Here is a 63,043-nt window from a genome sequence, read left to right on the forward strand (position 1 = left end):
TTCTGGAGCTCACAGAATCAGATAATAAATCATAATATAAGTGATTTAAGAATGAAGAAGATTTACAGATGTTGTTGCCCAGAGCATTTAGTGAATGTGCTCCAGACTGGTTAACTACTCTGTAATAGTAGAGTATTTAAGGTGGTTTAGGTTCCTGATGTCTAAATGGTCACATTGCTCTAAGTAAACAAATGCTCTGAGTTGTTAGAAGCATGCAAAGCACAGATTAAACAAATGCCACTGCAACGTAGGCTGGACAAACCACCTGTGATGGAGTACAGACCTCTGTGGCAGGAGCATCCTTGAATTATTCATAGTGTAAGTGCTAGTGGTAAGAGACCACAATGCAAATTTAATAGATCTTTTAAGGTACACTGGACTTAACTTTGGATTTGTTTCCTGTTGTGGTAATACAGTAAAATATGCCCTATTTGGCTTCTTTTTAATGGGGATGAAGGAAGTTAGGAGAGACCCACTGGAGTGTGGTTGATATTCTAGTGATTAGGGCGTAAAATCCCTGTGCTCTGTGGCAGCATCCCACAACCCATGGGAGTGCCCTAACCTTCAAGCTGAGTCATATTTCCTGTTTTTATTTAAATAGAAGCAAAAAAAAATTATTCTTCAGTCAGAACTGTTTCACTTTGTTAAATAATTCTTACAACAGAGCAGGTGTAGAGAGATGTGCCTTCCAGATAGATTAGAAGAGGAGGCCTAATTTGGGATGCTGTAGGTCACACCTTAGGTGGAAAGAGGTGGTATTTGATCTTTTGTCTCATGAGTCCTAAACTCACATCCTGCCTACAGAGGGCCTGAAATTTTCTTCTTCTCATCCACATCCTTATGAATTAAAGAGTAGGTGTTCACTTGATCTGGGCATTTGGGATTTGGCAGCTCTGTATCACAGCTCAGCTCTACCCGTATGTGAAGTTAATGCTGAAGTTCACGTTACGTTAAAGGTTGAAATCTTTGAGATGCCCTTGATAACAAAGATGAGAGAGTCCATTCTTCTAGAATTAGCTTCTTTTGAAAATTGTTAGACTAGGGAAGCCATAAGAGAGGAAATCTGCCTTTTGCTGAATTTATGCCTGAAGAAACTATGCAAATCAATGCTAAGATTTGCTGCTCTGCTTTTCTTCCCTCTGCTATTTGTATACTTTAACACTTTTGTCAGCTGCAGATGGGCAATAAATGAAGGACAGAGAAAGTGGCAGGTGTTCAATCCTTCCAAACACTATCTCATTTTAGCAAAATTAAAAAAAAAACAAACCAAAACCCAAGAATTTGGTTGCTATGATAAAGCTAAGTCATCAATTACTCTGGCTTGCTGCAATGTGTCAGGGGACTGCAGGCAAGCTGCTATAGTAAGGTGAGCACCTTACTTCCAATCCTTTGGTGTAGTTTGCACAAAGTTAATGTAAAATTTGGAAAGATGATAAAGTTGGATTGCAGTTGTACATTTTACATTTCTCTTGGTATTGGACATACTTATTTCCAGAACAGCTCAAGCATTAGCTGTGTTCCTCCCTTGCTCCTGGTACACAAGTGAAACACTTCAGTGTTCTTCCAAGATCTATCTAAAACCCCCATGTTTTTTTCTGTGGTTTTAGAAGCTAGCGATCCACTTTGTCTGTCCAGTATGAATGCAAATAGCTCTTTCCTTAGTGACAGTATGTGAGTTCCATCTTTGTTTTCATCAGGTCAGGCTAGTCTACTGCTTTTGGATGATAGGCACTATTGCTTTTACTCTATGTTTTGTATTTAAAATGAGTATCAAACAAGTTTAATTGATTTTAAAGGCAGTGTATAAAGCATCTTCCACCAAAAGCATCAATTTTCTCTCGGTATCTGGCCATGACCATGTCTCAGGTTTTCTGTTTTAAAGATAAAATTTTGAAGTGACTTTGCTTATACAAGCCAATATCTCTTGGACTATGTCTGAAAGTGTTATCACCCAATTATTTTATTTGCTAGAATATTTGTTCAATTCACCTATTGATCTGTCCTAACTTTGTTGTTAAGGAAACTTCCCAGTTGTGGGAGGCTCTAGTGAGCTGACAGCTGCCCAGCTTGACTCTCTGAACACCCCACTGACCCACAGTATGACAAAGTTTCCTTACTGGTTCAACCCTAGGTTTCCCTTAGCAGAATGTCAGTCATCAAGTTCCACAAAGCAATTTATCCACGGCACAATCTATGCAGAAACCACTTGAGTGGAGTTCCTTAAAGGAGGAAGGTTCCTCTTCAGAGAGAGTATGCTACCCACACCCCCTGGGCTTTTATACCTTCACGGACTACCACCATGTACTCATCTCCCTCTTTCTTCCCAGTCTTTTGGTCCTCATCCCTGCTATGTCGCTCGTCTCTCACCCAGCTCCCCAGCATCCATTCACCTGGCTGGGAGACACCCTTCTCCATGCCCCATTGTCATCTAAAATGTTGGTTGCTCATGGCCTCTGGCTCTCGAACCAGAGCTCAATTGGGCTTGCAATCAATATCTTAATTCACAGCTTGCCAGCTGAGCCACCTGGACCAGATGTATTCCTCAACATTGTCAGGGGGATAGAGAGTGTGGAAGGTGATCTTCTTTTCCAAAAAATTAGCTAGAGTGATCACCAGCAGCAAATTCCAGGGATGTCCTTTGTATAATTGGAGAAATTGAGAAACTTTTTCCTTGAATGCTTGCCTGTCTACACTTACTTGAGTTGCGCATGCAGGAGTGTCATGGCATTCAGAAGAGTTACATGTCCCATCCATGGAAGCATTCAAGGCCAGGTTGGATGGAGCTCTGAGCAACCTGATCTAGTGGAAGATGTCCCTGTCCATAGTCAATGGTTAGAACTGGATGGTCTTTAAGGTCCCTTCCAGCCCAAACCGAATGTCCAATGCTTCTGTCATGTGAAGAATAATCATATAGCCTTGGAGCTGTGCCATAATACATGCCACATCTGACTATTCCTGGCTCAAGCAAATCATAGAATAGAATCATGGAATGGTTTGGATTGGAAGGGACCTTAAAGATCACTGTGTCCTAACCCTCCTGCCATGGGCAGGGATGCGGTCCACTAGATCAGGTTGCTCAGGGCCCCATTGAACTTGGCCTTGAACACTTCCAGGAATGGGGCATCTTTAACTTCTCTGGTCAACCTGTTCCAGTGTCTCAGCACAGAATTCCTTCCTAATATCTAATCTAAACCTGCCCACTGTCAGTTTGAAGCCATTTCCCCTTGTCCTATCACTACACACCCTTGTAAAAAGCCCCTTTCTGCCTCTCGTGTAGATCCCCTTTAAGTACTGAAAGGCTGCTGTAAGGTCTGCCTGGAACCTGCTTCAGTCTTAACAATCCTTTCCACGTAACCCATCATTTGTTCTCTGTTTTAAAATGCATGTTTCCATACTAAGAAGTCTAGGGTCACTTCAACAGGTACTTGTTCCTGTGGTTCAATACTTAAATTTGCATATTTATCACAAAGGAAATAGCTGGTCATGAACTTTAAGTCCCATCAAGACTAATGTCTCATTGAATCATTTTGAGCTCCTGTATTTCACAGGTAAAGTGACTGTGACTTTACACTCACCTGTCACAGCCAAAGGGACCTGATCTCCAACAGGTGACAAGCATAGCCTTTTAAAAAGAAGTGACAGCATTCAGATACTTGCACTAGTCACAAACTGGTTTATAGCAAAAATCACTAGTCATCTCTGACAGTCATCATCCTGTGGTGGATTTGTGGTTTTCTAACTGCTTCACACCTACTCACAGCTCCCTGGTGCTGTGACTCACAGAAAGTGCTTCTGTGCCTCGAGCTACACAAGTCATTGTGGTTTTGTCAATCCACATCTAGGCAGTCCTCTTGGTTCTGATAACATTTTGATCACTTGGTGACTCTTAGAAGGATGAACTGGTGAAATTCTGTGCAGGCTAGTGCTGGTCCTGAGCCTTCTGTGAAAGGGAAGGTGTTGGCTGATATGTGCTTGGTGAGGCTTCCTGTGTACTCCAGCCTTTTTGCTACAAGTCATTGTGGTTTTGTCAATCCACATCTAGGCAGTCCTCTTGGTTCTGATAACATTTTGATCACTTGGTGACTCTTAGAAGGATGAACTGGTGAAATTCTGTGCAGGCTAGTGCTGGTCCTGAGCCTTCTGTGAAAGGGAAGGTGTTGGCTGATATGTGCTTGGTGAGGCTTCCTGTGTACTCCAGCCTTTTTGCTGGCTGACAGGCTGTTCTTGCTGATTTTCTCAGTTCTCTTATAGCTAACAGGTCCAGACAATAGACAGTTTCCTCTGAAAAAAATAGGCACTCCAATTTTTGCATATTTTCACTGTCTGTCCTTCTCCTTTGCCAGTGGTGCCAGGATGTCTTGTCACTGTTGCTGATCCAGTGCTTGGGTGTCTTTGATGTCTTCTGTATCAGTGTATCATGTCAGCAGAATTTTATTACCAAAATAAGTGTCTTTATATTTTCCCTGGATATCTTGTTCCACCAGCTTGGTTAATTGAATAAGGGAATCTTAAGGGCAGGATTGACAGAAGTAAATCTTTGAACCAGCTCTCAGAATTCAACACTATATTTAATGATCTGCTTGCTGAAAGAAAGCATTCTAGGGAATAAAATGTATTTTTGTTACTGAAGTGTTCTGGTAATGCAAACATGGGAGTTTAGCACAAAGAAGAAAAAAAAAAGGAAAGCAAAATATCCAAGTCCTTTATGTCATTGCTGTTTCAGTGGCACAGAGCAAATGAATGTTTAACATGAAAGGAAATAGAGATAAGATTAAAGTAATCATTAACTAAACCAGTTTCACTGCAGGAACTTGATTGAATCCATTTGAGACTATTGCTTTGTGATATCTGCCTTTCAGAGAGTGTTCTGGGTTAAAATCTAATGAAACATTACTTGTCATCCAAGGATATGAAGAAAATAGGATTACTGCAGAGTTTTTAAGGAAAAGATGTGGTGCTCTGTAATTTGGGTATTTAGACACTTGAAATGGGCTCATCAAATTAAAGGTTACTTAATATGTGAGTGAGCATTAAGTGGCTGCCTAAAATTACTATACAGAAATTACAAGGATTTAAAAAAAATATTATATAGGTATATTTGAAGGTAATTGAAAGGTTTGGTATAATTATGTTTAAAAGTCAAGCGAGAAAATTGTGGAGAACAGAACTGTACAGGAATAGACGGAATAGAGATTTCAGGACACAGAATTGTTTTGCCTTTTACAGGGCTGTTTAGTGTGCTTGGTCGAGTAGTTGATCAGGAGATTTCTAGGCTTAGCAGCCAAAGCAAGGATGGGTTTGTTTGCTGGAGACAATTTACCAGAATGACCCGTGCCACAGTCTATGCTATTAACTTCCATTGTGTTTTTCCAACGTAAAACAGTAAATAAGAGGAGTAAGCACTCTTACAAACACAGGAGGAATTCTTTGTTCAGATTGTGATGCACAAAGACAGAAAATTCCTTGGCTCTCAGCTTGAGGAATACAAAACCTCATGGGCAATCGCAGAATAAGTTACCAGGATTTCTGTCACAGTGGATTGTTGGAGAAATGGCCATTGAGCATTCATGAGTCTTTACTTCTTACAGCTACTTACCCATGTTGCTTCTGCTTTCTATCCAGATAAATCTAACCTTTTCAAGTAAAACCTTCCAAAATACTCCTCTTTGTCAGTGGCCTCGTGAATTTAGACACGTTTTTAAATCCTGCAGTTTCTACTCTAAAGTTACTGAGGTGTTTTTTCTGTATTTTGGTAGTTCCCGTCTTGAATCCAAAGGCACTGTTCTCCTTTTTTCCCTTCTTGCATTATTCTGATGCTGTGAAAGACATTCAGAAGTACGGAAAGCCTGAAAACATTGTTAGCGCTCTCTGAAGATCTCATTCATTTCATCCCAGTAGTGGATTGACTATTTTTAGTCCAAGCCCTGTTGTACTGATCTTTATATCCCTTGATCTTTTTAGGGAACTGCTTCAAGTGATGTTCAGCCTCTCTGGATTGTCAAATGCCCATTGTGCATGTATATTGTTGTTCCTAGGAAGGCTGTCTGAACCATTGTGGTGGCAAACACAGCAGAAAGCTGCTGGAAAAGTCTGACTTTCTGTGGCATGCAGACACCTTTCATTCTACACACAGCAACATTTGAGGCAGTAAATGACTTTGCACAACCGTGACTGTAGAGCATGGCCCACCAGAAGGCCTCTGAACATATCTGAGAGTTAGGATAGAGGATGAACACTGAGTCTCTGAGATCTGCATCAGGAGTTTGGGTGAGATATTACTATTCTTTAAGAAAGTTCAATTTTGGAATCAAACAGCAACATAAAAATCATAGATGCTGTACTCTGGGGGTAAAAAAAAAAAAAGCCTGGTTGCTTAAATGATAGGAACCAATAGTAAAGATCCAAATCAATATCCAAGAAGTAACAAGCAAATTAATTTGGATTCTTTCTCCTCAGTTAGAAGGATTGCATCTGTTTCAGTTGGACTGCTTTATTTTAGCCTGGTTTCATCTTGTCCTGTCAGTTTTCACAACATGCTAAATGCATTCCTGGGAAGTCATCCACTGCAATAGCCTTCCTAGTTTTTATGTTTTATTGTTCTTTCATGTATGTGCATGTACATAAATTTATATAAATATTTTTTTTGCATGGAGCTTTAGTAAAGAGAAGCAGTGATCATAAAGTGTTAATCTCACGCTGAGTACAAATCATCTCTACAGGAGTACAGCTGAAAATCAAGTGACTGTTCCTTTGTGAATCTGCTCCAAAATGTGCTAATTTTGTCGTATTTGGACCATAAATAAGGCCTAGGCCTTTTATTAATCTTCCTTTACTTGTGTGCTTATGCAGCTAATCTAATTAAAGTGAGGATATTGTGTGTGAAACAGAGGGCAAATGCAGGCATTGTTCAGCAAGGAACCTGTCCCAGATCCCTAGTTTTGGCATAATCTGTAACCTTAATGCCTGTTCAAATAGTCTTGTGTTCATGCCTGTTTACTGATCTTGAGTGTCCTCTGGGATGTCAGAGGGTGCATAAAGAGCCACAAGCAGTTGCACCTTTTGACAGCAGGAGTTTTACTGTTTATCTTGTCAATTCCTTGTAAATCATGCCACAGTTGCCCACTCTTTTTGTCTAGGAAGCCTGAAGGACTTCTCTTCTGCAGTGTTAAATAATCAGATAGAATGATTTAACTTGGTAGATTCACAAAATTGAACTCCTGAGATTTCTGTCTTAAATCAGTGGAAATAGGCATACCTGCACTTCCTGCAAAAAAAAACCTTATGTGAACTTGCCTTTTTCCTGCAGTTACAAACACTTGGAGCCCCAGTTTTCAGTTTAAAAGTCAAAAAAAAAAATCCAAGTGTACTGATTGCAGTGCAGAGAAGCTTGAAAATGTGAATCTGACAGTTTCTAAGCAGGCAAAACACTCTAACTACAAAAACAATCTCTGAGTCTACCTCATTGTAATGGGGGGAATTGGAAGGGATTTAAAGGTTTAACATGGTTAATATTTGGTTTAAAAATGTGGGTTAGATTAGTGTGTGTTCTAGGGGACTCAAGTGGGGAGTCATGATGAATTTTGTCCCAGAGAGGCGTAAGGAGCACATCTTCCTTCCTCACTCATGTGTGTAGTTAGATGTCCTTCCCCACAGGACAGTCACTCATGCAGCTCTATAGCTGCTCTAGGGCTCTTAATTATTTTTTCCCACCCCCAGCCTTCACACTTTCCAACTTTGCCATGTCCATCCCAGCTTGAGGAATTGGACAAGCCACCTTTCTTCCCCTCGTGGGTAGTGAGTCCAATTCTTCCTGGAAGTGTGAGCCATAGGAAGCCTAAGGAACAGGCTGTTCTCCACTTTAGTGTTATATAAATAACAGGCTCCTGAGACCTCTGCCATCTCTGCAGTGAGAGGAGCAGCTGACATGCAGCCAAAGCAGTAACGGTGTTTTGTATGGGGGTAGAGGAGGACCCTGCTGTTTTGGGTGGGATGGCAAATGCCACCGTTAACCTGATGTTGTCAGACAAGATCTCTGTTTTTGTTAGGGCATCAACAAATAACAGGCACATAGTCTTTCACTTTTTCTTCTGGACATGAGGAGATTAAAAACAGAGTGAAGAAGGAAAACAGCCAGATCTCCTTAGCTATCCACTGTCAATCCTTGCTACTGTTCCTTGTTCATCTGTGTGGCAAGGGAGAAAGCAAAACACAGGTACTCATATCTACACTGGGTTTTATATATATTTTTTTTCCTTTTGAGGGAGAAGTTGCTAGTTGTTGAAGGCAAAAATGGGTCATGTAGCTGCTGCATCTTAAAAATAAAATCATTGGCAGACTTCCCTGCCTGCAACGTAGTGTGCTGAATTTCAATGAAAATCACCCAAATGTACAGAGCTCAGAGGCAGCTCAGAATGCTGCAATATAAAATGCTGCAGCGAACATTTCTAGGCAACTTCCGTGCCATCTGATTTACTTGTTCGATAAATCTTTTCTCAATCAAAGTACTATTATTTTTTTTCAGACAAATATCTAGATTCTGAACTAAGCAGCATCCATAATACTCCCTATTTCCTCTTTCATGCTGCTAGAGGGGATGATGGTTTCTTTGAAAATATAAAATATATGCTTCTGAAAACAGTCCATTTGAAAGGCAAAACCCAAAACCTGTGGTTTAGAAGGAGTAGAAAAAGAATTTGTTGTCACAGTTTATTTTTACAGACAGCTATGAAGACTTTGTCTTGCTCAGACTATTGAGCATTTTCTTTTCCTTTTGATCTTTTCTTTTTTTTTGTAGTGCTTTGCATGTGCCAAAACTCTCACGCATGTGAGACAGCAATATAGATAGGATCATTGGATTGTTGCTGTTATCCAGGAGTCTCTTAACCTGCTGCTGTTTTGATGCTGCATTGTCCTCCATGCTAGTTAGCCATTAGTTTATTGCTACCACATTAAACTTCTATCATAGGGTGGTGCCAGGTAATAGGTATAAACGTAGTGCAAAACACGTGTGATCAAGCCTAAATAAATCATCAGCTGGGCTGGAATGAAATCTCTAGAGCTTCTCTTGGATTCTCCAGAGATATCTCTATTAGCATGAAGTGCAACTGAACAAACCAAGCTCTCGTTTTAACTCTATGTTCTTCTCACTAGCCTCGGATTTTCTGGCTGTTTGCCATCCACAAAATGATCTTATCCAAAAGACTAGCATAAGTAGTAAATTGTATAATCCCAAGGAATAGAATGATGTGTGCATATGGCTGATGGTGGAGTCTCAGTCTCTGTAGCTCATCTAATGACTGAATGTAAGTGCTGAAAGAGCAGGAAGAGGTTTTTTTCTGGTATGATCAGTAACTGGATTTCCTAGTGGAGGGTGCACCTCCTTTTCATAGGGAGGAATCTCTCCAGAAGGGCTAAAACTATTTCAATACATTCCCCTAAAGACCTGTCACTTGTGTCTGGCAAACACGCAGCAAGTTCTCACTTTTCCTGCTGCTGAATAGTGCAGCAGCATCACAGAAGATGAAGATGGGTGTCTGTCTCCTCTCCTCTGAAAATACATTGATGTATTTTCAATTCTGTGTCTTAGCCTAAACCCAGACAGTGACAGACTTAAAGTATAAGCTTTACAAGAACTGGTGGCTGTGGTTTGGCAGGATCATTTATGAGGTTGCTCAGGAATGGAAATCTTGGTAGTGGACAGCAGTTGGGGAGATTCCTGTGACTGGTATATCTACCAAAACTGGCAGTAGAAGGAAAGGGCTCATCTCTGAATGCTCAAGTCACATGAGTTTTCCTTCCCTGACAGTACAGAGTATCTATCCTCCTTTGATATTTTACCTAGTCACTACAGACAAATTATTCAACACGTATTTTTACATCAGTTACCACTTGCTCGTGTGAAGTTTGCATGTGGTAAGAGGTGTCTGACAGCACTGGTGTCTGAGTCACATTTTCCAAATATTACTGTTTTCATGTGTAATATATAAAGGGGATGTCAACCACATTTCAATCTAAATTAATCTCATTTATATTTGTTTTGCAAACATTAGATGTCCTGTCTTTCCTTCTTCCTGGTGGTTAATTTTTCCATATTTATTCTTGCTGGGTGGTGAATATCTCTGCTAGTTGTTTAATTGGCAGTTGGGTTCATTTAAGTTGATAGAAAACTGAGCTCTGAAGGGAAGCATGTTATCAAAATGCATGGACTAATCCTATTATGTGAAAATATTTTTGTTTAAATGGAAAATGATTAGACGGTGTCTTCAGCATCTCTTCATGAGTGGATGTAGTTGATTGCTGTTCCTGGAAGCTCATGTGGTATTTTCTGAGTCATGTAACTGTGAACAGAGAGGCAAAGGAAAATGGTTTCCCCTAGTTGTAAGTCGTGAACTGTGTCTTGCTTCCCATGCTGAAATCACTGTATTGTGTTCTTCTCAAATATTGTTGGAATAAGCAGTGTGATACAGTGCATGTTGGGAAGTATATGAAATTCCCCCTTTTTTTTTATCCTCCTCTAACTGAATCTGCTCTGTTTTATTCCTGGCTGTGCCTGCAGCTGAAGTCATGTGGTAGTACATCTGCTTTAGACTAATAGGACCATTTTACATAATTCATTATGTGCAACCACAATGTCAGCTGCTAATCCAAGCTAATCCAGCACTTTCCTGAAGAGCTGCATTAACAAATCTTGCTTCAGTGTTTTCAGCTCAGCCCTGAACAGCTCATGGTCCACATGTGGTGCCCAGAGCTCAGAGGAGGTCAGGCCAGGGTGTGCAGAGCCACCAGTCTCCATCCCTCCCTGATATCCACAGCCCTCCAGGGCAAGGCTGCAGCAGAAAGCCCTGGGGCACACTGCTGGATGTGCTCCTCAGCCCTCCATCTGGGCAGGCTGCAGTGACACAAGTGGATGGGGTGCCTGGGGCAGCCAGCACTGACAGCAAAGAGCTGATGTGCCAAGACAGGCAGAGCTCCTGGTCTGCATCAGTGACTTCTAAAACAAATCCTGATGAGCACATCTCTGGGGGAGTGCAGGCTGTGGTGCACACTGTCCTTGCATCCCTGCATGGCCAAATCCAAGGCCTATCCAGAGATCCTGTTTGTTTCCCTGAGCTGAGTAGAAAGTCACAGTAATTTCTGCAAATTGGAAGCATATACTTTGAGGGGGTGTGAAGGTTGGGAGGATTTTTATTTGCTTTTTGTTTGGTTGGGTTTTTTTTAATATCTGTGCTGTCAGGAGATGCCTCCTGGCATCTGGGCAAAGGGAGCTCTCCTAAATGGCAGTGAACACCTGAACACCTGCTCTCAAAGCAGAGCCAGCACAAGCTGACAACTCAGGTTGTACTCCCACAGCAATTGTTGAACTTCAGGCTGCTGCTTCAGAGCACCTTCTTTCACTATTTACAGGTCTTAGCACCTCTTCCTTGAAAATGACAGACTTGAAGCTGTTTTCTTTCCCAATTTGCCCTGAAGTCCCTATTTCTGACTCGATTTTCATTTCTACCTATGCATTTATATGTCACTCCTTTCCTGATGCACACTGTATATCCTGAACCCGCCTGAAAAGAAAAATGAAATTGATTACTTCTAGCTTTACTTTTTTGGCAAATATAGATGTTTAGGGCTGATTTCTGTCTTGAGACTGCTCCGATAAAGCTGATGGCACTGTGAGGGTGGTGAGGCACTTGCACATGTTTCCAGAGAAGTTGTGGCTGCCCCATCCCTGGAAGTGTTCAAGGACAGGTTGGATGGGGCTCTGAGCAACCTGGTCTGGTGGAAGGTGTCCCTGCCCATAATACTGGGGGTGAACTAGGCAGGGGGGATGGAACTAAATGAGCTTAAGGTCCCTTTTATGATTCTATGACTTTATGTCTCCAGAGTCAAGAAAGCACAGCCTGCATAAAGCCATGCCGTGGATATGGATGTGCAGACACAATCCCTACCGTGCACTCTCTGCTGTCAGGAGCAGCTCCAGGTTAACTTGGTGCATTTTTGGATAGCATTTGGCCCAGAGCCCATACAGATCTCCTGAAAGTGTTCCCTGTCCAGGCACCTTGTCCCTTTGAGTAAAACTACATGGAATACCCTGAAGTGTTTTCTCAGTGTTGCTGTTAGCTATCCTTACATCCACATGGCTGTGATATCTTCTAGTATGTGAGGGTCAACACTGACAGCCAGTGAGTCAGTGCTGTGTTAAAACACTTAATACTGCTTAAAATACACTGATTTTATTTAGGCTGCTTGACACTGGGAGAAATGTTCTCTCCTCTTCTAAGTATTTGTTCAAAGAACAGCGACAACAAACAGCCTAAACCACAAGCTGTGGAAGCATGACTTCATCTTCTCAGTTTTCTCCACACTGTGCTGCTCAGAGCAGCTAAGGCATTTGCAGATGCAAAAATACACTTTTGGGACTTCTCCCTGTGGGAAACCATTGCTTCACAGAGGAATGATTTAAACAGCTGTAGTTTGTCTTGACAGCATATTTTCATTACTCTGAGCTGCAAGATAATTTTTTTGCTAAAGTTACTTTCAGCTGTGAAAATCAGATGCTGCAGAATATACCTTTGAAGGTGTTGGGTGTTTCTTGAAACAGACAGAGATGGTTGAAAAATGGAGGGACACTTTGGAAAAAAAAATTCTTTTCCTGCCAAAAATCACAAAATTGGAATTTAAAAGAAAAAGGTATAGTTCACATGGGGGGGAAAAACCCCAACCCACAACAGTATTTGATCCTGACATGCTGCCAATTTTTTAACATGGAAGCTGCTGTCCAGGTCTCTTGGGCACTTTCTGGTTTGGGGGCTTTGTTGGGATTTTGGTTTTCAGAGTGTTTTCTGTTTGGTATTAGTGGGTTTGTTTGGGGGGTGTTTTGCTTTGTTTTGGTTTTTTTCATTCCTTACACCATCACTGAATTCCTACACCCTCTTTTCCCCCTCTCTCTCTCCTTCAGGATAAACTTTCTTATCCCACAGTACTTCCTATTACTTATGATTGTGCTAACATTGCATTAAATCCCCTGTCAGCACTGAATTCAGCTCAGACAAGAGAACCAGGGGTGGTATTTTTAAGTTTTGAAATCAGTAGGCTTGCCTCGTTTCAGGCTTGCCTAAATAAACTGTTTGGTTTGGGTTTTGTTTGTTTTAATAGAGCAATGAAAATTCTTCATGGGGAAACACTTCTTACAAGAAATAAAATGGCTCAAAGGACTTCATTTCTTTAGTATAGAAATAGATTTAATGTAGCTGGTCATTCAACTAAGTAGAAAGAGACTTTAGAGAAAATACCACCCATGGGGGTTGAGAATATATGTATATATCTGCAAAGATATTCTGTAAGAGGTGAGCCAAACCAAAGATTATACCAAGCCCAAGAGATTACAGTTTTTGTATTTTCACATCTGTGTTCAATTCAGGCAGAAGTTCTGCCAGCCACTCCTCAGTGAAAGGATGGACAGAGCTTGTTTAGAGAGCTGTCCTTCCTCACCTGGCTCTCTGCCTTTTTTTTCCCCTTGCCTCAGTCATGAACATTTTCCACCTTTGTGTAACTTGCTGACAGCAAGTCAGTGTCCTTGTGTATCCCACAACCACTTGTACATTTCCATCATACTTAATTCTTGTAACTTGCATGATGCGTTGACTTTGTGTGCTTTGTGAATCAGTGCTTCATAAAATGCTGGTTGTATCACAGTGTTACACAATATATAAAGTGGATTCTTAATCCTAGAGAGATTTCCCAGTTCAGAGCATTTTTGTTTGGGGAGATGCAGATGTTGCAGAGCTGGTATGGTCCTGCACCTTCTTGGCTTTCCAGATTAATTTTACTGTTACCTGTACACTATGTTGACTGAAGTCACATGGCCTAGTTAGTTTCCCTTTAAGTAAAATAGGATTGAGTAATCCAATTTCAGACTTAATTTTGAAACTAGCTAATTTGCTGTGCTGTCTCAGGTTTGAATACATGACTAGAGGTCCCTGTCAGAAGACTCAGGAAATAAAGGAGAACAAATATTCTGCTATGTGCTCTGTCACAACTTCACAAAAACCCATAAAGTTTCTAGTTCTGTCACCATCATTTTACACTTTCTCTACATTCAAAAGCTATTCTGTATTTCAAAGGATTAGTGGAAATAATTTTGAAATTAAGATAAAGAGATTCCCACACCTCATGGTATTCAGAACTCCAGGTGTTTCTTTGGCAAGACCTATCCAACTGAGCATTTCCAGACTGTGTTGCACAGGCAAGTACACCTCAAATATTTTATGGTGGCTGCAACTTCACTCATCATTTCTCAAGTTTTCCTTAGTATTTTATTGGACTGGAACTCTAAATGATTAGTAGCATGCTTAATTGTTTTGGACAGTTAACTAAGGGGTGATGATCAAAGCTGGTACACAGCAATGGTTTCTTTTTCAGTATGTCACTCCTTTAATAACGAGCTCAATTCTCAGCAGCCATTCTCACTTTTAAAACTCTGCAGAAACATTCCCTATGTGTGGGACCATAAATAGCAGGTGGATTTTGATTAGCGTAGGATGGCTTGTATCACTGCAAAGTCTCTAGATAGCCACAAAAAAAAAAGAACCACATTCACTCAGACTTATGCACTGTCAACACATTTGCCAGCCAGACTCAACTAAGATGAACCTTTATCAGTAGAGATGGCTGAAAGAAGATATTCCTGTGCCACTTCAGTTTGTCCCTCTAACGTAGGGATGTTGACTTTGGAGCAAACTTGCTTGCATATAGTTCCACTTTGCCTGTCTTGTCTGCCTGGGCTGAAGCTTATTGTGTCAAGGACGAGCTGTACGTGCCTGTACCAGAGTGCTGCTGACCTCAGTAGGAGCCTTGAGGTGCTGCTGTGACACGAGTGCTGTTGCTGCAGAGGATTTGATGGGCAGGGAGAACATCTGGCTGGCACCTAACGCATAACAAGTCAGGCCCTTTCCTGCAATAAACTGCTACTGACTTCAGTTGAACTAGGGCTTTTTAGGTCTCCTGATTAACTTTAAACAGAAATATTTTAAAGGGAATTAGAAGAAAATATTTTGAATAGGTTACCAAGATACTTTGCTAGAGGTTTCTCTCTCCCCCAGTTTGTTTTTCTTGATTTATCTTTTGCTATCGAGCATAATCAGAAGCAATTCTAGAGTCATTTTATAATACAATAATTAACAGTCTATAGGTTTCCAGCTTAGTATCAGCTGAGCCCCTGATCTTAGTCAAGTCTTCGTTCTCTCAAAGAAACTGCCCATGACCTTCTAGTGGAAGGTGTCCCTGCCCATGGCAGGGGGTGGGAACTATTTGATCTTTAAGGTCCCTTCCAACCCAAGCCATCCTGTGATTCTAGAGTCTATGTTTACAGTCTCTGCTATCAAGTCCTTGCTGTCTGTTTGCTCTCTGTGCCTTTAAATGAGGTCACTGCGGAGCAGAACATCACGTCTGTGCCCTGAGCTCCCGCTGTGTCCTCACATCCACCGCAGCAGCTCTGCTTCGCAGTGTGTGCTTTATTGTGTCCATTTGCAGCTTTGATTTCTCAGCCTCTGCAGTCTCCTCTGACCTCAGCCCATTCCTCTTCTCCAGCTGTCTGGCTTACCAGTGCATCTGTTGTGTGTTTAGGGGTTTGAAACCCAATTGTATGTCAGTTTGAGGGCAAATAGGCTTTCTCCCTGTATCACCTCAAGGCCTAGGAAGAGTCAGTGAATATGGATTGACTTCTGAGGCTAAGGCTGTAAGGATTACCCAAAAGAAGCAGAAATTCATTAAATTTTATCTTTCTGGTTAATTTCTCTTCATATTCTAATATAAACCAAGAAACAAAACTGTGCAGTAGGCACTGATATTATGGTTTAAGATAAAGACTTAAGGCTGAATGTCAGAATTATAGCTTCTGTTTCTTCAAAATTAACTTTTCAGCATGTGTTTTCGTGGAGTTTATAAACTGACTCTAGAGCCACCCAGGCTCTTAGGGCTCCTGCAGAGCATCAAGGGCAGTGAACAAAACACTGTCATCAGCTGGAAGTATTATTGTTGATACAGTAAAGTCTGGGAATACTCTATGGTCACGTCAAAATAGGAAAGGTGGTTTAAAAACATTTTGCTCAAGTTTGTGTACTGTTGGTTTTGATAGCCAAAGATACCCTCAGCACAGTGGGATTTATGCATATTCATGCTTTGGAGGTCTAATCAACCCCCCATGAATGAGGAAAAGAACTGTTTTGTTCCTTTTAATGAACTTTTGATCAGAATTTAGATAGAAAACCTACTGTGCTGTAAGTGGAACTTACAGCTGCCTGTATTTAAGTTAACACTTAGCAAATTAACTTAGGACTGCCTACAGTGAAGTTTACTAAAACATGTCTGATACACTATTTCATTTTAACTTATTTTTCATGTCAACTTGAGCTGTTCTGTATTTTAGATTAAATAACCCAGCACTAGATAGTTATCCTAGGTGAGGTGAGGGAAATCTACTTCCTCCTCTTCCATGCTTTTTCAAAGCACAGGTTTTAAAAGCTTAGGTAAAATTTAAAATAATAATAATTAAAAAAAAAAAGAAACAACAAAACCAAAACCAGAACCAAAGTCTTGGTAGTTTAACGGATGAGATTTGTGGAAGAAGGGAAAGTGAGTTGTTGTACTTCTCTTAGGAAAGATTCTCCAGCTGCCTCGTGGAGAAGCGCTACTAGTTCTGTGGACTAGGGACACAAAATTTGGCAGCTGGAGAGCCTTTCAGTTCTTGCCTTCCTGTGAAATACATTTCCAGTGCTTGTTTGCCTGTCCTCAGCTAGCCATACGTATTTGTTTGCACTAGCCTATGGAGAGTTTTGGATAGGCTATCAAAAAAATCCCCCTTGCAATGGGACTGTCAGGGCTGAGACTTCCTTGCAGGTGTCCCCCCAGGTGACATTGCCATGGTGCTCAGCTGTGGAGTGGAAAGCAGGAGGCTGTTTGTTTCGTTGGTGCTTCTGCTGAAGTCATGGAGGAGAAAGCCTGGCTGAAAGCCCAGGCGTAAAAAACATGCAGGTGGAGGGATGTGAAGCAAGGGAGGGAATGAGGCTGAAGGTACGTGAATTCAGCACCAGAAAAACAGGTGGGGAACAAGCACTGGAGTAGGTGCTGGGGGGAGTGAGGAAAATCATCAAGAGACATCGAGGGAAAAGAGGACAGAGGTATGGGGTGCACTGGAGCAGGAGCAGCGTGGAGGGAGCTGTGGTCTGGTAGGTGGGAAGAAAAGGCAGTCCAAGGCTGGGACTCAGCCATGAACACCTGCCCACAGGACTGTTTTAAGCAAAGCAAGAACTGAGCCCTGATCCCCCATCTGCTGCTTTTCCACTCAGCAAGGAGCTGGGAAGCCCACCAGGGGAATGAGCTGCCCTCCATCCAACACCCACTGCTCCACCATACTGGTGCACCCCATTACATGCAGGTTTTGCATGGGCAGCAGTGGTCTCAGAATATATCCCAAATGTGTGGGAATCAGCTTGGTCCCACCTAATGGTTTATTTAGATTTCCCTCATCACCATCTTGTGGGTTTGGTTTTGTTATCTGGGGGTTTTTTTTCCTTTTTTTGGGGGGATGTTTTTTAATTACAAAATAACATTTAAAACTGCTTGGTATTTTACACTACAAACATAACCTCTCTGAATACTGTTACAGAGGAGATCCAACACTTTTCAAGTGCGTTGTAAAATAAATCATCTAGACCCTGTCCCCCTCGCCCTCATCTAACCATCCCAATGCCCTAACTTCTCAGCAGGGTTTCTCTCCTGTGTCTGCATTTCTTGGAGCTTCTTGCAGGTCTAAAAATAGTCAGTGTTCTACTAACTTCCAAACAAACTGTCCTCTCTCTAGAAAGGCAACAAAATGGCTCAGAAGTCAGCAGTCACATCCTACACACCTACGCCCACAGGCGCACACAGCAGCCCTGCATACACTTCAGCTGTCTCTAGCACACATAATTTTCCTTATTACTAAGTACTTGCCTCTTCCCTTTTCGATGTCTTTAAAATCAAAGATTTATATGTGTATATGTGCACACAGGAGAAGGAGGAGGAAGGGGAAAAAGGGTTTGGGGACTGTTTTGTCTGCTTCTAGATCCCTCAAAAGTCTTCATCAATCTCTCCAGGTTTAGGTCCAAATCCAAAGCCTGTGGAGGTCAGCAGTTAGTAGTGTGGCACACAGAATATTTTGGAGAATAGTTATCACCAGTATTTCTAGATTTAAAGCATACCTGTAATAAGCATGTCACATGGTACAGGCATCTAATTGATGCATTATACTTTGCCATGCAAATTCTGGAATATTTAGTTTTCTTCAGAAGTTAAGGATGCATTGCATTTAACTCATGTAAGCTGATAAAATTTACATTTCTTAAAAAAATTTAAACATTAATAGTTGGTTTTAATAATATTTTTCTGTTATATACAGTAATATCACCAAATCTTTAGGAATACTAATCAATTATTTTCCATTCTTTGCCACTGCATCAAATCCATCTGCTCTTCACAGGATGTGCTCTATCAAACCACAAGGTGCTGTATGTGATCCATAGTTCCTGTTCTTGTATTTGTGTCAATCCAGAAAGCAGCAATACACCCTTTTGAGTTCAGAAGCTGTGTGTTTATGCTTAGGTTGGGAATCATTAGCATCCTAAAAATTTTAAGGTTTCTTTGAGATAAGCCACATGGATTTTTACTCAGCTTTTCCAATTCTCTCTCTGAGTTTCTCACTGCTGAAACCAGGCCAGGTATTTAATGAAGGTGATTTTCTTTCTTTTTGCAGGAGATGCATACGAATTTTGTTCTGTTGAGGAATAACATTCAAATATCCTTCCTTGGGGTTATTTTGATATATCCATTTCCAGCCTTGACTAGGAAAGGAGGAGAATGCATGATATGAAAGAAGTCATTAATTGTGGATTTTTAGAGCTCTACAGAAGTTTTCCTTTTAGTTTGACTCCAGTTTTTAAGCAAAACTACCCAGATGGGTGGTTTATTTAGATATGGCTCTTGAGAATGTTAAAAAAGCTCTTCCATCAAACCAACACTAACACAAGGATCTTGCCATCTTACAAACTGTTGGTGAAATTGTGTTCAAAGTCTAGAAATAAGTGACATATCATAAAACTTTGTGTCTTTGAGCACCCTCTTTTTTTTCTCTTCCCCCCACTCAAACTTGGATTTCCAGGTAGCACTGGTAGAGGGACAAAAGAAAATATAATGTGCTCAAAAGGAAATTTCTTACCAGGAGTAGAAGGCTTTGCCTTCAGAGAACCTGTTTGTTTTCTGTTTCCATGATCAATATAGCCATTTTATCTTATGGGACTTCTAATTCCAGCTCCTTGCTCTGCCTCTTTCCTTCTAGTGAGCCTTGCCCTTCAGGCAGGTAATTGCACTGTGCTTGTTCAGCCTCAGGGGAAGTCTGCAGTGTATCAGGGAACCAGGAGCAAATCAGAGGGAGAAAGAGGGCAGAAAGGGAAATGCCATGTTTGAGGCAATGTTCCATTTTGAATATCATCTTTGCTATATTGAGTCAGCTGCTCCATCAGGGATTTGATGGGCACCGAATTTACCAAACAGAAGTGGATTGTTCTAATGACAAACTGGAAGAGATCAAGCCTTTCCTTGAATTATTTCAAGAATACTTAGTCCTGCCAAAGTCAATTTCTGAAGACATCAGAGAAATGCAATATACGAAACTTTTTACTGAAGTAATTTTCAGCCAGCTCCTAGGACACCCTGCATGCAGTGGAGAAGGATACAAAGACAGATGCAATGAAATATTTCAGTATTTCTATCCTTTAAGCTTTACATTTGGCAAAATGTTCCAGTAGTTTGGGTTCTGATCTTTGTTCAAGACAAAAACAGACATTAAAACATGTTCCTTCATAGCAACTGTAAAATCAGCTTTAATGGAATTAGGACCATCAGACAGAGCTCATTCTTGTCAAACATGAAAATAATACCTCTCTTAATATCTTCATTAGTTTCTTATATATTTCTTGCCCTTTGCAAATACCCTTGCATTCGTATGTTCCCATTCTGATGCATTTCCTAGCAGGATTATTGCCCTCCCTCAGTAGACTTTGACATTTCAGAATCATTGTGCTATCACAAATATTAGAATCTCCAAAAGGACAGGATTGGGAATGGTCAGCAGATTAAAAATGTTTGCTTGAAGTTTATTCTTTGGTTTGAAGTAGTGGGGGGAAATATTTGCATAAATGAATTTTTAATAGATACTAAAAATAAAAAGCTGCTAAAGAAAATGTAGCTTGTCTGCATTATCATGCAATTTTAATTATGCAAGAATTTATGTTCTTTGTGTATTTTGACTTACGGCCATGTGAGACACATGAGTGAACTGTCACTCATGCAGAAATAATTATAATTTGTCCATATAGGGGAAAAAACCCTGGGAAAATATGAAAACACTTTTCATTGGCAGTAAACACTAGTTGTTGTTAGTCACTTGAGAAAATTATTCTTAGCAGACTATACAAATTCTGTAGTTCAAAGTGTTCCCTAAAAAGAGGTGTATTAGCACGTGGCTAGATCCACCACAGAAATAGATTTTATCAACTAAGGAGCTGTATCCTTCTGTACCATAACATTAATTTAAATTTTTTTCTTTCCCTTGAACAAGAGAAAATATTTTGATTCAGTGTTTAATAATCCAAGTCAGGTTATTTAAAATAATGTTCACTTGGAATGTACTGAGTGTAAAATGCTAATTTTAGAGTAGTTACTTTTCTACAGTATTGCAAACCAAAATCTTTAGTTTCTTACCTGTAAGAGAACCAGTTTGTAAAGAGTCTTTAGACTTTGCACTTCTCCTTTTCCCAGGTAAGTGGCAAATAGCTAGTTGTCACTGACACATAGGGCAACAAATGGATGAAGCAAGCATGGATTCTGAGATCTATAATTTTTAATAATTTTTAAACTAGCTACAAAATGTCAATCACTTCACAAACTGACAGGAGACATAAGGAATTTTTCATATTACATGCTGTAAATGATATTTATCTCACAGTTTATCTAGAGTTCATTCATTTAGGTTTTTTAATTATTTTTTAATTGTCAGCTACTAAACATCTCAGCGATTTGGTGTGCATAGCTCTAGGTAAGCAACAGAGAACTGTACTGATAACAAACCACATGGGGATAGCGACTAGTAAGAGAGAGCCTTATAAAAATTACATTTCTTTGCACCATTTCATATGGTAGTTGCTTTCTCCAAAAGATAGTCTTCAAAAGCAGCAGACAAACCCAATATATTACACTTATTTCTTTTTGTCTTTGACATATTTTCAGCCAAGCTTTTATTTTGCTGGCAATGGCTAAATGGTGAGTGCCAAATCCCTCTTTTTTTATAATTAAAAAAAATGATCATGATTAATAACTATATATATCAACAAGAAAAAAGTGGCACAACTGCAAACTTGCTGGTATAACATAGTCCCAAAAGAGTCCGAATACTGAGCATGCTTTTGTTGTCATTGTTGGTGTGCTACTGCCATGGGAAAATTCTTGTTTAAGTAGGAGTCTAAAAGTCTATTTATTCCTCATGCATAAATGCATAAATCACATCACTTTTTAGTGCAATGCTTGTTATAGTAATATAATTCCACATTGTCTAATCATGAAATCATAACAACAGATAATGGCAATGAAGAACTGAAGACAGCAGGTTTAAGTGCTTAAACATCATGATACCCAAAGACAGGAGCATGGCAGTAGCTCTGTGGAATGTCACAGTTTTACAAGAACAATACTGTATATTTAAAGGTTAACAGCACGTTTAGCATTCCAACAGTGTTGTCATTCAGCACACATCATTAAAAAAAAAAATGAGAAGAGGGAAGAAAAGAAAAGAAATCCAAAACAGAAACAAGGAAAGGAAAAACCCCAAAAAACATCATAGTGAGCTATAGCCATCAAATCAGCACTATGTACAAAACCTTTGGAAAGAAAGATATCTAGAAAAAAATAATTACAAGTATCATTTTTGGAAAGCTGACAAACTACACAGGACAACATTTACAATGGGGCTGATATGTGCATGTGTGCAAACCTAGTAGATAAATACCATGATAAAAGCATGACGGTGCTGCCCTGTTGGACAGCATTAAAAGGAAATGCACTTCACTGCATTTAACCGCTGCCCAGCATCTTTGTTGCACGCTGGTTGGCTTCATCAATCCTGGTTTTGTTGGAATCAGCCTAGGGAAACACAAAGGAAAGAAACGGATGAATACAGGGATGACATATCTACAATGCTCTGCAGATACTTCTGTAGTTTTGGCTAGGTCAGGGAGAAAAAAAATAAAAGGCTTGAAAACACCAGAGCTGCTTTTTTTAGTGGTGTGAGGGACCCAAAAGGAAATTACAGATTTGCTGATTTTGTGACACTTCAGGTAGCTTTTGAGTAGAGCTTCTATGTTTGTATTCAGCTTCACCCAAGTCTTGCAAATGCTGTGTCAGGTCTGTAGCTGTTGCTATTGATAGTGCTAGCAGTATGGATGGTAAAGGCTGATGATGTGCATGTGGAGTTTGCCGGTGAAAAGCTTCAGTACACTCTAAGATTCAGTGGACCTGGACTCTAATTTAGATCATTAGGCATGCAGGCAAAACTACAGTTTGGGTCAGCGTAGAGAATCGCTGGAACAGAAAAGCTACATCATCTGATGCAGGGAATGCTGGCAAAGAAATTTCTTTGAAATGATCAGCCTGGATCTCTTTGCTCTACTTGTGAAAGAAAGAGAATAGGTAGGAGTGATGCCAGTACTCCCAACAAAGTTCACCAGAGTAGTTGCAAGACAGAGTAACCTCTCTCACTGGGCAGCAGCATACACAGGAATTAAGGCAGCGATTCTGCTGTTATTTGAAGCAGTCAAACTGGAATTTTGATGGTTGGACTGGATGATCTTAAAGATCTCTTCCAACCCTAATGATTCTATGATTCTGTGAATTTAGTCCAGCATTGGTTGGACCATTAACTTCCCTGTTTTCTGTAGGGTAACACTTGTCATAATTATAAAATGTTGTTTGTAAAATGGAACCACTTGGGAGGTTCAGGAGTTCTCTCTGAGTTGACCATGACTTTCTGTAGCTCTGCAGAAGTTAGTTTTGGAGACCAAGGGCATTGTTTTAGCTGACAAAAATTGTCCAAGCTCCATTCAACCCCAGGTTACCATGCTGACTTATTCTAGATAGACTAGAGAATGGTTTCAATTTTTGAAATCAGACCTGTGGGAAAGGTGATAATTGTGTTGCTGCTTTAAAAGCGTGAGCTCCAATAGCTAACACTTTTCTGTGGTTTGATGGCTGCATTTTGTTAGTTTTGATGATTGTTCCCACATCTCTGGGGTGTATCCAAATTGTACAGATTTATTTTAAATCTCCAATCTTGCAAAGACAGAATGGTAAAGCAACTTTCCCATATGCATTTAAAAATCCTTAAAAATGGTTATATTGATGTGCAATAAATCATTCTTAAATATCTTGGGCTTTTCTCCATAATTGTTTTGGAAAATGCATTGTGGACGTGTATTTTTAGTGCAGTGGCATGTGCCAGATCCTCAACAAGCATAAATGAGCATAATTACTCATTACAAGCCACACTCCTTTATTTTAGCCATGAGTTTGACCTTGTCTACCACAGTACAATTTTGTGTGCTTTTGCGAAAAGGCTACCTAAAAAGTTAATGGTTTTGGAAGCAGTTGCATTTGTCACGAAATGCATGAATATTAATTGAATATTGTTGAAATATCATGTTTCTAAATAGGAAAACTAGGTTTAGACCATAGTATCTAGCAGATGAGGTTGCATCGAAGGCAGTGGAAGTCTTTGTGCAGACCTTCCCACCTAGGTGAAGACAGGGTGCTTCGAGCCCTTCCTGCTTTTCTCACAGTCTCCTGTTTATGGCTTGTTTTAGGGACAGCCTCTTCTGGTGATGATGTCTGTGCCCTTTGACCTACTCATCACATCATCATTTACGTTTTTGTCCTTTTCTCTCCAATCTGAGGAAAGGATAAAGCCTTTTATTAATTGCTATCCCGATTACTGTGGACAGATCAGATTACGTCTCTGCATTAGGGTTTGGATGTGTGCATTCAGTTTAACACAAATCCTTTAGGAGCATTTGGGTTAGCTTCATGATGCACCCCAGCTTTTCCAAAGTATGCCAGCCAAGTGTCTTTCTAACAGTCATAACTGATCCAAAGCACAGTGCTCAAGCTAGTCAGGAAGAGAAAACAACCCTAGCAATGCTGCATGCCCACTGCTGGCTAGGGATGACGATCTATTGGCATATTTAATTACAAAATGGATGTGTGTGCATTTGTGGTTTCAGTATTATCCAGCTAACCATCATTTCTGGTTTTGATAGCGCTTTTTCCAAATATTTTGTGTTTCTTTTTCTAGTATCTCACGACTGTGTGTTCTTACTTTGAGAAATTTGGCATATTTTCACTAAGACTGAAGACTGTCTTTTTTCTGTGCCCCTTTCATGATGACTCCTCTGTGCAGAATGCAGATCCATCTTCCAGAAATGTGTCACTGTTCCTTAGCCAAGGGCTCTGGGTGCAGAGCCCTGTCTGTGAGGCTGGATTTAATGAATCCTGTTAGCTTGCAATGCTAGTTTGCCACTGCTGTATGAAATGCCTAACTCCATCAGACCACACAGATGTGTAAAGCTGACCCTGCAGTCAGCTGACTGCTCTCAGCACGCACTGCCTAGAGGTTTGGCCCATGTGCTTCATGTGCACAAAGGGCTTGGCCAATGTTTTCAAAATCCAGATGTTTGCAAGCCTGAGCTGGTAGGAGAACACTGACTTGTTAGGCTTGCTGTAGTTTGTGTTAGTAACCTGCAGGCACAGGTAGGACAATGCTGATTTCCATCCACAGGGCACATTCCTGCCTGTATGTTATGACATGAGCAGAGGAGGTGGTAACATAATAGTGCATGCCCTCACACTTGCTTTGAGAAAACAACATCTTCAAGGCTTCTTATTTAAAGGTAGTTACTACAAAGGCTGTGTAATCTCCCAGTCCCTTCTCACAGTATAGACAGATGTGCTGCTTTCTAGTGCTTTTCATATGAATAACAGCAGTAAATCCTTCCCCTCATGCTCCTAGTTTTTCCAGAAATACAAAATGGTGCAGAATGGCATCCCAATAGTACTGTGCATTTCCCCATACAGTCAAACAAACACATGCAGCTTTATAAAACAAAATTTTTGACCTACACAAAGCCATGTGCTCTATGGTGTCATGTGACTGTCTCTCTGTCAGGCATGAACTTCCCACCTTTAAGACAATGCATACTTCACCCAGTTCTTCCTGGAATCTAACTCCAATAAGGAAAAGGCTCAGTGCAGTATTTAATTTTTTCACTCAGGTCTGATGTAGTTAACTGACATGAAAAAGAGGCCTGGACTTCCTGCTCATGTGGGGAGGTTTGCATGTGTAAGAAGGCTCAAGAGTACAAGCTCTACCACTTGAGGTCAGAATTAACTCTAAGCACCACATATAAGTCCTTGGGTTAGATCCTCAGGTTGTGTAAATCTCAGCGGAAGTCAGGCATTGTGTTGATTTTACACCAGATGAAGATCTAGCCTCTTATGTCACTTCAGCCTGGCTGTGCCTCAGCCTGGAGCTCTGCCAGTACGAATGCAGATGGCTTGCAGATCTTGGGATCTGAGGATGGCAGTGAGCTCCCAGCTGGGTTAGGAGGGCGCTGATCTCTGCTTCAGAAATCTGCAGTGTAGGTCTGGCACCGGAATAGTGCACTTTGCTTTTTTAGGTGGTGATTTTGCAGTATTAATGCTGAGCTTTTGTATTTGACAGGGTAATGTGGGGCCCAACTATATATAAATGCTTTTATGTACACACATACACACACCCAGAAAGCAGGTGGATCTCTGTCCTAATGTTGTTATAAGCACAAGACTAGCAGCACTCTTACCATATAACAAAGCCTTGTTTAATAAATTGTCATTCTCTTTTGGGGATTGGTTCTCTAAGCAGGTGATCTAATCCTGGAATTTCCAAGGAAGGAAAAGTCCAGGAAGGTTTAAAACTTTCCAGGAAGTGCCAGGGCGTTCAGACACAAGCTCCACAGTTCTGCATAGCTCTGGGCACTTCTCCTTTCCCAGAGCTGTTGCAGAAGAAGCCTTGATGTGTCCTAAGGCATCCCCTTGATAGTTGTTGCCTGGCAAAGTCTACAGTGTGGGGCTGTGTTGCAGCTCTGCTTTGGCCCAAGGATTTGGAGGGAGAAGAGAGAAGCTCTACCACAGCTATATCTGTCCCTTGTCCTCCAATCTGAAGAGAAACTGCCGCATGCATAGCCCATGCTCACAGAAGGGAAAACATAGCCCCTTTTTGGGTCCTCTTAAAAATGTCAGCTCTTACCTTCTCCATGATCCTGTCAATCTGGCGGTTCTGTGTGTCGATCTCATTGCCCATGTCCAAGGCCATGTGACGTAAGTTGCCAATGATGCCGCTGACCTGCTCAAGGTTCTCATCCATTTCATTTTCCCGGGCATCGTTTGTTACCCTGGGAGCAAAAGACCAGTTCTTTAAAGGAGAGACAGAGGAGATTCCCTCTGAAACTGTGATACACCTGAAACCTCCTCTGCATCCTCCTTCACTTGTCACTTGAGGAGCAGGCTGCTGTGCTCAGCTTGGAAGAAAAGAGATTAATAAGTAGGTTGCCTGAAAAACACTGCATGCGTATTTTCTGGGTGCTCCATCTATACTGCTCATGTCTGCTGTTACTACAAGTGTTGCTGTCTGAGCTTGTCTGTACCACACACTGCACCTCTCTGCTAGTGATCATCCTTCTCAAACAGAGAATGGAAGGATGCTCCATTTGGGTCTGAGTGTGGTTAGACTTCATGGGAAATTCTGGAGGGTGGTGGAATTACAGCTATACCGGGTCCCCTCACTGAAGTTCACATAGCTAAGGGGATACGGTCCAGTCCTTGTACACTTGGGGCTCACAGATTTACTGGGGAAGAACTGCTTAAGATGTGAAAATCGTGACCTAATATCCTATTTAATTAAATGTATTTCTGGTAAATGACAGAAGCAGCTTCTCTCAGATTTACTGGCTTTTAGTAAAGATCCTTCATCTCTCATTCTTAGCACTGTCTTTTGCAGCTGCTTGCTTTTTGGAAGACTGAGCTTGTCCCTGAGTCAAGGCCCAGTTCAACTCTCCAGTGACTAAAGAGGCATGTGGTGACTGACGCTGGGAAAAGCAAGGTCCATGGGTCCCACTCAGAAAATCCCTACTTTGAGCCTTTTATGCAATTTGTTTTCATGTAGGTGTCAAAAGGGTGCTCCAGGCCATCTGCAAAACAATTATGGTGTCGCATAACTTCCTTTGCTGCTATTCTGTTAGCATTCCTGAGCCTTCATTTTGATGGGCCTGGCATCCAGAAATTAAAAAAAGTGAATGGCAGACCCAGCAAACTTAAATGGCAACTCCATCCCACGCTCCAGACTGCATGACAGCGTTGTTTCTGTCACACTGATTTCCCTTTATCAAAGCATCCAAAAAAAAAAGTGGATAATAGTTTTTTTGAAAGATAATTACTTATTAATCCAGTGTCCTTAATCTTCAGAGATCAAAGCTTTGCCTACTGGTATGCTGTTATCTATTCACTGATAGCATTGTCATCTAAATACGTGCTCTAGAAGCACTGTAATCAGTAGGTGCTTATTGCTGGATCCCTATGTATCAAGGGACATCTGCAGTCTGGTTGCCACTAGCAGAGCTGTGTGTTTCAAACTGGCTTTCTACTATGTTTCTCCATCATTGTGGCTTTACAGCAGCTGAGGAATGAGGCATCATTCCCTGTTCACCGAGATTTTCTGGATAGTCATGAGCAGGGAAGGGGCATACCTCCAGTTAAAAGTGTACTTCAAGTTCTGTACTTGGCTCGGTGCTTTGGCAGGAAGCCTGAGGATTTTTCTTGTTGAAAAGAAAGGAAGGGCTGCTGGATGCTTTGGAACATCTTCTGGCAAGGATGCGTAAGGGGCATTAGATGCCTTGAGACATAATGGCAATAAACTAGTATTTATCTGACACTTCATTTCTGAGGCATTTGACAACTGTCATTAATTAGATCCAAAATAATGCCCCCAGGAAAAGTGTTCACACAAGGAGCTGGAGTGCAGAGGACAGTGCTGACTGGCCATGACAGTCTGCAACCTCACAATACTGCTGTGAAGAATATAAATAGATATTATTTCTATCTGGGCAGTCTTAGGGAGGAAGGTTTAGGGCTGCATTTGCAAGCATCTTCTGGTTCTCACTTAATTCCAGGGTTTCCAGCAATGTAACCATCCTTTGCAGTAGCTGAGGTGAGCACCCACAGGGCCCGGGGAAGTCGTTGGACACAATAAGCCTTTAGTACCTGTCTTGATCACTTTCAACCTGAATCCAAGCACCCACCACTTGGTGGCAAACACTGGCTCCATTGCATTACCCAGCACCTCTGAAGGAGTTAATGAGCATCGCAGAACTCATGACCATATGGAAGAAATCTAAATATATCAGTGACAAGGAGAATAGAGAGAAAACAGTGGATAAAAAGGCTCACCTGCGGATAAAGCCACCACTGATGGCCATCTGCTCCCGTTCATCTACGACACGTGCAGGCTGGCTGGCTACAACACCATCCTGATTATTGCCCCAGGCTTTTTTGTAAGCATCACTTGATTTAAGCCTATGCAAAAAAGATGATGAGTAACAAAGCATCGAGTGGACTAGGACAAATGCAAAAGTCTTTACCTCTCCAAGCTAAAAGCTGAATCAAGCAAATGAGTTTTCAGATAGAGGGTCATTGATTGCATACCGATATATCATAGCCCTGAATAAAAGGAGGGGTTTGGTTTTGGTTTGGTTTTTACTTTACTGCCACAACAACAGTGATGGTCAGAGGTTTTATTTCCAATAGGGTGAATTGCGATTGTCAAGTCTACAACACTGCACACAAGTTTTTGGATGTTGACTTAGTTTCCAGAAAGAAGGGAAAAAAAAAAGTAAAAAGAAAAAGAAAAGAGAAGAAGAGAAGAAATACAGATAAGTAGAAAACATTGTTTCATTTCAATGACACGTATGTTTTGACATCAAACACAGAGAACGTACTGGCAGACAGACATAAAGACAGTACTGCCAAGTATAGTGTGTACATCACATCACAGCAACACACCCTCTTAGAGAAAAACAGATTTGGCTATATTGTAACATTTTACCATGCAGAAGATTGGGTTTCTGTTGATATTTTTTTAATATGTATGTGGCATAATCGGCAAGTAAAGCCACTGACCTTTTCCAAGGTGATTTAGGGATGATTTTATTATACAGCTTGTTAGATTTTTCAAATAATATATCGGTACTTGAAAATAGTAATCATACATCGACAGTTGATGTACAAACCTTTGTCCACAGAGACAAAAAGTAAAATAGGCAGAAGTGAAATGAGTGCAGGAGAAAATAAAAGATACGAGCAGTCTAGCATCAGAAAGGGAAATTTTTCTACATTTTCCTTCATGCACCAGCTACAGGCATGAATAAGAAGTAAAGCATTCTCACTAAGCACAGTTGCCCCAATAGTTCATCATACCCTTAATGCATCAGCAGTAACAGCCTTCACAATAAGCAAGACACAGGCAAAAATGGATCATCACTTCCTTCAGCAGTTTTAAACCACAGGACTTTACCAATAGCCTAGCAACTTGTTATATTTGCTCTTTATGACAGTTACATTAGCTTTCAGAGAGCCATTTTTGACTGAGCTGCCATGGATAGAAAATTAAAATCCAGGCACACTTACAGTGTCAGGCTGACATGTGCAGCATATTTAGGGTTGCTGTCATCTGGGTCATCAGCCAGGATTGAACACTTTAACAGAAGAGTCTGAGTGTTTGGGGTCCATAGGTGTAAGTTCTTGATTTTATTCTGGAAATGGAGCAGTTTCCAACAAAGCCATTGGGAACTGCAAGTCTCCATGGTTTTCCTGTTCTTTGGTCAGCTCCAATTGGTCATATATAGAGAGCCCTGTGGCTTGGATTTTGGGTGAGGAACTGAAGGTGCTTCTGGGGGATTTTGGGAAGGACATGACAAACCCACCTCTGGTGTTATGTTCTCTCCATGCCCCCTGAAGCAGCTCAGTTTTAAATGAGCCTGAAGATGTGTTGCATACTCCAATATAGAATTAAAATGTGGATTACAAGTCGATCTTTCCTACTCATCTGTTTTATTGCTTATTTCCTATTGAAGTTTGTGAAGAATTAAAAAGATGATGGTTGGCTTGTTTGATCTTAGTTCTGAAACTATACATCAGCTTTGGCATTTCTAGAAATGCGTGAAAGTAATTCTCTTGCTGCAGATACATTTACAGGTTTTTGCCTTTTCTTTAGACCTGTGCAACTTTGAGAGAGAGACAGTCTCTATGTTTGAGATAAATGATTTTATACACCCAGAATCTGATCTCTGTTTTCTTGTGTACTTTGGATTAAAGTCAATAGGTGGAGTCTGGGTCTGCTCATGGTCAATAGCAGTTGTCCTTTTGAATGCAGCCTGGTCAAAGTTTCATGCCATGGGCATTTGGGGTCTTCTAGAATGTAGGATCAAGCCTTATGTATTGGAAAGGCTCACGGAGTTGTACTTTCACTGTATAATTATGCATGAAATGGTTAATATTTTTAAAATATATGCCATTAATCGCCCACCAGCCAGAAGAGCATTAGGGGATCATGGTGATTCTGATGCCCAGAACCATATGGATTTCTCTCCTACACTCACTCCTCAGAACATCATCTTATTCCTACCAGTTGAGTCCTGGCAGAGTGATTCAAGGAACAGTGTCTAAAAGCATTGTTCATCCACAGTTTTTGTGAACACTGATTAGCAATGCTGCTTTATGAAATCTGGCTGCAGACTGCCAAGGTCAGAATACTGCCTGAGAGAAGGGAAGAGACACCTTTACAAATGCATGTCTCCCACACTGAGTGCACACAGTGCTCTTGCAGCGTGACACCGCAATCATAGGGAAGTGGCGAATGTTCTAAGCCCATGTGCCAGGTGCTAATCCCATCCATGTCACATGTCTGGCTGTCAGTTCTGAGCTTTCACAGCTTTTACAACCTGGCAGATACAAAGTTTCTGCTGCATTTGTACCTGCTGCTCTTCTTCACGGGGTCCTCTCATGCAGGACAGCAGGGCTAAAGCCTGTATCAGAGCTCATACAGATTGCAGGCAAAGGCTGTGTGTGTGTATGTGTGTGTCTTCCCATTCCTCCTTCCCTCTCTCCCATTGTGCACACCAAGGCAATAGTACACATATTCTGGGCAAAATGTTGACCCCAGCAAAGTATTCAGGACTTGGTACATGGGAGCAAAATTGATTTTTTTAAAGCTGAGGTAGTATCTGCATTGTGTCCCAAGGGAATTAACTTCAAAATAAATGTAACTGATAAGGCGAAACCCCAGTCCTGTTGTTCTGATTTTTGGGAAAATACCCACGGAACTCTCTGACAGCTCTTTCCTTTGGTCTTGAAAATCACTGTAGGATCAGACTTTGGCTGCAAACAAATTATCCTGTAGAAAGGGAGTTTAATACTGAGAGCTACTGCTCTCTGCTTTGTTTCCTGCACAATCTCTGGCCAACCATTTATGAATGTTTTCACTGTAAGCTGGTTGAATGCTGGATTTGCCATTCCTCAAGGACTTCTGGTTGGTCCACTTTGTCCCCAACTTCCTACCCCCGCACAACTGCATATCACATTTTCATTTGGCATTTAAAACAAGCTTTGCATCACTTGGAGGACGGTTTCGTTCAAGTGTGATGGCATGCAAGCAAATTAGATGCATTTCAACATTTCTGATTAGTGTACTTGCTACCCAAACCAGAGAAATTTGGCATGTTCAGTTTACTCAAATTTGTTGCCCATGGCAGGATGAAAACCATTTCAGGTTGGGTTCCAATTATGAAACATCATGTCTCTTTCAAGATCTCGTCAAGGACTAGTTCTATTGAATAAAAAAAAAGATGTGATTTTCATCCATAATTTTAAGTAATGTTTAGCATGGCCTCTTCTGCAGTTTTTCAACTGTTTTGTTTATTAAACTTGTTGGTGAAAATATGTTTCAGATTTTAGGGTATCCAGGAATAAGGTAGCCCCAGTGCTTTTGGTCGCTGGAAAATGGAACCACTCAGTACACTTTGTGTAAAATGTTGAAACTTTTACCATTAAAAGGTGTTAACAGTGAAGCTTTCACTGCAGTATGCCTGATTTTAATGCATCTACAGTAATTCCCAGTCAGTTTTCTATGCTATGAGATGAATGCATTTGAACCAGAATCGTTCTTTCTGCATGCCACATGCTCATCCTGTCCATATGCCTAGCAAGGATGAGCTTCACAAGGCCTTTGGGATCAGCCTTAAGTGCTCAAAGAGATGAGGCAGGCAGCACCTACTTGTTACATGGACAGACACAAAGACCACAGAATTTTCCTAGGTCCGTCAAATTCTTTTCTGCTTCTTTCATGTCCTTATTGATTTGGTCCATTCCCTCTTCGATGCGTTCCAGTTGTTCTGATTAAACACAAGTATTTTATCCCCACAGAATGAAGCAGATGGAAAAGGACAAAGAAAAAAAAGACAAAAACTTCAGACATTCACTGTGACAAAAAAACTGGACACCACACAGCAGAGCCGGTACCCAGTACCTACTTGTTACAAGGACATATGAAAAGGCCACAGCATTTCCCTAAATCTTTTAAATTTTTCTCGGCCTCCTTCATGTCTTGGTTGATATGGTTCATGCCTTCTTCAACACGATCGAGTTGTTCTGGTCAGGACAAAGGGATGACAGTGTGGAATGAATTGTATTTTTGTTTGTTTGCTTTTGTCTTCAACAGAACATGAAAAATGACCATGTAGAACTGAATTAATAATGACATTCCAATGCATTAATCTGAGCTGATGCATTGCTGAAAGGATGGAAGCCGCACTGGATGCTGAAGAGTTTTTTACTAATATGGGAAGAGTAAAACAAAGGAGGAATTTATTTGAAATATATTAATAAAAACAAGATGTAATGATGTAGAAAGGAAGGGTTATAAAGTTCAAAGTCCAGAAACATAATGCAATACATCCACTTACTAAGACACAGTGACATCCAGGAGAAAGAAAGATAGTGTTAATATTTTGCATTTAGGTATGTTAATATAAGAGAAAAGATGTCCTACCATGGAAAATACTTCAGTTACTTACGCTTACAAATGCCTTGGAAATAGGTGATTTAGGGCAGCATAATTGCTTTGATTAGTGAATGAGAGAGCTGGTAGTAATAGTAACCAGAAATGGAGCGAGCTGTTAAGGGCTCGTATCCATGTACCCCTTTCTCCAGACGCTGAGGAAACTGAGACCTGCCACCTTCATTGGCATTGGATCTCTTATCTGAGCATGGCCTCAGGGCTGGTTTTCTTTCTGGCATGGATGCTGCAAACCAGGAGTAACCCCAGTGAACACAGAGCAATTGCATCCACTTCAGAAGCCTGATGCTCACTGCGAGAGGACAGCTGGCTATGACTTTCCTTGTCTCTGTCACCAGGGGATCTTATGGAAATAGGCATTGGGTAAAGACTCATGCTTCCTGCTTTGCTCCAGGGAAAGTTAAGAAGCACCAAGCTCAGAAACCAGATATATATAGACATTGTGTCTCTGCCGGCATCAAACAGAATTTGGCGTATTTCTACCTAAGGCTGATGATGGTGTTCGGTTTTCTTAGTGACTTGGTGGCTCAGAATAATTTAATGTGTTAATTTTCACTATTAAAGCTGGGAAAAAATGCCCTAGAGGAGCAGAATGCCACAATTTGAAAGTGTAGAAATGGATTCTCTGCTGATGTAAACAGATATGGATCCAGTGGGACCAGAGGTCTTATGTGGAGTCTGCAGTAGCAACAGCATGGGTGGAAAGTCTCACCATTTGTTCATGAAGGATAAACTCAAATACTACCCAGGATCAGAAAGTTACTTGGAGTGGCATTTCAATCTATTAAAAATTGCAAATGTACCTAAAGAGGCAAAGTCAAGCAATCCCAGTAAAACACAAATTCATCCTTATTCCCCTTATTGAATAGAAAAAAAACAAAACCACAGAATTAGACCATAGAGGAAGGAACTAAGAGCACTGGTTATAGGAGGAATTTAATGACATTCCCTAATGTTAACTGAATCCTTTCCAGAAGAAAAAAAATGTAATTTTAGAAGAAAAATCATGTGCATATTGACGTCAGTACAAAGCTCCTCTTGACTTCTTTGGGAACATGAATAGGCCTAATTTCTTACTTGGGTTTCTAATAACACTTGAGGTTTAGATTTTCAAAGCTTTCTGGAGGATTTGGATACCCAATTCCCATTAAAATTAATTAAAAGAAATTAATTTTAATGGAAAACAGGCACCTCACCCCTCGAGGTCCTAGAAAATCCTGGCCTAAAATTATTCAAGCTGAAATAATTCAAATATTGAACTTGTGCTCTTTGTTTAATTCTTGCATGAGACTGGGCTTTGAGGAGAGGTGCCATGTCAGTATGGCAAGATGCATCTGCTTTTCAGCTGCCAGTTCTTATTCACCTCAGCTGGATGGGCTGAGTTATTGATGCCGAAACCAAAAATATATTTAGAGGATCAGAGTTACCTGGCTCTGTCCTCCAAAAGGGGCATATATGATGTAAGCAAAAGATTGGGAAACTAAGAAGGAAACCTGAGAGAGAGACTGCACAAGTTCTGCCAGATAAAGTGCTGAGCCAAAATCCAGAAATGCAAGGTTGGATTGTTTTAATGCACACTGTAATTCAGGCTATAGCAGAAGCTTTGGGTCATGCTTGCAGAGGCAGATTGTCAGTCTCATCAGAAATGTGAGTCTGTGATAAAAGGTGGCACTCCTTCCTCTCAGTGCTCCTGCTCCTTGCTATCTCGGGGTCCTGCCTGCTCCTGTGTAGCTGGGCAACACTTGCTCTTGCTCTGGGAAGCAGCTGTGGGGGTGTGAGCTGGCTGTGATGCTAGTTCATGCAGCATGATGGGAATTGCTAAATTTCTGTTGCAGACTCCCACCTCCTGCTTGCAAGAGCTGTGCCTGCAGAGCCTGCCTGGTTTTCTGGACTCAGCTGAAAGAAGGCTGTATCCACATTTGCTTTTGACACTGGGAGGTCAAGAGGTACTGAACCTCTCCTCTACTGATTTTTCTGCTTGTACTTCTCTAACTTTGTCTGTCCAGTAGAAAATGCCATGTAAGACTGCAGGGATCAGTCCTGGATCTGGTAGCACTGGTGGCTTTCAGTCTGAGCATGTTTCCTTGCCCAGATGCACATTCTCTGAAGCCAAGTATGCAGTAGGGCCTTTTGAACTTTCTTCCCCTGTTTCCTATTCTGCCTGAATAAATGAGTGCTAACTGAAAAGTAGATTTGACATGACTCAAAGACTTCCATTTAAATTACAGCTCTCTCTAGAAAACTGACTTATTTTATCCTGCTTCAGGATTTATGTGTGATGTCTGTGCTATTTCTGAATAGAAAAAGGAGCCACAACTAATTTATCTTCCATTAAAGGAAACTCATCAGTGTAAAAATCCTCATGTCATATTTGTAGTCCAGAAGTCTAGACAGCTGGCTGCTGGTCCTAAACCCATTTGCTAGTTGTTAATGTCATGGGCTTGATTGTTAACTGGTTTAAATTGGCACAGTTATGCTGGCTTCATGGAGCAACACCAATTTATACCTGTCACAGATCTGGTCCCACAGGCAAGGAAATAGATTCATAAGTCTAACCACAATTATTGAGGCATAAATATTATAGAGGAATTAACTTAATGGGGTCACACTGGATTTGTTTGGGTATAACTGCTATTAAAATCTGGCCCAAAATGAATCACTACCAGTAGGAAATCAGATGGCTATCAAAAGGTTAATTTAATGTCTGTTTTCATAGATCTTCCCTGTTCCAACATTCTTTATTGTATTAAAGGTTTTAGGGAAGATAGTCTGCTGGCATACTGACCATTGTGTCATACATACCATGAACTGACACAAATTCATGCCTACTGCTATTAAAATCTGGCCCAAAATGAATCACTACCAGTAGGAAATCAGATGGCTATCAAAAGGTTAATTTAATGTCTGTTTTCATAGATCTTCCCTGTTCCAACATTCTTTATTGTATTAAAGGTTTTAGGGAAGATAGTCTGCTGGCATACTGACCATTGTGTCATACATACCATGAACTGACACAAATTCATGCCTAGATCATGTCAACTGCCATGAACTGACACAAATTCATGCCTACAGAAGATCATGTCCTTTGTCTCCCTCCCATTTAGAGAAGCCCTTCAAGATCTGTCTGAACATCTTTTCACGGTTTGTTGCAGTATTTTTTGAATATACTACATCTATGTATGTTTATGTATAATATACAAGAAAATTGGTGCTGTCTGGCAGCAGAATACATATCAGATACCTTTCATTGTGATTTCCTTAATGATTTTTCCTCTGGGAAAGTCTGCTAATTATTAGCCCTTTTTGCATATTGATACCTTTTAATGCCTGAGAATGTCACTTTCATTCCAAGGTAGTGACCATAAATCTTCTTCCAGATCTTTGAGCAAACCAATAGCATATCTCAGGACACCAACAAGGATGTTTTTTTGCCTGTATCATTATACTCATGAATTGCTTCTGTAAGGCCACTGAGGAACCATAACCTAGTCCTGGTAGTTTGACCATAGCATTGTGGCCTTTTGTTAGTGGGTCTTTGCCAGGACCTTCTGTAACATCCTGGCAGTTCCCCATTCCATGACTGATCTGTGGAAGAGGCTGGGAGAGGGAAGCTGTAGCAAGAGCATCCCCCAGGTGCTCCTGTGGTCTCTTGAGCAAACACAGCTGCACAAGCATCTTACACAATGCTGGACACAGGACCAGCATAGGGCAAGTGTGGTGTTGTTCCACCTTTGCGTCCCCATTTGTAATTTTTAACAAGTGTTCCTTGACTAACATCCAGGATCTGAAGTCTGTGCTTGAATGTCAGCTAAATGCTTGTGGAGATGGGAATTTGCTCCTTTGCCTGGAGTATTGTGTATGAAGGAATTTCCACAAGGACGATTTTAATTAGAGAAAAAAAAGGAAAAAGAAAAAGGACATCTTAAGAACACATTGTAATCATAATTGCATACAAGAGGGTTGAATTTGAAAGGGAGTCAGCAGATTAACTATTTCCAGTGCTACTTAGTGATCCCATTTTCCATAAAGGAGAATCATATCAGAGCATAGTACATTTCTAGGACAGCCTTTTCAGAAATCCTGAGTCCTGACCTAGCTCTGCTCTGAAAGGCACTGCTGAGCATAGGTACAAATGGAAGAAAGCTGGTAGGGAGCGTTGTGAGCCCACGTGTAGCTGTGCTAAAAATAAGAGGAAACAAGGCACAACCTGCTTTGTGGGGGTTCGTTTGTCTTTTGTTCTGCTCTACAATTTCAACATAATTAATACCATTTCCCCTGTAAAATCTGGAATAGTTTTTAGTTGCCTTTTATTTCACTAATTCACTACGTACTCATACAAAGCTGTCAAACTCACAATTCAAGCCAAAAGAGTAGAGGTCAGGTAGCATGAGTACCATCACATAGTGCTAGTGTTTCTGCTTGTGGGACTGCCCAGTTATTCCAAAGTTTTATCTCCTTTATCAACTTGATCTGGACTTTGATCTGTTGGGCAGATTAGGCTGCTCCTCACATTCACTGGCTGTGCATTGGCTGTTGCTGTGGTACAGGGAGAAAATATCAATTGCACTGACATTTTCTTTGTGGCTTATCAAAGTTGTGGTGATTCCTCTATCTTGTCTTGGATGAAAAATGGCTGAGCTGCCACTGTTGTTATTGGATGAGTTTCTCCCCTCCATCTCATTTGGAATACAAAGACAAAATTATTTTGTAATAAACTGCATGAGGACATCATCACACACACAAAATTGTCCTTGAAGTTCCAAATCTCTCTCCCTGCTGATACCCCCAGGTGATGGCAGTTTCCTTTGGATGAAGAGAGCTCTGGGACCCTCTCTATGCTAAGAATTCAGGTTTATCTTCATATCCACACTTGTACTAGCAGTTTCATTTCTATAATCTGCTTTTAACCAACATGCCCCCAAATATTTACATTTTTCCAAGTTAGTATGTTTTAAAGACATACTTCATGAAGCAGAGTAATTGCCACTGCTTAACTCAAGGCCAGGTTTAACAAAATGTAAGCATTATGGATGTACACAGGGTCTGGGAAGTACTTTCTCACTGATGGAAAAAGTGTCAACAAGGAGAATCTAACCTCTTATCTCCTTCCTCTGGGCTCCCCAGGGGAAGAACTGTGTTGAGCTGGTTTGGGTGACAATACCTGGCTCAAAAAAATGATAGCTCTTGATATTACAGAGGTGCTACTCAGATTCCCAGTGACTTCAGAGGGCACTGAAAGAGGGCTCTAGTTTTTATGGGGGTCCCATTCTCTGTGAAGCAGAAGTAATGGTAGCTCTTGTGAAGCTCCACATTTCTGAGGGTCATGACAGGCTGTAATCTGCTGTGCAGCTGGTTGTGCTAAACCTTTAGGCAACAGGAGCAAGCCAGACTGGCTTTGTTGGATAAATACCTGGTATTGTGAAATTACCTTGACTTGTTGCCTTTTATGATCCCAGAGACTTCTGCTTACTGATACCAGAAAATCAGCTCTGCTTTGGATTATTTAGATTGAGATTGGCTCTAAGAAGTTTCCCTTGTAAGGTCTGTTTTACTTGAAAATAAGCAATTTTGTAAGGAAACCTAAAAACAGAGCTTCAAGCAACTACAGAGATCAGATATTCTGCTTGCCGCCCACTGGAAAGATCAATGTCATGTTTTCTGTATATTTAACACCTAATAATCTTAAGTGACTTGTGCAGTCAGCTGAAAAGAGATCACATGGCAGTGTTAGCAAATTATTTCCTTAATCTGATAATCTGCTGAGACATCCGTGAGCTGCACACATTGCACTAATTACAGAGGGTTCAAAGTCATCATTAGCATGTTTTGCCCAGTAGTATAAGTCCTTTAGCACTAAAATTTAATAAAAAAATACAATCAGGAATTATTACACCTACATATTGCTAAAATGGAGAAAATTTAATTAAACATTTAACACAGTACAGTGATTACAATATTCTCAGGGTTTGTAGCATTATTTGGCTGTTTTTCTTGAGAAACCCACACTGTATAGTCATAAGCTAAATTTACTGAACCACTTAAGGCATGACCATAACCAATTTAAAGAGGCTTTGAAACTGTCTGATTCTTTCCTGTAGGTATTGACTCACTGCATCTCTGACTCTACAATACACATTTCAGGTTTCACTGTCAATAAGAGTTTAGTTCTGAGTTCCCTGGACTCCAAAGAGGTGAGCGGATCTAGTCTCAGCTCCTTGGCTCATCCACATTGTCTTTCCTAGCATGACTAGAGAGTGAATCAGTCAGACAACTTTTGCATACAGGAGTTTAGCAATAGTAGGACTCCAAAATAGAAAACAAAATTCAGGGTTAAAACCAAAATAACACCCCCTAGCAATCTGTGGAAAAACAACAGTTAAAGAACAGAAACATATTTTCCCAAGACTAGACACAAGGGAAGTTATAGGAACCACTGAAGTTTCTGCTGCTCTGCCTGTGAATTACATTGCAAGACACACCTGGGTATTTACAGACTTTCTTTGACAATATTTGTGATTTATTACAACTCTTTAATTCAATTCTGAAACAAAACACATTATTTAGACAGGTGCCATATCTGTTTCAGCATAAGTAATTTCTGGGTTTATGTATTCAGTGATAGTTCTTTTACTGCCATTATTTTTTGAAGACAACAAAATATTCTCTGTAATATTTTTCTTGCCAAGACAAATCGATGTGACAAAATTTGGTTAGGTTATATTCTTTTCCCTAAAGGGGGAGATGGGGGAGAAGCAATGAGACATACATAAAAAAGCGAATAGATGAAAATACTTTCCATTTAGTTTCTGTTATTACTTTTCATTCATTTTAGCATCTGAGGGGCAGGGACACTGCAGCTGAAAAGAGCCTGTCAGGTACTGTAGTCCATTTCCCAAAAATGTTGTACCATTGCTTATAATCATTTTCTGGGCTTGATGAGTAATACAGCGTTACCTCTCTAGAAAACATCTCCTAATACAGTTTTGTGTCATGCCACATACTAAATAATAACAAGGGCCTTTGGGGGTCTGGTTGGACAGAGAGCAGTAGAAATTTATACTCTGTTGATTTATTGGAGACACCATTTTGCTGGTACTGTGGGTCTACAGCAAATGAAGACTTATTAGTTTTGTCGAGGGGGAAGAAGCTACCTACTTCTTTGTCATATTATGAAGGGCAAAAATGTAATTTCCTGGAACGTATTGAATACATCTAGTTCTGTCTTCGTCATTGTCATCCACAGACAGGGACTCATCTAAGCTTGAAACCTCCTATGTGGTCAGTTGTAATGAGCTGATCATGTCATAGCTTTAAATGCTAAATTTCTGTCATCTTCACTGCCATTTCTATACAAAAAGCAACTGAATTTTACACAAATAAAACCTATTTTACCTTCTCTTGGGATGCATTTATTACGTCTTGCACTTGTAACTTAAACAAGTGAGAAAATTATGTAGCACCTGCATAAATAATGCTGGATTTTACACTTATGGAGGCAAATCTTCTCATCATGTAGCTGGATCTTGACCCAAAGCTGCTGAAATAAAATGATGATTTGCATGAGTTCAGCTGCAGCTCTCTTTGACATTAATGGGAAATAGATCAAAAGATGTACAGACTCTTCTTATGCACTTGTAGTTTTCTCTTATCAGACAACGAAGCTAAAGGCAAAGAGGTTTTGGGATTCTAATGCACAACCACACATATTTTCTGGCCCTCATTTCCAGAGTTGCACACAGTTAGTACAGTATTTTGAGAAGGGTTATACTTCCTTACTGAAGCAATCTGAACTTACCTCCTTGCTCATCCAACATAACCAAAGTCCTGATACCAGCATCTTTACTCTACATCCCAATAGTGGTAGCAAGGTAAGGAGAGAGAAGGGGAGAAGAAAGAGAGAGAGAGAAAGAGAGATCAGTGAGGGAACATTCAGCCCTAAGTATGGGACTTAGGAAGACAAAAGAAAAACAGTGAAAGGAATGACAAGGTTGCAAGGGGCTGGTGGTACCATCTGAACACCTTCTGTGCCTGGACACTGTGTAAAGAATCAGATACTCTTGACTGTACCATTGATCCTTCTGGATTCACTGGGATACTGAACTTTTCCAAAAAGCACAGAACCATGGACCTTAAGATTAAAATAATCACTTTACACAAGAGTAATTTCTAAAAAGAGAGAATTCATCTACAAGTTCACTGAAGAAGGGAAGAAGGGGGTGTTGATATTGGAGGTATATGTTAATCTTACAGGAGAAATTCCCAAGGGAAACAGATATGACACAAATGAGTTTGGGAAAGAGGCATAGTGGTTTGTACACAGCCTTTGTTGCTGACAGAAGTCAGGAAGCTTTACCTACTTAGGTAATCCAGTTTAAAGCAGGCTAATATTTAATAGGATTAAGCCATATTTTTTGGCTCAGTGATCTAATAGATATGGGTTTGAGCCAAGTTTTAATTCAGTCAACAGACACCTTTAGCATTAATGGACTTTGAATTGAGCTTGAAAGTAGGATTTCTAAAACACCTACACACTGAACCTGCCCCTCCTCCCACAGCTTAGTGGGAATCTTATCACTGCCCTTGCTGGATACTGAACAAAGCTGAGCCATTCAGAACTCTCCCCTGCCTAAACCAGCAGCAGGGCACCTTTCTCAAGTACAATTTTTGCATGCATTATCATCACTCTGGGATGTGATCAGGTGTCTCAGGTTTCTGGTGCTGTGATACTAAGCTATATCACAGATCACATTAGCTCCTTTCTAATTACAAAGGGGAAACCAGCTCCATTCTGCTTGGAGCAGTGATAACATCTGTGAATAATTGATGGTCTGAATGATCTCCTGATTGTTGCATATCAATAAGAGATGAAGTAAGTCCTCTGTGGCCTGACAGCTTGGTTGCAGAGTTACCTGGACATGTGCAGAAGTAATTTACCTGCTTCTATGAACATAAAGCTATCCATGCTCCTATGAAACAGATAAAGTTGGTGGTGTTGATTTTGCAGAGGGCAGGGGAGATGCCCACAGTTGCGTGGGAACACAAGGAACAAAAACCTAAAGTTCTAACAGCCCCTTTTGCTTTTCAAATCACCCTCTCCCTCCTTGAGGCAAATAAAGAACTTCATATTATCCTTCCTCCCAGCTGGCCTGCTCACTGTCATCGTTCATCTCTTTTTCTGGGAGTAGGGAAGTGTCTCTGGCTGTCAGCTGCCCAGTCTGCACTTGCAGGGTGCTCCCAGGCAGGTGGGCAGCACAGGGCTCACATTGGCTCAGGCCCAAGCCTGACTCTCTGCCATACTCGAGGGCTGGTTGGCTGCTGCACCTGGTGCTTCTCTGCTGTGCTTTAAGAGGATCCTGCTGGGTTCAAGAGGGATGTGAGATGCCTCTTGTGCTCTTGTCTGCCTCTCTCTGCACTCCCTCTTTTAAAAAATTCCTATGTGAGTTGCCAGATGGAGAGAAAAGGCCTCCTTTGCCTCTCCCCATACTCTGCTGCACCCAGCTGTCTATCAGGTATCCACTGCTGCTCTCCCTTCAAGCTCATATTGCCTTTACTTGAACCCCAGCCAGCTTTTATTTTTGCAGCCTTTAGAAACCTAGGGTCCAGGGTTATCTTAGATTTGCCTATTCAGAGTAAGGAAACCACCTTTAATTATCTTACCTTTTCTGGGAGGCAGGTCTGCTAAGCATTGGATGTACAACAGCTTTTTATTGGGCTCTTGCTATGTTCTTTGTACCCAGGGAGGTCTTACCCCCCAAATTTGTATGTATTTTAACAAACGTACTCATGCAAACACAAGATGGGTGCTTGGGTCCTGAGTCACCTTATGTTTGAGTAAATACTGTGCGGCCAACATGGGACCCTTCTAAATATTGGACTCAGAAACCTGCAGTTGGTGCTGTGATAGTAGTTGACTTGTGGTGAATCATACATAGTCAGGCTGAGAAATGTTTACTGCTCCTTAAACCATCTGATCTTACTTTCCTGCTGGTTTTAACATCTGAGCAAACTGACTTTCTGAAGCTAAGATGTCCAGTGACCTGAGTAAGGCCTGTGCTGAGAGATGAACTTAGCAGTTAGACCTTATGGTTCATATTTCATGTCAAATCCTTACACAGAATAAAAGAGGCTGATTTTTCTTTTATTTACATGATCATCAGTGCCATTTTATTTTATCAGGCAATACTGTATCTCTTAAGAGCAGCCTGCCACAGCATTGATACTAATGTGAAAATATTAAAGGGTGTGCAATGAATATACTTGTCTGCATCTGAGGTCTAATCCAAAGCATATTGAAGCTAATAAAGAGAGGGTGCCTGAAAAAGATGAGAGGTGATTCAGGCACCAACTGACAATCTCCTCCTGTTCCAAGTTTCTGTTAAGCATTGATTTTCAGCTTTGCCACAAAAAATTAAAAGTGTAATGCCAGTTTAAAAAAAAAATAATCACATCCGTGCATTTAAAACAGCTCCAGGCTTTTCTAAAAGTTCAGTATTTCCACTGTGACTGATCTTTCAGGTAGCTCAAAACCAAACCTGTCTGTAAGACAGAACTATTCTAAAAATATGTTCATCTTCCAGATGTCTGAGCAGGAAAGAAGCACTCAGTGAGAACAGTCTGAGGCATCTCTGGAAGTGTGTTTGGCGGCCAAACACAGACATGATGGTGTCTTCTGCACTACGAGTATCACAGAAGCTCCCCTTGGTCTCAGGGGGAGCAGGTGTCAGCAGACACACTCAAACTGGTTGCTTGCAGAGTGTAACAGGAGGTGACAAAAGCTGTGTTTGCAAAGTGCCAGCCCAGAAGAATACGTTCTACAACCACTAATCCTAAAACCTTGGTGACACACTCCCATTGCCATGGGCCATTCTTTGATTTGTCTGGTCCTGAGGGCTCAGGAAGTGTTCCCTGAGCACATCCAGTGCTCACAAACATCTGTGATATCCTGTGTGGGAAGCCATGAATGGGTAGAACTAGTGAGGTCCATCTTGTTATGAAAATGTGTGCTAATGGTACACTTTCCCCAGGATTAGGGCCTTTCTTCCTGTGAAATGGAGGAGTCTCTAAGACCCTCCACTCCTTGCACAGGCAATCCTCTGTTTAGTTTGCAACAAAGTAAGGAGTCTCAAAAATCTGAATGCTTAGGGTAGGTCAGGCCAGAGAGATGACAAATGCATCTTTCATAGGACCCTACTGAGTTCATGTATCACATGCCATTTTCATTCAGCCCTTAAATCTGTAACAGCATTATCTCTCCAAAGTTACTTCTGAATCTCCTGGTATTCACTTGAGAGGAGAATTTGGACTACTGGATTTTGCCATGGCACAACAAACAGCTCACGCTCTCATCCTTTAGAAGAAAATGGCACAGCATGGATTCTTTATGTCGAGGCATAAACTGGCAGCTCTGGAGTTCCTCTGTTTATCCATAAAGCAGGTATCCTGCAGATGATCAAATATACAATCTTTCCCACACAGCCCTTGAATGTGTTTAGATAAAGGCAAAGCAACAAGCAGTACTGGTTTGGGTTCTACGTGCTTTAGATGAAGCACATGCTCAGGTTCTCCACTGGGCCCCTGGCTAAGCTACTGATCAGAAAGCCAAAATATATGATTTTAAACCTCTGGGCTTAATTCAACTCTTAGATACTTAAGTCTGTCAGTTCTTCAGTGAAGCCAGTTTAACAGCATAACTGAGAAGCCTTTTGGAAGTTTTAATATACATTATCCTGAGTCTTCTCTAATAGCTTTTTTAAACCTGTTGGAGTTTTTTTGTGAAAGTTTCACTCAGAGGAGTTCAGTTGAATGAAATTCAATGAAATTCACCCAGAACTTTGGAGGGGAAATGCATTGCTGTATCGTTTCTTATTACTGCTGTTACATAACTTAATTTCCCAAGGTGGGAATAGAATTAGGAAGAGAATTGGAATGACTGCTCATCATTCCTTCAGGAATACAGTGTGTTGTGTTCTCTCCATACCTGATACAAAAGGCAGATACTCAAACCTTGCTTTAATCTGAGGGGTGTTTTTCCTAACAGTATAAGGGGATGATGTATCAGATAGAGAATCCAAATTCTAGAAATGACTTTCTCTGCATTTCAGAAGAAACCCTGAAAAACAGATATACATTCTCAGTTATGTGAACAACACAAACTTCCACTTTGATGGAGAATTTTGATTTAATTGATATGGATTATAGAGTTTGTATTGAATAAAGTAATACAGACAATTATGTACCAGGACAGGCTGACATTACTGGCCGTTCCCACAGACACTAAAGAGAACTGTCAACACCCTAAAGACAAAAATGTGGTCAAGGAAACAACTAGTCATCCATAGTAATGAATTTGCTCAGCTCCTGCTCCAAGTTCCCTGTCAGCCTGTTAATGCTCCAATGTCCCTCTGTGCCTGATTAAAGAGCCAAACCACTGCTCTGCCTGTTAATTCACCCTGTGGTTCTGATCCTCATATGAATCTGTGACTCCACCTTGAATCCTGTGTGCCTGGTTTTCACCTACTGCAACATCCCTGACTCCAGTGCTACCTCATAGGTTTAAACTGACAGACAGGTCTAATCCTGCATTAGAAAAATTGAGACCAGAGTTATGAATCACATTACCCTGTGCCAGATACTGGTTAAAACACTTCTCTGAGTAGAACTGTTCCAATAGCTAATGATGTCAAAGGGATTTTTCAAATTAGCTTTAACAAGATTTGGGCCAAACTCTAAATTAATAGAATATTTTTTCTTCTATTTTTTTCAAATGAAGGAACATTTGTCTGTGATAATAGTGTCAGGGAAAACTCGCAGCTTGTAAAATGGCATATTGTGTGTTCAGTGTCCTGCATACAGCAGCATCATGAGCTTATCACACATTTAGAGCAAACCATTTTAGCTTTGATATGTTAGTAAACTTGACTCTAACTCTATGAAAAGATAGTCCTGTCTGGATTTAATTGTACAAAGCAGCCCTTTTGTCTGTACATGTTCCTGAGTGCTTTCTCACTGGACTTTCAGCACTACTGATCTGGTTGATATTTTTTCCTTGCTGCATCATAGCTAGAAACCATCTTTTTTTCCCCATCCTAAATCAACTGATTTTCTTTAAAGGCAATGGTCCCACTGGAAGATGGTAGCAGACTCATGGCTTTTCCCCTTGCATGTGATATTCTGCATTGCATAAAGTTGCCTCAGAGGTAAAAAGCTTGAACAAGGAAATAAGGTCAGCTGGAAACTGTGTATTTAGTCTTCCTTCTTCTACTTCAGTTCATTTTTATTTTACATTTTGGCCCAAACATTGCACAACATCATCATAAAATGCCTGTATTTATAGCACTGAGTGGCTCAAATGAGCACTGGTCAGTGTAAATTGACTGTGTTGCATGGGTACAACAGGCACCACAGAGCAAACTGTTTTTTGCAATCTGCCATTCCAGTACACAGCTCCCTTGGGGCAAAGCAGTGGCTGCTTTTCTAATAGCCACTCACCACTTCTTCCCTTCCCTGTTGTGCCAGGACTGGAAAAATCAGCTTCTTGCCAAGGTGGGTTATAAAACCAAGAAGCAGTAACATATTTAGTTTTCCTTGCTGATGTTCCCTGGGAACAGCATCAGGACTTAGTCTCCATCTCAGACTAGTCTTCTTGGGCAAGGATCCTTTGGGGGATATGACCAATGCCTTGTACTGCTACAGGGCTCCCCTGAGTAGACAGCACTCTTCTGACTCTAGGATGGATTGAAGTCAGTCTTTTTACTCTGTATTTTCCTAGTATCTAACAGAGCAGAGCACACTATGACAGCAATCCATACATACGTATACAGTAATAATGCTTAAACATGGAAGCATCCTTTTCCTAAGAAAGGAATAACAGATTTTCTGTATCAAGACAATAGAGTTAAAAGCATTCTTTCACTGAGAAAGAATATCTTCTATCTCTACCCACTAGACAGGTTCTGCTAAGTAAGGGAGTCTAATTGGATTTTGGGGGTCTATTAAATCAGAGCAGTGTGAGTTCGATTTCAAAGCCTCTCATCATTTGTCTTTTCAGTGCAAAATCTCTCACTCCCTCAATGCTTCATTCTTTTAAAAGTACCTAGGAAATGGGATCAGAATAATCAACCAGCTGTTTAGACCACAGAAGAATTTTAAAGGTCTTTTGTAGTCACATAAGTGAAAATAATATTCAGCTCATTTCAGAAGAACTCCCTTGACTACTCAGTGCTAGTTTTAGCAACTTCTCTGTTTGGACAGGAGGATATTGTAGCATCTGAATAAACGCCACGTCCAGAGAGACATCAAGCTCCTCCAAGAAGTGCTGGAGTCCTACATAAATTCATTGGTAAATTCAGCAGTCCCAGTTCTCCTCCCACTTTGCCATTTGCCATGATTTAATACTGAAATTCCAGTGGCATTCACAATATGCTGGTTCAATATGTTAGGAAGACTCAAGCAGTGCATAGGTCACACAAATAAGGCTCAGGAGAGACAGGGCTGATATTTACTGATGGCTTGGCCCTGTGCAAATCACTTCCCTTTCCTGTACCTCTCTTGCTTCCCACTCATCATCTGCCTTGTCTATTTAGATCACAGGCATTTGGGGGCAGCAGGCTCTCCTGCCTTGTGTTGTGGGGGTACTCATATGAGACTCTCTTCCATGTCGTTGCATTGATTTAAGCAGGAGCTGCATGCAGCATAGAGTTGAAATAAAATAATGCTTAGAAATGGTGTGTCCAGGGAATTGAGCAGCAAAAAGGGACAGATTGCTCATGAGATAAGAGCATGTTTTGGCTGCAAGGGGCCCAGATCTGAAGTGTTTGTGGAGAAGAAGTGATGCTGAATCTGTTCAATGACCCATCTGTCTGTCTGTACACGGAAATTGAATTCTGTCTCCACTGGACTTCATTGATCTTCACAGTTGTGATTGATTTCAAGGCCATAAAGCCTATGGCTGGGCTTATACTTGTTCTCGAACATGGGACCTGATGCAATTTTCTTCCCATTGTCTCTGCTGGAGACTCCTCTGGTTGTCAGGAGTACTGAGACTGTCAGTGCTCATGACCCTGATTAAAAATGTCACCAGCTCCAGCACCAAGGCTTGCATGGTGTCTGAAAATAATGTGTCCTGTCAGGTGGCAGCAAAGTTTTCCAGCACCTGATGGCTGAAAACTCTAAACTAAACTGAGTTTGAGATCTTCCAACTTTTAAATCCCTTTATTGTGAAGAGGGTGAGATACAGCCTGACTGAATTGGGTTTTTGCCTTCTGGGAGTGACCCCTTCAAGCAGGTATAAGTTGCATTTGCTGTGAGGGCTGAGCCAGGGACACCTTTCTTAGCACTGTAGAAAATCAGAGAACTCCCTGTTCCTACTGGTCAGTCTAGGACACCTCATGAGCCTTGAAGCCCTGATAAATATTTCAAAGACACATAAAGAAATGGCATTAAATGCTGTGACCCACGTTCTATAAATTGCTGCAAGTGTTTATGGAGAGGGGAGTATTTAGAGATGACTGGGGAAATGGACCAAGGGCCTTTCTCACCTTCCCCACTTGCAGTGTTGTGACAAGGACATGAGAGCGGTGCTGGCACAAGGCTTCTGGAGCTCTGCAGCAAACTCAGCCACTTATCCTTGACTCCAGGTCACCCTCAGAGGCTGTTTCCTTGGTGTATCTCGAGTATCCTGTCTCAGTGGATACTCAGGTATGGGCAAAACAGTGCCTCAGCTGCTGGTATGCAGTGTGACACTTGGAAACTTGAACGGCCCTAGGAAGGGGTAGGGATAAGGAGGGACTGAGTGACACATAAAGCCATGGCCATGCCCTAGCAATGTGAGCTTTATAAAAAACATTTCCAGTGTCTGCCTCTCTAGCACCCTTGCTCACAACAGAGGTGCAAATAAAATGAAAGCCCTTACCTCCTCAACAAGCTGCAGCATTCGACGGGTGCTCTCAAGGGACTGAAAAAAAAGAGGAAAAAACCACTCAGATTTGGCAAGACACACTTTCCAATACTAATATGCAGGCTTATGCTGACAGGATGTTTTTGCTATGCTCCTTGCCTTCCCTCAAAAACAGGCCATCAACAGGGCACTGGTGACCTCTACAGCTCCAGCTCCAGCTCCCCTTTCTACCTCACCAATGGAGCAGTTGCCCCTGCATTGTGAGGCAGCTGCAGTCTCTAAGGCTTGTGCTCCCCTTGCTCACACATTGCGGCAGTGGTGCTTAGAACAGCTGCTGTTCCACTTTAAAAATAGTCTGTGGTTTTCAGCTAAGACTTTTCAGAGACCTAATTGGTGACTTTTAACATTTAATAGGTTTGACAAATCGAAGGAATCCTCACAAAATATTAAATTGCTGCTTTTTGCTCTGAGGCCAGTCAAATTGATGCAGAATCTAATACCTAGACCAAACTCAAAATCAATAAATGCCTTAATTTAGACTAAACACAACATTAAGTTTTACCCCAGCTCATTTCACTTCCAATTCTGCTTTCAGCGTAAAGCTGATGGGAAAGCAGAATCAGCTCTAGAAATCCTTTTGCAGGATCAGCTCCTATTTCTGGATGTGCCTTTCACACCAAGCCCAGCCCCACGTTCCCATTTTAGCCGTGGGTCTCACTTCATCAGCGAGCTGGTCCGCACGCCGCTGCATATCCTCCAACTCATTGCGCATATCCGCGTCTTCCGCCATTTTAGCTGTGGGTGTGTTTGTGGATGCTGCAGATCAAGGATTTGTTCTCAGCTGCTTGTGAGCCTGGAAGACAGCAAAAAAAGGAAAAGGAACAGTGTGGTTAGGCTCCCAGGCTCACTGAATTGTGCTGAAATGTCAGTCCCACAAAAGTGCTTTTATTACATGAGCGCCCTCACCCAAACTCTCGTTCTGGAGAGCAATTCCTACGCAGTAGGGAGCACATGGGATTGTTCAAGGTGGTGCTTTATTCCTACATCATTAATCACTCTCAAAAAACAAGGATGTATCCTCAGCATGTTCTTTAAAGAAAATCCTTCCTTTTTTCTTAAGCTTTCAAATGCTATTCATATCATAGCTGGAGAAGCAGGAGATGTTATTTGCTGCCAGAAACCATCTTAAAACCCATTCATTCTTCTCTAGAGTTAAAAGGTTTAACATGAAGGAGGTCAAAGTCAAGGCTATGCCCCTCATGTCCCATGTTTCAGCTGCATCACTTGGAGGGCTAGATGCTCAGCTGATACGCTTGCAACTAAATTACAAACAATGAAACTGCAGATTTTTGTCAGCTAATGACTTGCCCACCATGCTATAGTTCAGGCTATGAAACAATATTTACAGCAAGACTGGGAGAAGACGTCTACCTGGGAGAATCCTTCATTTTGGGGGAACTGACGGTAGGACGTAACTGGCATTTTGAACTCCTCTCCAAAGTGGGTCAGATTCCAAACTTGATTATCCCTCTTGATACAGAGCAACACCAATGAGCTCATCCTAACCAGAGATCAGGATGCAGCCCATTCTGCCTCATTTGTGTAGGGTTTCTTTTTTGTTACAAATTCAAGCGAGCTCTGATGACTGAGAATGACTTGATTAAGAAAGGCGGGTCCTCCTACCATCTGTCAGGTCTTTGTAACAACAACAGTGGCTTATTCCTTGGCTTGATTCAAGCATGGCACATTTCAAATTACTGCTCACTGAATGTTAGATTTGTTCATTGCAGGAAAACTTAATCCCAGGTGCAGAGGAGGTGGGGAAGTTGTGGGGGACTGCAAATAAGCAGCCATAAAGCAGATTCCATCATGCTCAATTACAGAATAGAGGACAAAAGCATCTCCTTTCAGCAAAGCTGCTTTAAGAAGGCAAAATCCCAGGGGCTATTTTCTGTCATGTCTTTGCGATATGTGCAGACTTTATGGAACAAGATAAGTCAGGGCAGAGCTTGGCTCTAAAATTTTAACAATAACAACTGTGTTTAAATGGAAGTTACTATATATTGGAGATTAATCCATTCCTCAATTTGACTGCTCTCCATCAGGATGTCAGGAGTATGGGCTGAAAAGGTACAGCTGGGTGGCAGCAATATTTTCTGGATTATACCCTGTTTGTTTAGAAATGTATGAGGAAAGCAGACAGCTCTTTGCATTGTCTCTGCAGCTTCAGCAAGAGATTTGCTGGTTTTCTTATCTAAGAGGGAATATGTGACCTTCATGCTTTTGCATTAGCTGTGCCCTCACTCATGGTTGCTTTCCCTCTCTGAAGCTACAGCAGGAAGAAATCCATCTCCAAGTGTCAGCCCTGCAGCTACTGGCCTTGCATCCTACTTTCATCACTAAGCACATCACCACATCCTTGTCAGAGGGAAACTGACATTTTGTGATGGGTCACACGATGTTAAGGAGCCCAAATGTATGCTGGAGAAGAAGGCCACCTGGTCCTGCCAGATGCATGGTCACAGCAGTGCAAACGACCAAGCTTAAGCAACTCATCTGCAGCCCCAGCTGATGCAAATGCAGAGCTTAATTTCATGGCTAATACTCAGGCTGATATCGGACACTTCAAGGATGCTTACAAACAGCAGTAAATAAGCATTACAAAAAATGGAGCACTTGGAGGTTTGAGAGGAAAAGAAGAACCAGGAATTGGTCTCCTCCAGAAGGGCATGTAGAAGTGTGGGGATACTCTCAAGGCCACCCCACCTTGCTGCTGTGCCCACGGTGCCCTTTGTGTCACCAGGAAGCTCCAGGAAGACACTGCTCCTGGTCAGCAAATGGAGCCTGCTCAGCCGGGATGAAAAGAAGTTATTTCATTAAAGAACTGTGCTCCAAACTCCTGTCCCACTTGGCACAGGCTGGCACTAGCACTGGTCACTGCTTCACAAATGGTGAGGGGTTTTTTCCAGATTGAGGCAAAACTCGGCATTGAAATATTCCTGGCACAGCCTCTGTGACAGAATACCAGGATTAAGCCTGGGTTCGAACATCTAGTTAAAATATTCTTCTCTGCCTGGATTCCTCACTACGCTTGTGCTGGCAGAATAGCAGCTCTGAGCTTTAGCAAAAATCAGGACAATTTAGACAGGACTTTGGGACTGATCTAATTGGTACATACATATAGCTGTGAGGGGCAGAACGCTGATTCTGTGCTATGTCTGTCTGGTAGCATCTTACTAGCTGTAAAGTGGGAGGTGATGCATCAGTGAGAGGGTGGGATGCTAATAGGGAATCTGGTTCAGTCTCCAAGCATATCCAGAGTGAGCTGAATGACTACAGACCTGTGAGCAAGTGAAGGAGAGATGAGTTCTTCTACTGACAATAGCAAATAATAAAGTAGATTCCAGCCTGAGCTTTTATCTTTTCCATATTAATGTTTTTGATCGTGAGCCAGTGGTGGTGATGGGTGGTGCAAAAAAGAAACAAAGTGGAGAAACTTTCATAGAATCATAGAATGGTTTGGGTTGGAAGGAACCTTAAAGACCATCCAGTTCCAACCCCCTGCCATGGACAGGGACACATTCCACTAGACCAGGTTGCTCAGAGCTCCATCCAGCCTGGTCTATAACCCTTCCAGGGATGGGGCAGCCACAACTTCTCTGGGCAACCTGTGCCAGTGCCTCACCACCCTCACAGTAAAGAATTTCTTCCTAATATCTTATTTAAACCTTCTGTCTTTCAGTTTAAAGCCACTGCCTCTTGTCCTGTCACTGCGTGCTCTTGTGGGTTTGATTTAGTTATCCTTCTTGGTTAGTTAGAACCATCAGTCGGCATCTTAGTGACAGACAGATCTTATTTTGCATCAAGCTAAAAAAAAGTCAGAGCTTGTAACCAGAGAGATGTTGTGTAGCAAGTGATCGAACCTGACAGGTTTATTGAGATTGTTTGGTGTTTGTAAGGCACTTAGAATGGATTGAGAAATAGCAAAAAGCATTCTTCCAGACAAGTCATTTTACATCAAGTTTTGGTCATAAACCGAAGTGCCCTGCAGCTGTGCTGATTCAACTTTATTTAACAGAAAACCATGCACAAGAATCAATAAAGGTTACTGATTAGCAGACAGTATGATGAACTACATATATTTTGTAGGTGGCAGGGAATGGGTTGAAATTTTTTGCAGATTTTGCAATTTATAGTGTGGAATAGGACAGATTAAAGATAGGATTTTCCTTGAAAAGACCTGTTTAGGCAGAAATTCCATTCCAGTGTCATGAATTTCCAACAACAGACCCTGTTACCAAATAAAAATCCTGTAGAGAGAAGAATTATGTTTTAAAGGGAGTTATTTCTCTGAAGTACAAATTAATAGTTTTCCCTCTATGGTGTTTCTTAGGAGCAACTACATATAGTCCTCTTGTTATGTTAAAACATTGAAATGGAATGATTTCAGGAATGGCCAAGAAAAGGTAAACCATAAAGGATTTGCTCTCACTGATACTGAACAGACTTTCAAAAGCATAAGTCTGTCTTGGGCCCACTGAAATATGATCTTGTTTTAGTAGAACAGAAACAGGCCTAAGATACTATTGTGGACTTTGGGTAATAAATTCCATGTGGAATTTATGTTTTTGATACTAGTTGATATTTTGCATTCCATTCTCATGTAAGTTTATTTGAACCAAGTATCAAAATCCTAGCTTTGCCTTAGGAACCTCTAATACAACTGTAAATAAACTCTCCAAAATGAGGACTGAAACTGTCAACTGAGTCTACAGTCCCTACTGACAGAGCAGAAAACCAAAGTAGGGATGTAATATATTAAGCTCTGTAGATCTAGAACTTTGATTTGAAGAAGACATTCACATTCAGTCAATTTGTGTTTATACTTGCAATACTTGTCTATACAGATTCAAACTCAAAATTTCACAAGGACCTTGGTTCTTCCATTTCAGAAAAGGGGAAGGAAATCCTCTGGGTTCACACACACACATCCATGGTGCTCTCTTAAAAGGAGACGAAAGTCCAAACATTGCTAGAAAATACTGTGTACAGCGTGTTCCAAGCTATGCTGTGTCTTCCAGATAATGCAGTAACTTGAAGCACTTGGATGACTTACATCAAATTCTCTGTGACAGTCTTGTATGTTACACCAGTGCTTGCACAGAAGCATAGCAGACTAAATGTTAAAGATTAAAGGAAAGAGGGACTGGCTAATGGAAAGGCATTGCCTATTATACTTTGAATTCTGCATCTGCTATTTTAGTAGTGCTCAGATGCAATAAAGAATCTTGTATCAAGAACATTATATAACCCACATGGAGTTATACTGAAGTCTAAGAGGGACCTACATATATCTCCAGAGGAAGAGAGACACAACAAGTGACCTTTGAAAGCAAATATTTGCTTCACAGTGATATAAACACTTCAATGCAATAAATACAGGAAAATGAAAATGCTGCAATTTACTGTGGTGAAGGCAACACAGCAATAAAATGTTCTTTTTTAAGCACTCTCCTAGTTACTAAAGGACACATCTATTCATCCTGTGGATATTTGTAGCCAGAGGATGACTGCATTGGCGTATTTTACCAAAAAGTCAGTCGGTCAATACCACACATCATGCTTCATTCTTGTAGGATTGAAAGACAGTGATGTGGTGTTAGTAGAACCACTAAAAACCCAAGAAGAGATTTTGAATCAAGCATCTCAGGATGGATGTTGAGCTGTTTAAAGCTGGAAGTTGGTTGTAGCTTTTCTACTTTCATTTTTAGTCTGGACATTGATAGAAGGAGAAACACGCTGTCAAAGCGGGAGATGAAGTTCAGATACAGATAAAGAGGTCATCCATGCTCCCCAGTGTTGCCTTGCAGCCATTCGGTTGGTTTCCTCAGTGCCATGCAAGGGGTGTTCAGCCACAATAAGGCCAGGCACAAGGCAGTTCTGGGGCTGTATAGGATCCTCCTGTCACAGTGCACATCCTTTATCCTGCTGCACCTCCCCGACGGCTCCCGCTGCCCAGAGGGGAGCTCTCTACAGCTCAGCTGCCTAGCACATTGGCTATGTCCTTCATCACCTTGAGCAGCCTTCCCTAGACAGGCTTTTTGTGGCTGAGTTATAGGAAATGCATTGGCATTAACCCCAAAGCTTAGTCTAGACCAGGAACTGTCTGCTAACATCATCAGGGAATGAAATTACATCAAAAGTGAGAACCTGCCGCAAAAGGATGCTTAGAAACCAATACCTGTGTGTGTTGTTGACCCCAGCCCTTTCCTCCTGAAATTGTGTTGAGGATGTAGTGTTCAAATCTAGATCCCAACAGAAAGCCAGGAAAGGCAAGTGTATGCTGCTCACAGTCAGTGTGATGGACAACAGCTCATGACAAATGATTTAAGAGAGTTGGGACCATAGTTTTTATAGATCATGAAACCTCAGCAGTGGCCCTCACAAGCTCTAACTCTTCGGGGTTTCAACTTCTGTCATCTCCATCTTCTTCCACCCAGAACTTACCACAATTAATACTGTCTATAACTGAACATGTCCTGCTTTTGCTCTTATTGTATTTAAATTGATCTGAAAGCACTCATAGAAGAAATTAGATAACTTTGTAATAAAAAATCCCATTTAAAGATTTTATGCTATTGCATAAAATGTAACAATGAAAAATTAGTCAGAATTATTATTTAGATTTACATTCTAAACAACTTTGAAACAAAATCTTGTAGAAAGTCTGCTTTCTCTATCAATTCTGCAGCACAGCCTATTGCCTGGATGCAACTTATTCACAAGATTCTCAGCAAAGCTCTGATTTCCAAAGAAATACCTTGGTAAAATTTGTGTTCCTGATTAAGCCAAGAATCTGCCTCTGCGTTTCCATAGGGTATGTTAGCATGAACCAATGGAACAGACACCTCATCTCTCTCGTGTTCCTGTCCCACAGTGTTGCTTGCAGCCTTCAGGCTCAGCTCCACAGTCTAGGCTGATGGAGCACCAATTTCATTCTGATTTTTCTTGATATTCAGTAAAGAATAATTCCTACTAGTGAGGACTTGTCAGGGAGTGACTTTGGAAAAGACAGGCACTGATATTCAGGAGAAGCAGGCAATTCCTACTTTGTTACTGTCTTCCTGCATTGCCTTAGGCAACTTATTTCACTCTCAGGGTTTGCTTGCACTGCCTGAAGACAGGTCTCTAGAGCTGCGTGAGATGCTGTAGGTATTTGGCTTCCTGCTGTTCTCTATCTGTCAGCACTGTGCAGATGTCTTGGGTACCCTCTGATGGGACTACTTGTCCATGTTTAACAACTGAATCTGTCTCTCATCTGCACAACACAGATTAAATCCTTCTTTTCCTTCCTAACTTGCCATGCTTTTTCCCTACTTAAAATGCTGGTGTTTCAAGGCATGGACAGGCACTTGGTTTGGGGATGCATACGGTGCAGGACAGCTGGGACTTTTGGATAGATGCTAGTGAGCATGACATCATATTCTCACACTGCATCTCTGTGGTAGAACTCATACCTAGCTGGAAAACTCACTAGTCAGTGGCCAAAAGGAAGATGCTGAAGTATAGTTAGGCAAAATTATGAGTCCTGACTATTTGCTTAATGCATTGGAAAAAATAGCTGGAAAACACTTTTCCTATTGGCTTGTGTTACTATAATGGCAAAAAGCTCAATAAAATTTCTTAGTGTGAATGCAATTAGGCAAGACAGATGTGCTACCAGGGGAATTACTTCTTCTTGTAAATGGGGGCACCTCTACCCCTGGTGACCCCTAATCACTAGTGGGTAAATGAATGTGATTGGGTGTATCTGCACACATGGTGCAGCAGACAAGTTGTGTTAACACAACCTCTCTGTGTCTCTGGTGACTGCAAATAGGGAGGCTATGAGCAATACATCTCACACTTCCCCCCAGGCACTGCAGCTGGGGCAATGGCAGGTGCAAAAAGTTACTGCTGTCTCAGAGAAGAGTCACCCATAAATGAAATGCCTGGACCCACCCCATCCCAAATACAACACAAGTCATTGTTGTCCTGTCAGCTGTCAGACAACACAGCTGTTCTGTGAGGCTCCAACACGTGTGTGGCGCTTTACCAGGCTCCTGTACTTAAAAAATGAAAGTATGGAGTAGCCATTTTGTAACAATTTCACCCCAGATTAGTAACAACTTGACTTTCTATCTATTTTACTGCTAAAAGAAAATAAACCTTTCAATGTGTTACCTCCTTGCAGTCATTTTTACAGCTACGTACCAACATGTTTTTCCTTTTTTTTTTTTCCTTACATTCCAACAGCAGCAGCAGAAGATTGAAGGCAAAAATATTTCTTTAGTTTGTCTGGGAGAACAACCAGCCAGAGCGGTGGAGGGTGAAGAAGGAAACCTTCTGATCAGGAATGGGCACTGCATCTGCCAGCAGCATTGAGGCACTGAGCAGAGACCTGCACTGAACAGGCTGTGGTGAGTCTGACTCCCTGTTATTACTGCTACTTGCCTCAACCAGCTTCATTTATAATTTAGCAAGCTACAGCCTGTGATTCCCTAAGTTTATTGTGTTCCCACTAGTTCTGAGTCCAAACCTTCACTTCTCCATTGTCCAGAAAATATTTCATTTCTAGCACAAATTAATTCACAGCCAGAAAGCAGCAGCTTGTTCCTGTGTCCGTCTTGTCCTGCGGCTTAAATAGTTTCTCTCCTTCTCCCTCTCTCTGAGGGATATAAACAGCAGTCGTAACCTTTCTCAGCACTCCTTGTGATGTGAAAGATGAGACTGTCTTAGTCCTTTCTTGGTAGATGGGCTGTTTGCCACCCTGATCATCCTAGCAGCTGTTGGTTATGCTGGTTTCATTTGAATTACTCTTCCCTGGAAAAGGGTGGCTGGCATTTCACAGAGTATTTAACACGAGGAGATGGGCTCTGCTCAAAGGGCTCTGTGCTTCCCTGTCCTTCCAGGAGATACCTGCTCCAAAATATCCCACAGCCTCACTTGCCATTTGCGTAGCTGGATCTTGGTGGCTCAGGACAAGAAATCCAGGTATTAGTAGAGAGGATTAAAGAAAATGTCTTGACTTGTGACAAGCTATTCACATTCTGTGGCCAGAATCTGGGAGAAATGCTAAAGGCGGGAGGATGAGATTTCTGACTTTGTCATGATTTTCAGTAAAACTCACACCCTAAATCCATTCAGGTCTTCTTCAGAATATTCATTTTCCTTCAGCAGCAATGACAAGAAGTCAGCCTCTCTTCTCTTTGATTATATTCCAACCTGGGTTTCTCTACACTGCTCATAAGCCACTAAATCTGATTAATGGCCAATTTTAGAATCTAGTGGTGAAAGTCCCGCCCCATTTCAAGTTGGAGGAAGTTTCACCACTGCCATTACCAGGGTCAGACTTGCAGGTGGAGCTATCAGCCAGCAACGTGCTGGGAGAGGCCAGCAATGTGCTGGGAGAGGCCAGCAATGTGTGGAGGGTGAACAGCAGAACATGTGTGTATGTCTGTGAGTATGCAAACATCAAACAGGAGTGCTTGGCATCTTAAATGCTTTTCTGCAAAATTTTCCTGGGGCCCTACCTAACCCTCTTCTGTTTCTTTTAGATGAATAGGTAGGTAGGTAGGTAGGTAGGTAGGTAGATAGATAGATAGATGATAGATAGATAGATAGATAGATAGATAGATAGATGCAATAGAGATATAAAATGGAATTTTTGCAATACATTTATTGAGGGATTCAAGAGACATCAAGGAATAAGAAAACCGCATGGCAGATTTTCCTGGGGAGCATAAAGGGCATCTCCACCAGGCTGCATGAGGACTGTTGCATTTTCTGTTCCTAGGTTTGTAGAAACTCTTCCATCTACACAGCCTTCTCAAAAGTACCCAGAACTCCTGGTCCAGCCCCTGCCCCTATATACACATCCAAGCCTCTTCCACATCTCCTCCTTTAAGTAAATCATCACCTCCCCTGAGCATCCCAAACCAAAATGATCTTTTGGGATGAGGGCAGGAGTAAAATCTGGACAGTGACAGGGAAACCCATGTGAGACAAAGGCAGGCACATATTTCCAAGGAAGCCAAGTGTGAATTGCATTCACCAAAGTGTGAACTGCATAGCACCAGAGGTGTTCAGTGCCCATCTGCACCAAAGCATTGTTGCTCCTCTTCCTCACTGTTTAATAGTGGCTCATAGACCACAACTGCAAAGTGCTGAGGTTTTGCAAGTGGTATGAGACACCTACTTCCTGTGGGCTCCAGAAGAGATCGATCATGGCCTGGGAAGTCAGTGGGCAGGGAGCAACAGCGTGTTGGCTCACATCCCTTGCACAGGGGCTGGTTCATAAAGTCACTGTAATATATAAGATGGACTGTGTCTGTGCCTATCAACTACCCCCAGTGCTGCAGTTAAGTGTCTGTGAGTCACAAGTGCTTCAGCTACAAACAGGTAATGCAGCATGAGAAATTTACAGTAACTCAACCCTGTCTTCTCATTTTTTCGCTCTTAGCCCTCCAGTGGGGATGTCTCACATAGCAGTATGGTGGCAGCCACCTGACTGCTGCTGATTTGTGTTCATGGGTGAAGGCTGTCCCTCTGTACCTTCACAACTCAATAGGAGCAGACCCAGTGGCAACAGAGAAAGTGAGCTGGGCTTCTGTGAGAGAGCATTAAACATGAGTAGTTGTTCAAGAGACCTCACTCCACATTATCTCAACCTTTCTGAAGTCATCTTTGCCTTTGCAAAGTCAGCGCAAAATGCCTCAGTGTCAGAAGAGTTACACACATTTGTATTACACACAGATCAAATCAATGGTGGAAAATGCAAACCAGTAGAAATCATCCTCAAATTTCTTATAATGATCCAAGAAGGCAGACAGACAACTGAAGAAAGACATTTTTAGGCTAAATGGATGATGAAAAGGAAACCCACAAATTGGAGGAAGATTTTTTTGGGCTAAATGGATGATAGAAAAGAAACTCACAAGTAGAGAAAGATTTTTTTAGGCTAAATGGATGATGAATAGGAAACCCACAAACTGGAGAAAGATATTTTTAGGCTAAATGGATGATAGAAAGGAAACCTACGAGTATTACAGTAAGAAAAGGGAGCACATTTGCATTGGCCTGTCACAAAGTAGAGCTAATTTCTGCTGTGTTTTGTGGAAGTCTGCAAGTCGGGGGAAATTTTGTGGCAACTTTATTTAAGTTGAAAATTATTTCTTTAATTGAATGGAACAAGGAATAAGTCTGCCATTAAAACAGACATGAATTATTCACTCATATGTTACATATTGGTGCTACCTCTCCTTAACAAATCCTGATGTTGTACAACTGGATGAGACCAGGTGTGAGTATAACTACGACTTTTACAAACTTAGTATGGAATAGCTGATGATTTTGATAGATGGGAAAATATGAAAAAGGATTTTGTGGTGAAAGAACAATAACTCAATATTTTAGTGCAAAAGATTGGCAGTGACATAGTAAACCCTAAGCATCAATGTTGTCATAGCTTTGATTTCAGAGTGATAGACAGGAATAAGGTGGTCCCCCGTGGTGTTTGCTACAGGCTGTCAGCAGACTTAGCTGACATTTCATTTCTTTCTGCATGTTTTTTTCTTTGCAAGATTTCTCTGCAGCCCAGGACTCACACCTACCCCTGCCCTTGAGCTGTGTTACACCAGTAAGGACTTTAACTTCAGCAGAAATGAAAGAAAGACAATGCAGCTATTGCTACATATAAACATTTTAATAGGGGGGTATAACTCTATACACTGCAGTCAAATGCAGCACCACAAGTAAAACAGAAAAGGCACAAGAGATTATAGGCCTGAATCAAAGCCCCATCACCTCAAGGAGCTGCTACCCAAAATGTGTGTGAAAGGAGTTCAGGAGTCTGTCTGTATCCCCCTACTACTACCAATAGATTTTATCTAGGGCAACAGTTTTTAAAATGGACAAGTAAAAAAAAGCCCTTTCTGAGGGCTCTCTGCAGTATCCCCAAGGATGTTTTGGCAACCAACAGCCATGCTCTTGGCTCAGGTCTCACTTTCTGCCATATCCAGGGCAGCCCAACCTTACCCCCTGCTCCACTCTCCTCTACTTTGTGCTGTAGTCTCCACTGGGAACTTAAACTGTGGAAGCAGGATTTAAAGCAGAAGAAAGTTCATGATCTTTCAAAAGCTTGCTTCCTTTAAAGAAAGAAAGAAATAGCTACAGCCACATTATAAAAAGAAAGGGCCCTTTTTAACTACCCTCATTCTCTGTTTATACATAGGTGATACACAGATAGACATGTAAGCACAGAAAATGCAGCTGACACAATATAAGGACACAGCAGAGTATCTTTTTTTAAATGCAGTTTATATAACAAAAAGGGATGGGAACTCAATTTTAAACCACTAAACATTTTACAGACCTAAATTTTATTATTTCAAGACTCTTCTATAGAGTCACAAAACAAAAAAAATCCCGCTGATATTAAAGAGCTCATCTCCCTGAGGTGAAGCTGGACCCTTGGCCAGTTCACACCCACTCCCAAAGCCCTGCAGGGTTGCAAATGCCATTCAGAGAGGAGGATCTTGCTGCTGCCTTCACTGGGAACAACTGGGAGATTAAATGGGAAGATTCTAGTGTCATATTCACTGTTTTCTACTGGTGAATACTTATATCAAAACCAATAAATTGGGAATGACTGTTTAAGATGTATACTTACAATGCACTTACAGTTGTACAAGGAAAATATTGAAAGCATCTGACATTTCTAGGCTAAGTAACAAATTATATTAGCCACAGGAATGCATAATAGCACCCCACGGATATGCAAAACTTATTTACTCGTTTTCAAAGGCCACTGCTGCTTTCTGATTCACACCTACAACTAATTCCTGGCTGCTACTCATTTTCCAGGAATCACTAATACAGATTTGAAGAGGCCAAGGGCACACATGAACACTGGCTTTTTCTGGTGCAGGGTATGAGAACTTCTCATTATTTATTACAGGCTCACAAGGCTGATTTAGAAACCTCTCTTTTCTCTGAAGTCCATTTCAGCCTTCACAGGCTGATGAAAAAAGCCCCAGCACTCTCCTCCAGTGAAGATTACCCAGACTTGCAGGCGAGGATTTAGCTGTGCTAATACAACTTCTATTCTATTTTTTGCTCCTTTCTTTTTTTGTTGACCAAACAATTCAACAACAGGCTAGATAGTGCCTCAAGGGCATCACTTTCAACCACGGGATCAGCAGATTAACAGAGAGGCTGCAAAATCCTTTCCGCTCAAACTGTTTTAACAGAGGATCAAAATCTTTCTCTCTGCGTGGGGATTTTTATTTAGCCAGTTCTTTTGATTCAGTTTGCACGTGTTTGTGAAGGAATTAAGGCCTGCAAGGGCATGCAAGATGGTCTGGTTAGGCTTCTAACCTTTTCCTTTCAATTTGTGTTTGAGAGTAGAAAGTTGTCCAGTTCCTTGTGGGAATGTTGCCCCTTCACTGGGTCTTGCAGTGGATATTATTTGTTGAATCTCATCAACCCACAGATGAGGGCCCTGAAAGGACAGAACTTAAAACACTTTGCAGAAGATCCCCCTTTTCACTGCTGCAGTTCTTGATCCCGTCAAGGGAGATGAAGATTCTGAAATAGGCTGTGATACAATCTGCAGGGGAAAGGTTTGGGAAAGACAGGAGCTGGGTGAGTCTTATGAGGGTCACATGAGACTTACAGAGCTCTGCTGAACAATAAAACATGAGATTAAATTTGATCACATAAAATAAACAACAGTTAACTGTTTCTTGGCCCCAGCTGTCTGGCTGTCAGGAAACTGCTGTGCAAACTGTTTGCAACATAGAGGTACATGGGGGTTCCTG

At 41.3% G+C, this 63,043-nt stretch overlaps 1 protein-coding gene across 2 annotated transcripts; it reads right to left on the reverse strand.

The window, feature by feature from the left end:
• Window positions 1-20,904: 20,904 nt before the first annotated feature.
• SNAP25 (synaptosomal-associated protein, 25kDa) lies at window positions 20,905-50,041 on the reverse strand. Of its 2 annotated transcripts, none has more exons than XM_009075471.1 (7): window positions 49,903-50,041; window positions 49,200-49,241; window positions 41,085-41,133; window positions 32,489-32,606; window positions 28,609-28,734; window positions 26,414-26,558; window positions 20,905-22,221 (listed from the first exon to the last, which is right to left on the reverse strand). In XM_009075471.1, exons 1-7 carry the CDS (start codon window positions 49,972-49,974, stop codon window positions 22,153-22,155), a joined length of 621 nt encoding a protein of 206 aa, XP_009073719.1. In that variant the 5' UTR covers window positions 49,975-50,041; the 3' UTR covers window positions 20,905-22,152. The 2 variants fall into 2 exon arrangements, with proteins under 2 accessions (XP_009073719.1, XP_009073720.1); XM_009075472.1 differs by lacking the exon at window positions 32,489-32,606 and adding an exon at window positions 32,745-32,862 and having other exon boundaries at window positions 49,903-49,974.
• Between the last annotated feature and the right edge of the window lie 13,002 nt (window positions 50,042-63,043).

Source organism: Acanthisitta chloris, unplaced genomic scaffold (genome assembly GCF_000695815.1).
Source record: "Acanthisitta chloris isolate BGI_N310 unplaced genomic scaffold, ASM69581v1 scaffold29355, whole genome shotgun sequence".
Classification (NCBI taxonomy): Eukaryota; Metazoa; Chordata; class Aves; order Passeriformes; family Acanthisittidae; genus Acanthisitta; species Acanthisitta chloris.

Coding starts and splice junctions, on each gene's coding strand:
- SNAP25 (XM_009075471.1), bottom strand. CDS start 49,974: ATGGCGGAAGACGCGGATATGCGCAATGAGTTGGAGGATATGCAGCGG. Junction 41,134..49,199: donor TGCTGCAGCTTGTTGAGGAG/GTAAGGGCTTTC, acceptor ATTGGGATGTAG/AGTAAAGATGCTGGTATCAG. Junction 26,559..28,608: donor AGTGGTGGCTTTATCCGCAG/GTGAGCCTTTTT, acceptor TTTTGCTCCCAG/GGTAACAAACGATGCCCGGG.